The sequence below is a fragment of the Serinus canaria genome, chromosome Z (assembly GCF_022539315.1).
Source record: "Serinus canaria isolate serCan28SL12 chromosome Z, serCan2020, whole genome shotgun sequence".
Classification (NCBI taxonomy): Eukaryota; Metazoa; Chordata; class Aves; order Passeriformes; family Fringillidae; genus Serinus; species Serinus canaria.
Genome location: NC_066343.1, coordinates 18,758,957 through 18,831,045, shown reverse-complemented (window position 1 = coordinate 18,831,045; position 72,089 = coordinate 18,758,957). Strand labels below are relative to the sequence as shown.

General features: G+C 41.9%; 1 protein-coding gene and 1 long non-coding RNA gene across 4 annotated transcripts; one reads left to right on the top strand and one right to left on the bottom strand.

Annotated features, from left to right (window-relative positions):
* Positions 1–12,258: 12,258 nt before the first annotated feature.
* LOC103821449 (3'-5' RNA helicase YTHDC2-like) lies at positions 12,259–42,569 on the bottom strand. Of its 3 annotated transcripts, none has more exons than XM_030236823.2 (30): positions 42,279–42,569; positions 41,940–42,030; positions 39,584–39,780; positions 37,638–37,834; positions 36,825–36,991; positions 33,938–34,040; positions 32,523–32,679; positions 30,930–31,037; positions 29,715–29,863; positions 29,206–29,341; positions 28,702–28,828; positions 28,377–28,442; positions 27,262–27,440; positions 26,991–27,087; positions 26,823–26,910; positions 26,657–26,737; positions 25,653–25,735; positions 24,481–24,586; positions 24,233–24,352; positions 23,608–23,880; positions 23,053–23,179; positions 21,532–21,737; positions 20,910–21,105; positions 19,744–19,853; positions 18,170–18,459; positions 17,581–17,755; positions 16,508–16,711; positions 14,446–14,628; positions 13,161–13,264; positions 12,259–13,021 (listed from the first exon to the last, which is right to left on the bottom strand). In XM_030236823.2, the coding sequence occupies exons 1-29, from the start codon at positions 42,457–42,459 to the stop codon at positions 13,202–13,204; spliced, it is 4,260 nt and encodes a 1,419-aa protein (XP_030092683.2). In that variant the 5' UTR covers positions 42,460–42,569; the 3' UTR covers positions 12,259–13,021; positions 13,161–13,201. The 3 variants fall into 3 exon arrangements, with proteins under 3 accessions (XP_030092683.2, XP_030092685.2, XP_050842648.1); XM_030236825.2 differs by having other exon boundaries at positions 13,172–13,264; XM_050986691.1 differs by lacking the exons at positions 12,259–13,021; positions 13,161–13,264; positions 14,446–14,628; positions 17,581–17,755 and having other exon boundaries at positions 16,519–16,711.
* Positions 42,570–42,571: 2 nt separating this feature from the next.
* LOC108962975 (uncharacterized) lies at positions 42,572–43,884 on the top strand. Its single transcript, XR_003945800.2, has 2 exons — positions 42,572–42,743; positions 43,428–43,884. It is a non-coding gene; the product is annotated as an uncharacterized LOC108962975 (long non-coding RNA).
* Positions 43,885–72,089: the final 28,205 nt, after the last annotated feature.

The following is a 72,089-nucleotide window of genomic DNA, read 5'->3' as shown; positions in this document are numbered from 1 at the left end:
CCCCATCACTGCTCTGATTCCATGGGGAGAATTTTGGGGGAATTTTTTTAGCTGAAAATAGCTACACCTACAAGTACATCATGCAGCAAAATGAAAATCAATGGGCACAGGGTTTCCCAGGCAACCTCTTATCAATTGTCTGTTTCTTGGTGATACTGTTCACTGCAATATAAAACCTTGAACAGTTTCATCTGCCGCAGACTGAAAGAAGGGGGTGGCAGAAGGAATCACCCAAATGAGAGGCTCATGAATAAATTAGTACTTATAAGATTATTTTGATTCCTCTGAATAATTTCCAAGCTATCTGAGTGCAGAGACTGTTTGTCAAACAACGCATTAATATATTAAGAGAAATTATTATCCTAAACACTACAGTATTTTCAGTCTCTTACAGAAAATATATCTTGTATTTTAAAAAATATTTCCTGGCACCCCTGTGAAATATTTCTGGCTTCTTTCATAATTCAGATCTGTCACTCACATTTATTATGACTTGCACCTCCTGGGGTTTCACAAGAAGAAATGCCAATCATGCTGCAGACATACATAAATAATCACTCTGTTGGAGTCAGCCTCAAAGAGCCAGGCATCAGGAAAAGCAATCTGATGTCCTGACAGTCTCTCCTCACCATGTCAGTTGCCTTGTTTATAAATTCTCCTCAAGGTGGGGAGCAGAGAGTGGCTGGGGGCTGTGCTCCCACCTTGCAAATTTGCCTGGTGATATCACAAAGGGCTTGAAGTCCCAGTGAAGCTGAAAGCTCATGAAAGGGTATGTTTTGGGTAGGTACTTAAGTGATACAAAGGTACCCACCTCCACTGAGAAAATTTAAAAGTCTCCAATTACGAAGCACAAAAGCTTTTCAGGTTACAAGAATGCCTGTAGCCATAAGCCTACCATTCTCACTGACAAACACCTTGCATAAAAATTCTCTTGCAGTTCCTGCAGCAGCCAGATTTTCACCTTATTTTTCTCTCCAGCACACTTCTCTGTCCTGGCTTTTGCCTTCTCCTGCCCTTTTTTGTCTATCTGCTTTCGTGAAAAACTGACATTTGGGTCAGTCCTGCCAAGGTGGATAAAGAGTATGAGCCAGTATGTGCTGGCAACTTGTGGAGTCCCTAAGAAATCACAAACGTTTTTCAGGAGCCACTTTTCAACTCCCATCCTGCTGCACTAATTGTAGTTCCACAAGTACACCAACAAGGCAAACTCTGCTGTCTTTTTGTCTTTTCATGTTCCCTTGAGAAGATGGTGAAACTGTGACCCATATCTTGGTGCGTACACACAGAGGGAAACAAATCCTTAATTTTCTTTTATTTTCTCCTCATATAGCAAAACCACTAAAGCCTGTTGCGGGCACACAGCTTTGTGGATTCCTCCCACATGCAATTTAGATTTGAGATATGGGGAAACACTCAGCTGGGAACCTTCAGATCACTAATAGTTATCAAGGAAGTAAGGGAAGAAATTTATTCCAATAAAATGAGAAGGTCAAAAGATGACACCATACTTTGAATACTAAACAGACTAACATCGCCTGGATATGTTCAATCACTTCCATATTTTTACTGCAGCTTGATTCCAAATTTTGCTTTTAAATCATAAGGTTAAAGCATTGGACACAAAGGAAATGTGACCCAGCTTTGTTACAGCAGTAACCAGTAAACAGCAAGTGAAGCAGAACACGCACCACTGATAGCTAACCTCTCATTGAGATGGAGTTTTTGAGACTCCCAAAGTAAAACTCAGTAACAATTACTAAATATTACAAAAGGAGGGTGATTTTATTTGATGCCCATACCAAACAGTAGGACACAATTTACTGCAATTGTTTATTTTGTTGGCTATATGTTTTGAAAATGAATTTAAGTAGAAGACAAAAAAAATCTGCTAGTCTCGTCTACAAGGGTCAAGAGGGAGAGATTAAAAAATACTACTGCTTGAACATCGCTAATTCATAAAAATTGTTCTGGATTATTTAATTGACTTTGCAAGACAGTAAAGTAATCCAGATTCTGATCAATTACCTTTGCCACAGCAGCACCTCTATACAAGACAGCATCCTGCAAGAACTGCTTCACTATTGCTTAGTGTGGAACAGACTGCGAGCCTCATGGAGGTAAAGCACTTAGACGGAAAATATAGGGTGTATGGTCAATATGAGTTTGATCACTACAGTATCAGAGGTACCACCTCTAACTGCAAAAGATCACCTCAGAGAAGCAATTCATTATGGGAAGAAGCCTCACTAACATCAATGCCTTGCTAGTGTCAGAAAGCAAAAGCTCTGCATTCAAGGCAGGGCAACAGTGATTTTTCAATTTGATAGTAATATACACAAAATAGTTGAGTGCTTCTCTCTGTTCCAGATCCCCAACAAAACTTATTCTATAGTAAGTAGAGATGTTAGATATTTTAGGGAAAAAACCCTCATTGCTCCAGATTAATTCATATTTTTCTCCACAACACCTGTCATTATGCAGGCAGGACATAGGTCTACTGACCAAAAGCCCTTCCCTGTCACCTGCCTTAACTCTTAGCTACTGGCCAGAGGGTAATACACAGCTTGCACTCAGAGCTAAAGAAATCAAAATTAAAAGTCTTTTTCCTCAATAAAATGAGGGTGAAAAATTGAGATGCACTGTGTGATCTAACCAGTACCACTTTCTCCTTGTTAAATGTTTTATTATCTTATGTTGTGGTTACAGGAGAAACAGTACCAATATGGGTGTACCCAAAGTATGTATTCCACTCCCATATACATAATCGCTGATGAACTTTTAATAGTGAGCCATTTGCAGAAGCTGTCCCATGTACATCCTACATATGAGCTGAGTGTAATGTTTTCTTTGTCTTCCCATGAAGATCCTTAAGGGGATCATCTCAGCCAATGAGCCATGAAGGACTCCCCATAATGTTCTATGACTCATAAGAATACATCATTCCGTCGTGAAAATGCCCACCCTGGGGGAGGTACCAAACATTCCTGCCTGTATATAATCTGTGGCTCAGGACACCACCACCACCACTGGACATCTGGAGGTGAACCAGACTTTCCACAGGACTAGATCTTTTTAAAAGACTGCAATCATGTCTGAACAGCACTGCAACCACTGCTTCACTGAACTGAGACCACCACCCTGATTAACAGGGGCCAGGTTGTATCCTGTAATTTTAGGCCAGTTTTCTGTATTCATTGCATTTATTGCAACCTTTCTATTAAATTTTAGTTTTGACATTAAGTCCCTTGCAAGGTATTTGTGTGGGGTTAACTTCTCCTGCTGGCTTACCTTCAAGCCAGCACAGTTTATTAAAAATAATACCTAAAAAACACTATCTCATTACAGCTGAGTGACCTTAACTCTTCTCCTTGTATTTTTGCTGTATGTCCAGATGGCCATTATCCTTAAAACTCCTCCATTAATTACCTTTATTAGCTGTGCAAAACATAGTAGACCACAGTTAGTTTTTGAAGTGCAGAACTCTTTACCTTTTTATCACCAGTTCCAGGTTCCGAAGTATCAAAGGACAGAGGTACCACTACTTGATCACAATCACACAAGGAGGCATGAAATTAAGAGGTGTATCCATCCTGAACCCAAAGAGAGTGCCCCTCTCAAATGCAAAATCTGGTCACTGCAAACTGTAGTACCAGGTTTCTCTTCCCAGTCAGCAAAGAGTCTGTGCTACCGTCTCATTGCATTTGTGGGTTTTGACAAGTTAAAGGACTTGATGCTGCTTTCACTCTCCTGCTGCAGCCAGAGAGCTCTGCTGTGGGCATGGGTCTGCCTTATGCAACCAGGCATTCCAGAATGTCCCTGCACACACAGGCTCCCCACAAGGGCTTTGTTGGGTTTGGGACTGGCATTACCGGAATTACCTGCATTAACTGCACAGACATCTCTAGGGGCCTTCATGAATGGAAATCTTCTAAACTAGAAAAACTAAGTAAAATAACTGTATGCTAATTCTACTACTTACCCAGCAGGAGAAAAAACACTTTATGACTGATTTTTGGCAGTAATTTTACCCAGTACTGCCTGAAAATACTGAAGCAAAAGCAGTTACCTGTGCACAACTCTGGCATTAGAGTGCTGTTGATGGCTGTTTCCAGTTCCAGAAGTAACTGAATGCCCAAAACCTCCTTTCACTCAAAAGTAGGATCAGTTAAATGTTGAAAGAATGGATGCCATTCTGAAGTCATCACCAACAGAGTTAACAGGCTTCAGCATTTTATTACTTTGCAGTACAACCCAAAGAATATTGCTGTTACTGAGATCTATCATGATTGTCTACAAGAAAAGCCCAGCCATTTTACTGAGAGTACAAGCAGGAGCCTCAAAGCTTAAATTGTGGCTTTTTTCCTAATGTTCACAATAAAAGAAGAACTGTGGAATTAATAATAAAATAATAAAATATAATTAAATATATTAAAATCTGTCTTTCTCTCAGGGGCAAACAAAATTAGCCTGAAAGACTACCATGATTACAGATGATGTGCATTTTTTCCAGATGCGGAGTTTGCAAAGTTCCTAAGCAGCAGCATTAAAAATCTATAAAACTCAAATCTTATTACAGAATTGAGACTTTTATAGAGGAATCAAAGTTTTCAAATATAAATATGAGTCCTGTTTTCTCAACCAAATCCTAATATTTAATATGGAAAACATATCTGAATACTTATTTTTTTTTAAATATAACAGATTTTCCTTATGAATGAGGACATCTCAAAGGTTATTGGCTTTTCAAAGGACTAAATGCCAGGAGCTGTGGATTGAATAATGTTTGGTTGCAAGAGGAATGCGCTAGAATGTGCTGCTTCACTTTCTTATTAAATATTTCTGGTTAAATGAAAAATGTTCTGGATAACCACAGACTCTTGCTAAATGATCCTCTCAGCAGCAATGCTAAGGACTCATCCTCTGGACCTGATTAACCCAGGTAAGCTGATGGACAAGCTTCCCCCTATCCTGTTGGATACAACTTTGTACTTGACTCTAAAATAAGACCATGAAATTCAAAATATGTGTAGTAAACAGAAGCATCTTTATAATAGTCCCTTAATTTAATTGCACAGCATACTGTTTGTTGTCCAGCAGTTTCTTAATATTTCAATATTGTAGAGTTGGGATGGTTTTGCCTCTCTAACTGCACTTGTGTCTTCAAGATATGATCAGTAATAGAACCTTGGTATTTTAGGCCCCAGGAAGATTTTCCTTTTGTAGCATGATTAGACATGGCATAAAACAGACAAAAGCTTTCAGATGGGGCAATAAGAGCTGCAGAACTTCTTACAGGGTTTCTGCTGTGAAAAATGGTTTCTGCATGTTTTCTGTGTGAAAAAAGCAAGCTACCATGCTGTAGTTTGATTTTTGCCTAAAAGCCACCTCCATTTCAGAGGGTTTCATCCATATCTACAGCAATGCTGGAATAGTCACGACATTTCAAAGGGATGAATATAGAACTTATTAATCAGATGAAAATTTGAAGTCACTGATGTCTCTCTCATTTTTTGTGTGTAGCCAGTAAGTAAGCAAGAAGCTTCTCTAAAAGGCTTGGACTACAGCAGACAAGTTAATGAATCCCCACAGGACATATAGAGCTTACAGAGCAGGACTGCTTATGCTGACACAGCTTGTTACTACTGCCTCAAATGAAATAAACTGTATTGACTTGTTTGTGAGAATGAGTTGCATTTGCACCAGACATTTACTCTGCTGGTATAAAAATGCCCATAATTTCATTTTTTACCCCACAAACTCAGAGATATCACTAGACTGGGAAGAGCTTTTCACACCTACCTGTCCCAATGCCTTTCCTTTTCCCTCCTCTGTTGGAGAGGTCATTTCATAATTGACTGTGTTGTTTATGAGGCTGGTGGGTAGCCATAAGTTCCTTGAGCATTTGCTTTTCACTGCCCCTAAAAATGCTTAGGGGAAGAGGCAAGGGAGGAAAATTAAATTCTTATTTTTATTTAATCAGACCTCAGAAACTAGCTTTGGAATGCCATTTGTAGGAATAGGATCTGGGTGGAAAATTTTGGTTTACCACTTCCCACATGCACAATTCTCAAAGACACGTAGTAACCCCTAAAACAGGTTGCTGTGGACTAAGGAGACTAAAGTCCAAGTCTTTCCCCTTGTGCCTATCTAGTCCAAAATACTGTGCTCATAGATTAAAATTCTTGATAACCCAAAAGAGCAAGGATGACTATATCCAGAAGATTCTTAAATTATTTCATAGCTTCCAGTGTGTTTCTGCTCCTTCTTAATCTATATTAAGGAGATTGCAAAGACAAGTAACTTTGCAGAAGTAGGAACGGTAGTCACACTAAAGAAAGTATTTGTATTTGCTGGAAAAGGAGAGTCATGCAACAGAGGGGCACATATCAAAGGCAGACATGACTGAATTCACTTATTTTAGCATACAGGTGCTCTGTATTCTTGCAAGTTTCATAACATAAGCTGCAAGCAGCAACTGCCAGGGAGAAAAGAACTAAATGTGCCCTTTCTGCTTCTTTTTAATACAGAAGTAAAGACCAAGACTTCTGTTATATATTGGAAAGGCAAATCCTACCCATCTACCCAAAATTTTAGGAGATAACAAGAAATTGGGTATTTGGGAAAAAATCAAAGCGGTTTTAACATCTGTTTCAAAATTATGAAAAGATGATTCTTCTGAAAGTTCAAGTACCCTTTATACTACTGCCTGTGACATAAGCAACAATTATCCTGTTATTTAAAGGAGGACCATCCTGATTTTAAGGAACACTTTTGTACCTCCTTATAGATTAGGAAAACATGAAACAAAGGAAATACATTTATGAAAGCAGAAATGTCTTATAACTACATGTCAATCTCAGCACCTTATTTAATCCCTTCCATATCAACTCCAGGCATATTTTAAAACTTTAGGTTTGAAAATGCAGTATCAGGTGCCACCACCCTTCCCAAGATCTTTACAGAAGTAGTGTCAACTGCCTGGTGAAGGAAGATGAAATTATTCATATACAAAGCTGTTACTCAAGATCCATAACAAATAATTCATAAATTTGAAATAAATCAACCAGAACAGAGGATTTTTTTCCCCCCTGAACTTAAAAATTTTGCAAAACTGTAAAGAAAAAACTACAATAACTAAATAATTGTAATCTCCACATTCACTGGCCTTTTTCATACTTTATTCCTGAATCTGTAGCTCCCACAATTTAAGTTTTTCTTTGGCAGAATATCACCACCTAGTGATCATGTGTGCTTACAGGAGCTTCCAGAAAGCTGATGAAAACCCAAAAACCGAAGACTCATGGGAAGAGAAAAAGAAAATTTAAATTAAGAAAAATCCTTTTTTTAATTTAAGTTGGAAACAGTTCCTAAGGAAGATTAAATAGGACACTCTAAAGTAATGTAAGAAGATTTTTAGAGACTGATTAATTGAATAATAATTAAGTAACAATATTATTTGGGTAAGAAAATGTATCCTTTTAGGTGATACTATCTCAGATCAATTTATTTCATTAATATTAGAAAAAATTAGAATTCAATTTACATGTAAAATACTGAGAAAGAGGAAATTCAGACTTTTTAGGAAAACCCTCCCAGTAATGAGAGCTATTAATTGGAAATAGCATCTTGAGTATATTTTATATCCTAAAACAAGGCTAGTACACATCATAGAATTAAACTCCATATTTACCAGCATCTCATATAGTCCAACTGATAAATTTCTTTGGAATGTTTTTTGGTTCTGACATACCTAAGAATCAAGATGGAGGTCTTATTTGTAGATAAGCCTCTCCCAAGCAAATCACTTAGTATTGCGATCATTATTAAAGTGCTTCTTTCTGTGAGACCAGACCACCACTCCAGTTACACTCCGTTCACATCTGGAGTAATTTTCAAGGGCGGAAATACAAAATAAAGACTTACTCAGTATATATTTTCTAAATATTAAAAAAAAAAAAAAAAAAAAAAAAGGAAACATACCAGATTTTTGAAGATGTGTTCAGAGACTTGTAAAATTACATGTCATTGCTATGTTGAGCTAAATGTAAGTAAAGGATACCACACTTTTAAAAGCAAGAAACATTGAACTGTTCCCTAGAAAGTTTCTCAAAAGTGGGCATACCTGGAGTTTCATCCTGTACAAGCAATGAACACAGCTAAATCTAACACAGAGGAGCCACACAAATCTATGCAAAAAGCAAGTATTTCAGACAGTGAAACTACATTGCAGTCATTTTAACCAGGGAAGAATCACCTCAACAAAATGGTCTCTTTTCAGGAAGTTCACATCACAATATTCATAAATGCTTTGCCTCTTTAAATGCTTGCTAAAGCTTATTCTCCCAAGTTCTTCTGCTTAGAAGTGCACTGGAAGGATCATATTTATACCTTTCCTGCCAATACAGTTCAATTCCAGGCTCCATTCTGGAGTTTTGCCAGTTATATTTATTATGGCTGTAAGTGGGAATCTCAAGCAAGAGCTGTAGCAAAGGGAAGATTACAGTCCTGTAATTACCTGTCCTAAGCAGGAGGTGACAAAGAACTGTCCAAAAGAAAAGGCAAGCCACCCCAAGCCCAGGCACAAAGGGACAGAGGCCAAAGCTTCACTACTCCTGCATAAGAGGGGCTCACCCCTTCTGAGGCACAGGCCTTTGGCAAGGTGACAGGGCAGGGCTGCCAGAGGGAAGCCCACGGCCTCAGACGGGCTCAGGCTGTTCTCTGCCAGTGTCCTTCCCACTCCAGGTGGGCACTCCAGGCTCTGAGTGCCGCTGTGCCTGCGTGGGGGGAGCCCTGAGCATTAGTGCCCCACTGCCAGCACCAGGTCAGGCTCCAGAGATGCTGGCTGGCCCTGAGCCTGCTCAGCATCCCACAGGAGCAACACAGGGGGAGAATGCCAGAAGAGAAGAGGCCAGCATGCGTATTTCAAACACTGATAGCTGCAATGTTGTGGAGTCAGCCAAGGACTCCTGGTAAAAACATGCAAGAGCTGTTAGAGGAACCCAGCACTGTTGTTAATAACCGCACATGAGAAAGAACAAGTTGTGACTGAAGAAGGGGCCATGCAGAGATAGGACACCACTTCTCCGGGACAAACATCCTTGTTCTAGGGCCTGGAGGTAAACACAATACAGTACAGCAAAAGGGTAAGAATGAAGCCAAGAAGTGAGCATAGGCTGTAGAACAGAGTCAAGACCATGCAAGAACCATGACAAAGCCTCTGACCCATTCCCAGAAAGGTCTGAAAAAATGGGCTGCGCATGACAATTAATTGGCATACAAGGCAAGAAACCTGGCTTCTGAGCAGGGAAACCCACCCATTGAAAGGAAGCCCCTAAGTCCTGGGCAGGGCTTACAGGACCATGGACCTCTTTTATCATCTGCATCAATGATGGAACCAGGAATGACATCCCATCATCTGGATTGATGGTGGAACTAGGACTGCTGGTCTCTTATTCTCTCCCTTTTTCTTCCTGTCTCCCCCTCCCTCTTTTAATCCACCTCTCCTTTTCTTCCTTCTCTTTCATCATACCCTTTTCTTCCAAACCCTCTGCCATGTGTAAAAAGGTTAGGCTAGGACTAACAAAGCAATTCCCATGCCAAGTGAGTAATTTAGAACCAGGACTAGTGGTCTCTCATGCACTTTTTTTTTCTTTCTCTTTTCCTCCCTCTGTTTAATTCATGTTTTCTTCTCTGCTTTCGCTTTCACCCCTGCCCTTTCTCCCAAACCCTCTGCCTTGTGTATATAGCGTAGGGCATGGACTAATACAGTAATTTCCATGCCAAGTGTGTAAGTTACTAATAAAACTTGATGAGGTTTTGCAGATCCTGTCACTTTTGCTGTTCCTTTTGATCACAAGCATTTACGAGTATTGGATGCTTCCTTCCCCATAAGGGGGGATTCACAAGGGGGTGGTTTCACCATGAACACACTAATATAAGTTTTGTCTTAACAAGTTTTCTTCCTCCCATTTCTGGGAATCTCTCGGACCAGTCCTGCAGGAGAGGACCACAGAGATGCCAATGGAGGAGAACACAATCCCCAACTGTTGGGGCAACTGCAGTGATCGGGGCACAGCCACAAGCTCTTAGGTCTTGGGGGCTGCACTGCACTGCACCTCATCCCATGACACAGACACAGTGCACAGGAGCTGTGTTCCTGTACGAGTCTCCCGTGTGGTCCCCACTGGGATCCAGAGGCCCGGCCAGCAGTCTGCCACCACACAGGACTAGGCACAGAGCATGCCTGTGGAAGCTCCCCTGGGCAAGCAGCACCCAGAAATGCCTTTGCCCAACATGGAGAACATCAGGAGGACACCTCTGCCAATCCCTGAGAAGAATGAGAAGGGTCTGAGTGTCACCTCCCAGACAGAGCCTTCTTACATGCTGAAGACCAGCAGCCAGGTAGGCCATTGTACATCCCAGGAGACCTACATCAAATACTGGAGCTGTATCACAGAAAACATCCCTCAGAGGAAACTGCCAGGATCTAATTATTTGGACTACCTCCCAGATATTACTCCCCAGTTGGATCTGGCACCCTTTTCTACACCTGATGCAATCCTGAGAACCTTTAGCAGGTATTTTCTAAGCTTTCACCACAACTCTCTAAGAAGGTCTGCTTGTTTTGCCTAACACAGTAGGACACTTCATTTAGGCACTGGATCACCACCAAATGGTAGACAGCTGATTTTTTCCTTTATTTAAGACCTCCAGAAGCAATGTATCGGCCAGATTCACCACTTCTGTATTTGATACTAATTACCTGTAATCCAGCCAAAGAAAGAACCTAAGCCCAGCTGCAGCAGGATTGACAGACTACAAGCAAGTAAAGGAAAGACAGAGACACCTATTTTAATGAACGCAACAAGCAGGAACCATTGCGTAACTCAGCCTCTCTCCAGCTTGGATCTGGATCTTAGCTCCATGCTGTATTTATCCTCCCTTGAAATTAAAGCAAGGAGGTCCTTATGATCTTCCAAATCCAGAGATACTATTTTGTCTTTACTCAGCACCTTCTCTCCAGCAGCAGATGTGAACCAAACCCAAACTTTAATGGTCCCCTTAAACAGTAAATAGATACATCCCAGTTGCCACACAGGCCACTGGGAATGCTCCAAGAGACTGCAGAACAACAGCAGAGCAACTTCAGACAAGATCAATACAAAAGCTTTTATCTACAGTTTCATTACAGAGTTTTTCATACAGGTTATTTGACCGCATGAAGACAAATAAAAGAAAAACAGCTGAAGGATAGAGAAAGGCACAAAGTCTACAAAACCCAGTTTATGCTGAATACCTTGTTCAGTAGGAACACTATGAAGCTGAAAATTTTAGTACAGATCTTCTCCCTCCCTTCCATCAGTTTCAGATATAGGGGAAAAAAAAACATTCCAGCTTCTACTCTTACAAAGAAGTAAGTTTACCTCTTATGGCCCTTTTAATCACGATTTCTCCAAATGCAATGTTAATGAACAGCAATGACCACTTTGATCATGTGGAGAGAAAAGGTAGCAAAGAGGACATGACAAGCATGTCCTAGGCCTGTTTATGAAATTATTCCATCTTGACTGGCAGAGAGAAGAAGCAACATGCCAAAAATCTGACTGTTTCCTAAGAGCAGGGTTCCTGTAGGTTATCTTTACTATTTTTATATAAATTAAATAGTGCTGAACAAGTAAAAAATGTCACCCAAGGAAAAACAAAGAGAGAGAGAGATTTTAAAGAACACTACTTGGTGCAAATAAGTCTTCAGTTCTGGATTCAAGATGAAAACATATTTTTTAGATATATATATATATAAAATGTTTGTTTGTTTTTTAATGCCTAAAGATCCCTTTTCTTCTAAATCTTTGGATACCTTTTTCATCTCCTTCTCTTTTACAGCCATTCATATCCTTGGCAGCTTTTTTACTGACTGTATCAGGTCCTGCATTAGCCTGTTTCAGGTCTAACTTAAGTTTCTTATGATGCTGTGCCAGAGTTAATGAGTACCTGGGATAGTTTGAACTATGAGACCATCCTAAAAGGACATAAGAAACTAAGTAGAAGCTCAGAAGCAGAAAAAGCTTTTGGTTTAACCCAAGAATGAGCAACACTGCTGACAGTGAGCAGACTGAATTTGCAACAGCCTTACATTACAGTATGTTAATAACTAAGGAAAAGCCCAATAAACCAAAACAACAATAGTACAGAAGAAAGAAATGAACCTGAAACATGAGGTATAGAAAGAAAAATTGAAGACTACATTGAAAAATGAAGCAAATTGTACTGGTAATTATTTTTTATTTTTTATAAAAGAAATAGAAATCTTATAACAATGCTCAAGTTAATGAACTATTAGAATACCATTTGGCCACAGGCCTCTAAAAGACTGTTTCAGCTTGTCAAAGTGTATTTTTACAGGCAAAAAAATTGAAACTGGAAATACCACTGGATCAATCCACATTCAAAAAAGTCTTGTACTTCTTTCCCTTTTGCATTTAAACTAGAATTCAAAAACTAGCATTCTCCAGTTGTCTAGCTGTTTGTAATTGACTATATCCTTCTCTCTTGTACTGTGCATACAGAAGTTCACCAACATATCTGGAAACATCTATTCTCAATTTATTTATTTTAATCAAACTGCAAGAATGATTATTAACATTAAACTGGTTTCTTTCATACATTTACTGGATTGACAATGCTTTAAATGTAAACTGTATGCTGTGCTATTTTAAACCCATATTGATGCACTGCTTTAAACTTAAGTTTTGAACTTTACCACACTTTCAAGTATCTGCACACTACTGTAGAAAAAAATAATTCAGTCAAAAAAAGACTGGTGGATAACCTTATTGAAATTTTTTACAACAAGGAAACACTGAAACAAACGTAATTCCCTCTTTTTTTTCCACTGCTAGCTAAGAGCTAGCATGACTAAGAGTTTCAGGAGTTCGTTTGTTGTGCCACCTTCCTCCTTATCTTGGTATTGTAGGCATGCTGCTGGTTCTAGTGGTTAGAGCTGATGTTTCAACAATGCCAGCTAGAAAAAATCAAAAGGAAGAAAACATTTAGTTCTCTCTTCCACAAGCTATAAATGACAGTACTGTAATGATATAGTGTATGTTGGTACCTTCTCCTCTATTATAAAACCAGAACGCAATACATGAAATAATAACTACCTCCTCCTCACCATCTGACATGCTTAATCAGTTGAGTTTTTTCATTCCAAAGGAATATGGTCCCAAAGCTGCAGCAACTGCTCTCCAACTTGTGGTTCCAGCTCCTAGAAGGGATCAGGAAATTAGAAAAGTTATTAGCATTGCTGCCATTGTGCATGTAAAAACTATTACAAAATCCTTAGAAAAGGCTGCTGATGGTCTTTCCGAAAAAATTGTTACTTTTGCTATTGTGACTTATATTAGAACTATCCCTACAACAAGGGGTCAACAGGAGATTAGAAACTTTCATAAGCAATCCTCACCTACCAGTTGTTTGGGGTTTTTTGTTTCAGGCAAAATGTCAGTCTCAAAAAACAATTCATAATGAAGATACCATCACTAGAACAGATGCACCACACAATTTGTGCCTTCCACAGGTTGCTTCCTTATTAACTCAAGATCATTATTCTCCACATCTTTTAGATTTAATTCCATTAAATGCAGTGGAGAATGTGGAAAGGCAGGTCAGAGATAATGCAGTAGCTTTTGGTGGAATCACAGGAATTAATATAAATCACTTAGTTTTTATATTGTTCAGATTCTTTAGGTATTAAGAGTCATTTAAAGGAGAAGCACTGTCAACTTCAACATGTGCTACGTTCCTTTCCTTGTTCATATAGTATGCTCCTTTCCTTATTCTTTCAACTGAAGAAGTTTTGGGGAAGCAGTGAGAAGACAATACAAAAAGTTTAGCTCCAGAATCTTGTATCAAGGAGATGTTTTGGGAGGGGACTGAGGAGAATGCAAAAACTGCCACAGAGAGTACTTGTGCAAACTCTTTTCTGGCTTTTTGTAGTTGCATTTAGCTTTAATAAATTGGAGAACAGTACTAAGCTTTATTCTGTATCAAATACCAAGATTCTCTTGAGGCTTTAAGGAGAACACAGACCCCTAATCATGAACAGTTATTTGGGTATGACAGACTATTTTATCCTGGGGAACACATCTCAATCAAACAGGAAACAAACCTCCAGAAATTAAAAGAAAACCACCACCAACACCTCATTTATTTTGGAAAAATCCAGCTTTAAATATTTTTTTAAACAACATTAACAAGAAACTGGTTTGATTTTAACAAATTCACTACCTCAACAGTAACTCTGCATTAGCAGATGCTACAATGCGCACCAAGGAACTGGGATTCAGATTAATACACACATGAGCATAGCTGAGTTCAGGGCTGAACAAGCTAATGAAGAAAACACAGTTCCACCAAGTAAAGAAGACTTTAGAAGAGAGTAACTACCTGGCCATCTCTGCTTATTTGTACTTTCCTATTGTCATTCCAAGGGTTGAGCAAATGATGTGCAAACCGAAAAGGAATGCTTTCTTTTCGGATCCACTCCACCTTAAATACACCTCCAAATCCAGTAGATCCCCAGTACTGACTTTTCTCGCGTCCTATTGATGAACACATTCTAGCAAAACCCTGGAAGAAAAATTTAAATATGAAAGAACAGACATAATGAGAGCATATCTATTTATGCTGGAATTGAATAAATGACTGGACTTCATATGAAACTTTCAAATTAGTTTCAATGATTGATTCAAACACTCACACACATGAAGCTAGATCTTCTAAAGTGTTTATACCTAGAAAGTCATTTGTTTTTTCCACTTCAAATATACCTTCTAGAATTTGACCATAAAGGATGTCTTTCAATTCATCTCTCACAATCACCATTCAAGGAGCTTTTTAAAGCTTTGTAACAGAGACTGAAAAGCTGTTGCAAAAAGTGCAAGGTATCAAGATGAATGTTTTATCCCCATTAGCTACTCCTTGGTACTTGTAAAAAATTCTTTCAAACATCCCTTCCTTCTATCCTTCCTTCCTTCCTTCCATCCTTCTTTCCCTTATTCCCTCTTTGTTAACAAATTTTCATATACAATTAAAAATGTGGAGCTGTTCTCCAAAGAAATACGTTAAAACTGCTTAAAGTTCCTTTTTCAATGAAGCTGAAAGAAATTCCAACAAGACAAGTATTCAGGAATGAAATGAAAGAAACCACAAATCCAAGACTGCATTTAACTTGCTTAAGGATACCCTTTAAACACACACACCAAACAAACAAAAAATAAACCCAGGCCACACATAATTATCAACTGTTCAGGCAAATTTACTCCAGTTATGACTTAGGAGTCCAAGAGATGCAGTGCACTGCCTAAAGTTACCAGCACACACTGCTGCTGTAAGTCATGCAGTCCTAGGCAGCTCAAGCCTTAAATTAAAATCAATGAAAATTAATAAAAGGAACAGAAAAAAAATATAGGTGGAAAGTAGAGACACCTGAGGCAAGAAGGTATTATTAGAATGTTAATTCCACATTTCCATGAAGATCCAAGATCCTTCCATGTCAAAACTGGAAGGGAAAACCAAAATAATCCACCTACATCCTGACTTCAGTGTGTCCTCCCCTCCCAGCTTTCTGGTCTAAGAGTACCAATACAACAGCCCATTTTCAGATTCAACTGGCATGCAGAAAATTACTTTCCAATATGGCATTTGCATTTGCCAAATCACTGTACACATAAGTACATTTCACCACAATCCTTCAGTAGTATCATCAAGATCTCTATGTTTGGACTGGTTCATTAAATTTTTAAGTTTAGCAGACTTCTATTAATAGTTTATAATATATAAAGAGGTAAATTGAACTTTCTTTACTTGGAACAATTGAGTTTAGTAGGCTCCACAATACAGTTAACCTGCAACTTTGCACTAGCAGGTCAAATCTTTACCTTTAAACTTGCCACAAATTTGTCAGCAAATCGTTGACAAATACCTCACTAAATGTGAACTCAAGACAGCTCTGGAAGAAACATGGCCATGACTTTCCAGCTTCCTAACTTTGAGAAACTACAGTTCCAGCAGAACAGTTTTTATAAAAACTTGCATTAAAGACGTTTGAGTTTCCTGGCTTTAGAAAGCTGTGACTTGATTGTATCTTCTTGTTCACTTACATTTATTTTGGCATGCAGCAGCAATGCCCTGCTATGTATGGATTTCTTTGTTTGTTCCACTACTGCTGTTTTAAAGCATTTATGTAGGATAGAAAAATCATCCTGATTCATTATGTTTGGAGGCAACTTAGTTTTATCCTTTGAGGGAAAAACTGAGTTCATTAATAGAAGCTATATTGGAGAAGAATGAAGTACTCTCTCTCAGCAGCCACAAACACTGGCACAGTACTCTACTTATTAGAAAGTGAGAAGTCATAAGCAAAGACATCCATACTGTACACAGCCATTTGCTGCACTCTCCTAAACCTTTAACCACCACCAACAGCTGGTATCAGCTAAGGACTCACCTGGAAATGTCCAGACCCTTGAACAGAAAATACTAAGTAAACCATGCTGCTTCCCCAAAAGGCTCCATTCAGTTTTCGTTCATTACTTGGTGTAGTGGACCATATACCCTTCTGCTGAGAAATCTCAATGTTCTGCGAGTTGCTACTTTTCATTATGAAGTACCGAACTGGTAAATTTTGTCTTGGTGAAGGCGATTTGGAAGCCTGAAAGAATTATATTGAATTATTAAATACAATAAAATAAATCAAGCTTTAGCTCTGAAGTTCTACACATATGAAAACAGACCCTTCAAGGAGTTTATCCTCTCCTCTCCAAGGTTATACAAGAAATATACTATCTATAAGCTGTTCCTATCAGAATTAACTTGAAAGTATATTTACATCTATTTTACTTTTTCAAGTATTTTTCAAAATTATAATTCATTCATGAGGGGCAGAAAACAATTATGGTAGAACAGGCCTACAGAACCTAGTGATTAATTTCAATTTTTTGAAGTCTGAGACAACTTCAGGTGACACAAAATTAATCACTCTACACTGTAGCCTGCAGCACACTCGCATTTCCATTTTCACAAAACAAATGTTCTCCCTGTAATACTGGCTGAATTTTAAAAATAGAGGATGATTTATGAAAATAACCTCACTAAAAATGCATGCTTTCATAAATAATCATCAAAAAAATGCCAAGCAGTCATAACAGTGCAGATAACACAAAACTTAAAGAGAATCAGTATCAATGTATACTGTAACAGAAACAGAGGAAGACAGAATCCACAGAGTAGCAAGGTTCAAAAAAAACCAAACAAAAAACCTCAAAATTGGATTTTTTTTCTACTTTGAATAGCTTTACTTCAGAAGTCTGCAAAGAATAACATTTTTACTGTATTAAACTAATATAACAAGGATATTTATTCTTGATTTTTGATTCCAAAAGAAATATTATGTGGTTGTTAACAATGAAAATCTAAGTTAGGTTTTAATTTATCAATACAATACCTGATAGTTGCAGAAAGATATCAGCAAGAGATTCTATTAATTTTGGAGAGCAGGGTAATATGTTTATGAGACTGTACCTTTGCAGACATTGAAGATGGACTAGCACAGGGGCTAGGGAATCTACTGCTATCTGCAGACTTCACTGATGATCGATCTGACCTGTCATCTGTACTGTGTTTGGAGTGGAAAATATTTTTTTGCTTGCACTTCTTTGGCTGATGAAGTATAGGACGTGTAGACCTCATCATAACTCTAAAAAGTAAAGGCAGATACACAAAAGACTGAGTTTTGCAAGAGGTAACAGAACAATTTATTTATGTGTATCAGCCTACTGGATGACCATATATATTACAGTCATTCCAAAACATACTAAACATTAAATAAAAAAGGATGCATTCATTCTGAGTGTTATGATTAAACCTCTTCTGCTACTTCCCAAGGAGCACAACTCATGGACACTATTTCTGACTGCTCTCCCAAACAGACAGCATATATATTAAATAGTTCTCAATGAAATCACAACTACAACACAGCACAAGACAGTATCAAAGCTTTCAGCTGTATTTGTTTTGTTTCTTTCTTCTTAATACTAGCAGAAATTCAAGTGATGCTTTTACAGATAAATAAATTAAAAGATACAGTTTCTGGAAGATCTCAACATCTTACTTTTCAGCATTAGAGGAGTCAGAGAATTCAGTTTCTGCTGTACTTCTCCTGGTGTTAGTTGACCTCCATGTAGATGGTACAAGACGATCTTCAGAAGCCATGGGTCTTGGTCTCTGACCAATTCCAGAAGGCTGCTGCAAACCTGCAGACTGTTCTTCAGCAGTTAAAACAGCTACAACTGCTCTTACAGTTGCTTCATCAACTTGAGACCACGGTTTAGCAGGAGCTCGCATGCGACGCAGAAATAAGCTATGCCACTTCTGTCTGAGTTGCAACAGCAAACCAGCAGCCTGTAATGAATTTCAGTTCTGTCAAAGACTAATATAAAAGATATCAGTTTGGCAAAGGGTATCCTATGTCTCTATCAGGCAGCAGGTGGCATTCCGGCAAACTGAAAGGCAAGACTAAGGTCTCAGGGAGGGGAAGAAAACCTCACATTTAAATTATGCTGTTATCTTTTCCTTCCTCAGGTCCAAGATAATTTCTAAACCATTTCACGCTGCACTGCACAAAACTTGAAATTCTATTGTAAACACACAGGATTTTTCACTTTAAAAATTTATCTTTTCTTTAAAAGAAGTCTTTTCATGTCTAATGCCCTTCCTGCCAGTTCAGTTAGTATTTATGAGCTCTTTAGACATACTTGGATGGAAAAGACCTCTGGTTACTCTGCCTTCTAACACAATCAGAGCTTCACAATAACCAGAAGACTTGTATCTTCAAAGGCTGGGGCTCTTTTCTTCTTTTTATAAAATCTGACAGCAATTTTCTTTCAGCAGTTCCAGTTTCAGGTGCTCCATTTTAGTCAAGCAACTTTAGTCACACGCTCAGAAAAGGAAATACACAATATGCTATTTTTACTGTTCTGTCAACTCTTGCTAAAATTCTGTCAACCCAGTTCAAGCTAAGGTCTTGTGTGCTGGGAGAACCACACAGGCAATACAGGTGACCACTGTCACAGCAGAAGGGCCATTATGCAGCCACTACTCCTACAGCTTGCTGCTCCCTGCAACCATTTTCTTTTGTCTGGCAGTTTCTTTAGAATCTCCTAACTAATGGAGAAATGGATCAAACTGCCAAGGTGGAAATCATAAAACATCAGCTTACCCAAAGCAAATTCAACAGCAGCTGGCTGCTGAGGTCTTCCTGCTTCCCAGTCTGATATGTGGGACAGCTGCACCATGACAGAGGAAGAAGGATGAACACTTGCAGTTGGCTAGGTAACTAATTCTTTTTTCCTTTTTGCTCACAGGTGCAAGATATAAGAGTTATGGGTTGTTACAATCCATAGGAAGCCCTACAACTTGGATGCTGAATATGTGAATTCACACAAATGACTAGCCTGGGAAAATGAAGATTGAATTTCTGTTTTGTGTGTTTTTCATATTTCTTACTGAACTAATGAAATAAAAGTTCACTCATTTAGTATGTTTTCCTTTAAATTTTAGAGACTTGAAGGGATCACAAGAGCCAGCAAATTTTTGGTTATCCAACTTTTTTAAGAATCTTTCCAGGATGGTATGGCATAAATATTCTTCTACACAAAACAAGCATGGAAGTGACAGATTACGTACTTCAGAGTCCAGTTTGAGGTGGAGCCATTCATCTAGCTTTAGTAGTGATACATTAGAAGTTGTTCTGTCCTCCGTCTCACTGTCACTGCTGTCACTGGATACCTTGTCTCCTGAGTTAAGTAAAAAAGGTGCATTAACATTCCTGTATTATTTACATTTACACACAAAAACTTGAACATTATTATATTACCAGCAATAAGCTAATTTTCCTACTAAATTTTCACTTATACGTAAACACACTTTTTCATTTCTGTGTTTACACCTCAGGGAAGGTTTTTGCTTCAGTGAGGAGAGCAGGTTCCCAGACCTCTTAAGGGCCCTACTGCATAAACACCTATACTGATATGATATGACTCCTTCATGAACCTTCATCAATAATAAGCCATTATCAAACTTTGCCTGAAGTTGTAAAACCACACATTGCTCTAGGCTTTGTATCTTAGTATAACAACTAAGAAAAAAATTATAAATGCACATGGCTATTTAGCGATCCTTTTTCAAATGCAATTCAATCAGCATTATTTTAAGGGTAACAGTTTCAGAGTAGTCAGGAAAGTCAGCTCGGACTCTTACTTCAAACTAGTATTTCTAAGAACTGACAACAGATAAGATTATTTTTGCTTCTATTCTTACAGCATGCCAATTAAATATGAAAAAAGGAAATTTTAATAAATTCTCTACTACTACCTAATTATATGGCTAATTGACATTAAAAATTTTCAGTAGAAATAATCTTTAAAATGCATATGTCAACTGAAAGCAACATGATTATTTGCCACGTTAACTGTAACTATATTATTCAGCTTGAATCATCTGGTTCAAAGTACCAAATAAACTAGGCTGTAGAAAAAATAAACATACTACACTTCTCAGCATAAGTACTGTCTTTAAACATTTTGGTTGCATTTTTTATTTTTTTGAAAACTATACTGTAATTTCGGAGACTCCAGAACGGTAAACATCATGAACTTACAAGGATTCACAAAACTCAAGACATTTGTTACACAGCCTATAAATTATTCCTGAACAGCAGCAGGAACTATATATAGCTCTGCATTTCAAGAATTAACCAAATTATGTAGAAAACAGACCTGAAAAATGAGTTTTCCAAATCACGTACTAATATAATACCAATGCAAACATTCCAAATCCACACTCCGGTATACCTTGACAGGATGAAGATGCCTGTAAAGCATTACTTGGTAACCTAGCTGGTCCACAGAAGAGAGCCACAGTGACGGGTGTTACAACAGAACAGCACCTGATGTTTGCTATCCTGTGAGCTCTTGTCATTTCATCATATATCAGCCAGTCTGTAGGGAGTGCCTGAACAGCTGCAGTTTGGCCATTAACTGGGGGAATCTGTGCAGGAGCAAATAAGACTAGGTTATTTCATTGCCTATGTGTCATTAAAATAAATTTTAAACTTAGTTCTTACTTTATGTATCTAGAAATAAATGCATAAATATTTACATACACAAGAATAAGAAAAGCACAAGTATATTCAACCAGACTTAAAAGTTATCCTATCACCTTGAAGGAAAACTTTTGCTTTAAAATAGGGTCTAAAGAAACATCAGTTTCAGAGTAGAACTTTTTCCTCATAACAATGAACAGAGATTGTTACCTCATCCAAATACTTCTACAACTAGTTTTTTCTTTTTACTATTTTGTATTATTTCCACTTCGCAGGACTAACTGAAATACTGGAAAAATACACCAACTCCAATTTTTCATTCTACCACCTGCCAGAAAAAATATTTTCTTTGAAGTTTGAAGTGTCTTTACCTTTTTATACTGAGGTTGACTAAGAACAGAGGTTGGATGCAATCGCACTTTCTTCTCCTTTGATGCAGTTAAAACCAGGCTCTCTCGATCTACGTGCACAAGATTGGGATACATCCCAGCCACTAAGGCAGCTTTAACTACAGCCCAGTTTTCAGAGTTAGCATTAACATCTCTAATATCAGCTCCTCCTCTGGCTCTAACAAAACCTGAAGAAAAAAGGAGGTCAAAACTGTGTTATATTTGCTTGTATTTAAGATCTACTTTTTTGCTTCTCAAAAGGAATTTGAAAAAAAAAAGTGAAATAAACTACAAATTAGTTGCCTTTTTCACACCTGCCAACATTAACAGCACCAAAAAGAAACCCTTACACTGAAATTCTTCCTGGTAAGAGGTTTCATACTAATGTAGAATAAAACTGCTTTTTACAGTACTTCTTAACAGAATATTAGAAATTGTGTAGTTTAATTGCAACCTGCTTACAACTTAGCATGCTCAAAACCCAGAGTAGGTGAACTTTAAATATAGAGCAAGTGAACTGTTTGTTAGCATAAACTGTTGTCTTGTTCACAGGGGTCCCAGGATGAGGGAAGAGACAAGAAAGTTGACTCCATGTTTCAGAAGGCTTGATTTATTATTATATGATAGATAATATATTAAAACTATACTAAAAGAATAGAGGAAAGGATTTCACTACCATGCTAAGCTAAGAATAGTAAAAGGAATGAAAAAAACAAAGTCTTGTCTCAGACCCAGACCGGCCGGACAGGTGATCTGTGATTGGCTCTTAATTGGAAACAGCCTGATGAGGCCAATCACAGACCTCCCCTGTTGCATTCCACAGCAGGAGATAAGAATTTTTACAGTTTGTTCCTGAGGCCTCTCAGTTTCTCAGGAGGGGAGAAATCCTAAGGAAAGGATTTTTCATAAAACGTGTCGGTGACAATAAACAGCTAAGCAGGGGAAGTAAAAGATATCTTTGGATAAAGGATAAGACCTTGGAAGGGCCCCAAGGCTGGCTCAAGCAGGTGATGGGCTGCCCACACTGAGTTAGTGGAAGACACCACACCATAAACTGCCATTGGATCAAGAGAAGCATGCAAGGAACAAGCAGGGCACATGAAGATCAGGCACACTGACAGTAAGGGATAAAGGGATTGGCATTATGCCGGACACTCTCCAGGGACATCCAGCTTGAGGTGAAATTAACTCACTCTGCCTCAGAACCTAGGGTCTCAACTCGTTTTAACAAGTGCCTCAAGAAAATGTTTACTAGAATAAAAACCCAAGGAAACGCGTGTCACACTGCAAGACAGCAGGATGTTGAACAATCAGGGTGCTTTCAGTCATGTCAGCTGATCCCCAGCCACATTTTCTCACCGTAGCATCTCCCCCATGCCCAGCAAGAATATGTACTGGTACTTTTCAACTTAGGAAGGAAAATGACAAGTGAACACTGTTTTCCTTACAATTTGTATACACTTAACTCTAAAATTATGTTAGAACTTTTTCTAACCTATTTACCTGAGGCTCTAAGCTGGCCAAGCAACTGTGTTCTCATTCCTACGATGATTTGCATTGTGGCTTGAGAAAGGAAGTTCTTTTCACAGAAGGCTCTCTCCCAGCCATCACTGCGTGCCTTCTGCCATGCCTGTAAAGAATAATTTTTTAACATTTGCCTACTAATTTAAATATCTAAAATTCAAAAATGCAGAGTTCTAAAAGCTACGGTTATGTCAATAAAATTAACCAAGGTAAATGTATCAAACCTGATTTATTTAACTACTAGATTTTTTTTCCATTCCCTAACCAAAACATGATAATTCAGTTATTTTAAGTTCATTATGTTATTATAGGGATCACTATGTCAAGGTCGCTATTTTAGGTTACCCATGTTCCAGGATGTAAAGTGGCATCTTGCTGGAACTTACAGAATTTACCCAGGTTTGAAAAGGTCAGACAAAATGTGCCCCTCAGAAATCTGTGAGTCCAGTATACAGGAAGGCCATAGTTGTAAGTCCAACTTGGTTGGTAGGTTATTTACTCTGATGTGTGAACAGTCCTCGTTGCGAAAGGTACCTGAAAAGCCCTGAGAAGCACCATGTGGTCGCTGAAGGTTCCCGCAGTAAAACACTTCCTGCACAGCATGGCTGCCTGCTTTTGAGAGGCCAGTGTGGGCAGCACAAAAGGGTCTCGGTAGGCAAGAGAACAGGCAATGGTCAGAACAGGATCCAGGCACTTCAAGACAACGGCGCACAACAACATTTTACCGAGGTGTGGCTCCACTGGCAACTCCGTGAGATGATAACCAAGTTCAGTGAGATCTTCCCAAGGGTCCATGGCATCTATACTCTGAAAAAAGAAAAAAAGTGGAGATGTAGGGAAAAGGGGAAGAAGGGGTAAGGGGGCAAAAATATTTACAATGAAAGCAGAAAGGACACAAATACTGGACATCACCTGGATTTGCTTTCAAACACTAAAGAAGCAAGTCTAACTAGTTTCAGTTCAAGATTTTACAGTAGTACCTTCCCTTAACATGGAAAAATATATACACAAACACACAAAATGAAAACCAACAAAAATTCAAAGCATCATTAAGTAAGTGAACAAGACTTTCAGTACAGTTACAAGTCAGTAAGATATATTACCACACCACAAATACTAATTAAACACAACTCCCATCTAAATGTATTCCTCCGCTGACCTTGAGCATTTGCAGAGCATTTTTCACAATTAAAGCTGGTGGAGGATCAGGAGCTTTCATAAGAAAGTCAACAACTGGACAATTAATTGGAGCCAGAAGTTTTGTGTGTAAACAAAGCTCCTGCAAATTAAAAAGAAGAAAAATACTATTAAGGTCAGGGAAAGAGAAAATACTTACCTTTTTGGAGTAATTAGTATGGTCTGGTGATAAAACATTTTTTAGAAGTTGTTATCTCTAAGTGAACACACCTGAAGTGGCACTCTTAGAAGTTCTGGAGTCTGAAATTCCAACATATTCTCAAATCGGAGCCTACTGAAGAGACGAAAACAGACTCCAGGCTGACAGCGCCCAGCCCTGTAAAATAAAATGTGGGAAGCTGTGAAAATTAGTTTCTTTTTTACAAAAACCCAACCAAACAAAAAAGAACCCTCACAAGCTTAGAATGCAAATGCAGAAGAAGGTTTAAGCAAACAGTAATTTTGTTGTTAAGAGGAAGTCCCTCATATGAATTAAAAGAGTTTTCCAGTACATTAACTATTTTTGACAGTATGGAAATTTATATAATTTTAAGAAAATACTTTCAACAGTTATTATAATTTTAACCCTACACTGAAAAATCTGGACATAAAAGAAATAAGACCTATCTAAAGAAAGTGATGTAATTTTTTTGCTAACTTGGCATCAATCCAAATCTCAGCCAACATGTGCCATAGGGAACCTAAGCTGCAAACTTTGTTTCTTCCTCTTCAAATTCCCCAGTCAGAAGTCTAGATGAAAATGGTAAAATAAAGACCCTAAAACATATGAATGAAGGAACGGAGACAGCAAATGCTCACAATTCATGCTCAAAAACCTGGAGGATAATGACAGTATTTTATCTCCAAAGAGGCATTTGTTGCCATCTACCCACATAACTTCTCAGCCCTCACTCACTGCGCTGGGAAGAGTATGATCCTGAGCATCTTGATGAATATGCAAAGTCATGAATACTTTGGAGACAGTCAATAAGGAATCACTGCTCAGTGTCACTTCTAAAGAAGGGATGGCAGGATATCAATTAAAATCTAGCAGTAGGCAGCCCTTTGCCCACAGACAAGTTACTGTGGCTGCTGGTGCTACATGGCAGAAAGAGGAATAAAGTTCACAGGGGAACAACAACCTACACCTAATGTAAGTTCTGGGACATTCTTGAATGCCACTTTTCTGGGAAAAGTGGCATTCAAGAATGGGAAATCAGTCCAAGAAAATACATGCTGACTCTTAATTTACTGCAGAGAAGAATTATTTGCCACTGTTCAACATGACACTGGACTAGCCTAGAAATATTACCCAGTGCGGCTGCTATAGGTTTGCACTTCACTCTTAATATATGGGATGGTGGATATCTGCCAAATAAAAAACAGTATGAAGCATTTATTACCTGCCTTTTCTCTGGATAGCACTGGCTTTTGAGATCCACACCATCTTCAGCATTGTAACACAACTCAGTGCATCAAAAGACTTCTATAAAAGCATAGCAAGGAACATAAAACCATGATTAACCACGATACATGAAATAAAAAGTTATTAATAAGCTTTTAATAGAAGTTCTTTAAAAACAGAAAAATAATTTGAACAAACACCAGCAGCTTCTGGCACAAAGGTATGCTCTCCTTTGAGTACCTCCTTTCAACTGAATTTATAGTACAAGTTTTGCATTATCTTTAGTTTCCAAAATTGAAGTTCTCTTCCTAGTCTCAGTAAGTAATTTTGAGCCAATAAAAGATACAGACTGTATTTTGAATAACCACAAATCAGGAAAAAAACATGTTGTTGTATTGATTTAAGTCTTCTTTTTTGTCTCACTTGGAAATCACATCCTTACTCTCTTACATTTGATGCAAAGTTCGAGAAAAACTGTATTACCATAGGAACTTTAGAAATTTGGCATGTATCTCCCCTATGAAATGCAACTTCATTTTCAAAGACATAGGTCTTAAAACTACCTCACCATACTATCTCTCCTCTCCTTCACACATAATTTGGGAATGGGCATTCAACACATCATAAGCAATACTTAAAAACTTAATGGCTTTGATTTGGACTTGATGCAATAGTAGGACAAAGGGAACTCCCAGTGCTCTCTTAAGTCTCAGGAAGATGGTGGTCTAAACAGACGGACTTGTTCTAAAACAACTAACAGAAATTGTAAATTTAAAAAAAAAAATACATTAGCATATCAATCTAAAACGGTTTTTACAAGATTTATTAACAGCAAATTATTTACAGTATTTGTCATAAAACACATGTCAAAACTTCTGTGATCTTTGTTACTTGTCATGCACTAGCTGTCAGCCTACTATAAGAAAAACAGTACTCTAAATAATTTACAATAGAATAACAGTAGGAAATTTACTTGTCACAGAAAGTTTTAACCAATCATACCTCTTTCACCTTGCCTGAGTCAATAACAAATACAACATCATTGACTGTTATGCTGGTTTCTGCTATATTTGTAGAAAGAATCTGCAAATAAAACAACCAAAACTATAGTTAAAAGCAAAGACAAAAGACATTAATACAATATCTGACTAAGTCCTCTAACACTTACTATTTTACGCACACCAGGAGGTGAACTTTTAAGCACTTTCTTCTGATCCAAAGTCTGCATATTTGAATGAAGCATGAAAACCTGATATCTAACGCAAGACAAAGAGCACATATAAGTATTTTTAAAAGACACAATGAAAACCTCAACCATAGGAACCAGAGGCTTTACCTGTGCACATTGTCAGCAAATCTCTTGTCATCAAAAAGAATACGGTCCCTCAGGCTAACTATCTCATCATATCCAGGAAGAAATATTAAAATAGCTCCTGAAAAATTAGGGGGTTGACAGAGTTAAGTAGCAAATTCACTTAAAACACACATCAGTACTGGGCAGAGTAGCATTTGGGAGGTTTTACTTATTTAGTGTTTCCAAAAGAAGGGCAGGATTCATCAAAGGCTTAAAGTACAGTAATTTAATGGGAGTGTGTGTTTATACTTACCGGTCTCAGTACTATGACAGATGTTATAAAGTAAGTGCATAATGAGGTCAAGATCCACTTTTTCATCATCAAAACTGTGATGATAAGCTGTCAACAGTTCTCTGTCCTCTGCACTAAGGTCACTACCACTTGTTCGGACCAGGGAACTTTCATCCAGATTTCCAAATCCTGCTGAAGCACTAAAATAGAAAAATGCACAGACCAGAGTCAAGGCTGTTTCAGGTTTGCATTCAGCCACCAGCTAAACTTAGATCAACACCAACAAGACTACTCCTTTCAAATTTAATTTTTAAGAGTAGCAGAACAGCATCTCCAGAATACTATTACTGTTCACTGATTCAAGTGTAATCCAAAAAAGCATGAAACTTCAATTTTAAGCATAACTTTAATTTTCTTACTCTTTATTAAAACACAGCCATAAGCAAAGTGTCAGAATTCAAAGTATAAAGACACTACTTGTTTACCTGTTAAATAAGAAGTATTTAGAAGAAATGTTTGCCCAAATGTTCTCCTCACGTGAACAGGAACGACACTAAAAAGTGTTCTAAAAATACTGGTCTCTACCAAATGATAACTGAACTATAACTGTAAGGTAATCAGAAACCAATTATTGAATGACCTAGCGTAAATGTTACTTCTATCAAATTTCTTTAACATGGCTGCTATGTATAGGCAACTATATGATGTCTATACATAGTATATGTATAAACAACAATGTATAGATAAAAACACAACAGGTTTGTTTCCTAAATAAGCATCTGAAATTAAAATGGTACATGGTAGAATCATTATCTCTATTTATCTAAGTCAGTATATTCATGATAGCAATGCCCACATCAAAATGATAAAATATAACAATATGAAAGAAGTCTACACCGCTCTAACTATACTTATCCTAGTATTTTCACAAACAAAATCAATGAAATACAGTGAATACAAACACTTTTTTTTTTAAAGAGCATCTTTTTGAAACATTCCTGGCCTCAAATAAATCCTGCTATTTAGGTCAGATTTAAAGGCATAAAAAGCTAAAAACTGTTCTGTTTACAAGACAAAATGCAAATTTCCCTTCAACATTTCCCTTCAACTGTTTCTGCAAAGTAGTCATAGCTTACCTGTAGGATTCCAACAGGTCAACAACCTCTGTCTGTCCAAAGTGCTTAGCCCAGTCCACAGCCATCCTGAAAGAATACACAACATCTTTTTTAAACTTTTCACTTCAAAAGACATACAGCCTAAAACTCTGAATTAAGAATTCAATTTATAATTTCCAGAATAAAATGTGATAAACAGAATTTAGAAAATGCTCCGAATGTCAAAATTTACAATTGCTTACAGTAGTCTATTAAGTTAGCAATTAGTTTAAATGTTAAAGAAATTTCTTTCTCATTTGTATATTGACAAATGAATCTGTGTTTTGGTTTCTCTCTTTGTTTTTACCAGCCATTAGATGATCTGCAGTGGATATTTGCTCCCATACTGATCAGCTGCTCTACTTGACTCAAAAAGCCTCTCCCTGATGCAATCATTAGTGCAGTCGCACTGGTTTCACTGTGCCTATAATCAACTGAGAATTACAAATAAATAAATAAACCAGCAAACCAAATAAAAATATTCTTACTTTTCCCCCCTAAAAGGGTATGAATGTAGTTTACATGATGTTTAAAATCTAGGCCAGAGATAATTTGTTTTCTGACTTCATCCCACCACTCAGTTCATATGAATTTAACACTACTTTAGACACTTTAACATCTGTTAATACTTCAAAACAAGTACAAACAAAAAATAACTGAACAATTCATTAATTCTGCTAATTCTATTCCCTTTTCCAATAGGCATCAGAATTCAAACCTAACAACATTTGAAACTGAAGATAAAGCAGCCACAGAAATTCAAGTAATTTTGTTATTGTTTTTTCCTTATGTTATAAGATGACAGACTTACCACTGACATCTTCATTTAAAATGAGATGGAACACCTGAGCAAAGGCATCAATATCTTTATGCAACCAAATGTCAGAAAGACAAGAATCCATTTCTTTTATTAACCATGGTTCAAGGCAATTAGCATCTTTTTCAATCTGAAGAGGAAAAACAGTATTAAAAGATAGATGTCTTCCAAGATTTATCTTTATTCTCAGATATTACATATGAAAAAATTCAAGAGTTGCTTTTTCAAGCAGCAATCAGAAATCCAGCATTTAGGTACCAGTTAAGCATTTACTGTGTCATGCAAGTACTTTAAGCTATGGCAGTTCAGCTATTTAAGCTGAGGTTGGGCACAAACCATTGTAAGTGAAAAGCACGCTTTGGCTAGAGTAGTTCTTGATAATTTAAAAAAAAAATCTATAAAACATGTTAATACCCTAAAAGAAATTCTACAGGATTAATATCTTTGGAAAACAGTTTTTAAAGCAGATTTAAATGCATCTTCCAACCAAAGGAAAAACTTACCAGTTGACTAAATACTGCGTCACCATCATCACCCGAAAGACTACACTCTTTAGCTGCCCTTGGGACAAATCTTGGTCTCTCAGATTCCAGCTTACTATTATTTTCTTGAGCAGAACACCACTCAGTAAGAGTGCTTTGCTGTTTTTCTTCTGCAATGCATAAAGGATTTCCATGAAAAGTTTTACAGCCACCCTAATTATCCATTAATTTCAGTTTTTAAAAAAATTGCAATATCTAATTACAAAGTTTAAACTGTTTGATCTCTTATTAAATATAGAACATTGTTACCAGTCCAATATAAATTCCATAATAAGGGCACCCAAAGTGCACCAAAGCAAAAATCTGCTATAAGAACAAGGTAAGAAATACCACTTGGTTGCTTAAACCATTAAGCCTGCAACTTGCTGTATTCAAATGAGATTCCTAAGTAACTTCTACACAATTCTCAATCCAAATGTTTCTCCAGAAGCGAAATGCCAAAGAGCAGTGATATAACTCTTGTATGTAACAACTAATTTTTGTGTACCAGCAACAGAAACAGTAGTAGCCATCAGTGCCCCAGCTGAGCTTTTCTACCCACAGTGATCAGAGCTGAGCACCATGATAAATGTGTAATAAGGACTGTATGTTACAGATTTGGGGTTGGCCTTTTCAAAAATTTTTTTAATACTCATGAAGATAATTACATTTGGCAGTCAGGAAAACTTCTCAAATATTGTGATTAATATACCCAAATACTCCAGTTGAAGTGTGTTACTGCTCCTTGACCTAAATATGATAAATGCATCCATGTCAGAAGAGTGCACATAAAAATGTTAATGGTAGAAACCACTTCTGTGCAAGATATACAAAATCCTGCCTTCTCTAATGGCCACACTTAAATTTGCACCTAAATGTCAGCATATTGTATCTTACGTTTCTATACTGTTCATGTGGGCAAAGCCCACACATGCATGTAATTCTACTTCACAATAATTAGGAAAAATACAACATTTATCAACTAAAAGAAGTAAGAAAATAACCACTGAAAGTAAAAAAATATTTCAATCACAATGTACATCAACAATGTAAACATAGTTTTAAAGATACGTGCCATCATCTAATCATGTCTCATTTAACAATCTGACTTAAGAATTTAAACAGAGAATCATTTTACTTGTTCAACCAATCAATTAGACTCATTGTCAAGACACAGCAATTAACAAGTCCACCAACCTTGCTGCTTCTCTTTTTTGTACTTTACCATCTCTTTGTTTGTATACCCAGTACTTCGTAAAATGTCCTCCAAAAACATCTCTTTAACTTCAAAAGGTCTTCCTTGGACTAAAAGCAGAAATAATTCAAGAAAGATTAGATCTTCCCAAGCTTTGCTTTAAGAACATTAGTTCTTGAAAACATTTTTTATAGACAGGAAAGTGAATTAAACATAATTAGTGCCAGAATTAATGAATTCTTATATTCACTGGAAGGCCTTGTAAAAGTATCTTCACTGGAGATTATCTTCTTTAAGTGACTGGGACGTAAGAAAAAATTCAAAAAGGAAATACCAGGTGCACACCATGTTTTTCATTAACCTCTTCAATTCTATTAAGTGTTGATAGCAGGAGAGGTAAGATTGACAGTTATTTACTACAATTTTATTCAAATGAGAAGAAAATAGTCACTTTTGTTTAGGCATACAAAGAAGAATTCACTGTGTCAGCCACCTAAATTACTCAAGATAAGAGCAGTTAAGACAGTTTTAGTGTAAGATCCCACGAGCAGACTGCCATGTCTGCATTCAACTACCACCTTCCATGAGAAGTATATGAGGAGATGAACTTCTCTCAAGGTCTTCAATTCCTGCAGCCAATTTTGGCTTTCCTTGCTGACTACTTCCCATGGTCTTTCTCTCCTAAGAACTTACTCTAATTTCTCTTTTAACATCACTGTTTTCTAGACCTTCAAAATTGGAAGAAGCATCTTTTCAATTGTGATTATCCTGTGAAATCCAGTATGAGATAACAGTAAAACCACTGCAGTAAACTGAAAAAAGAGACAGTAGCCAGAATTTCCAAAATAAATATATTAATCTAAAAGGATAAAAAGGTGAGAAAAAAGTAAACTGGAAAGCCATACAAAAATTACAATGAGGTTTTTCTCCTCCAAAAAAAATTGCCAAATATTAAAATCAAGTGTAACTTCCAGATTCATGCCTTCAACAAGCTGCAAACCTTATTTTCCTAGGCAATAATTTAAACCTGAAAACCAGAAATGAACACTTTTATGTGTAAATAAGAAAGAATAATGCTTTCTCATTAACATTCCATAAAATTAACCAATGACTTGTGTAGAAAATTCTAAACAAAGCAAAGAATCGTATGATTAAAATATACATCCCAATTTGCCTAGGACTGCATTTCTGAAATGAATAGTTTCTGAATTTTATCCTCTAACTAGTAGCAATCTCTGAAGCCAGAATTACGATCTACTGGACTATACTAAAGGATATCACACTCTTGTAAATCCTAGGATTTGTAACACTATGCAGACCAGCATTTTAAGAACATTATCCTCATTGAATTGAACACAGAGGAGACCAGGACATCCCTGCATTTATAATATATCCATTGATAAAAACACTTCCCTCTGAGGTAGATGCAAATAGTTAAGAAATAACAAACATAAGTAAACAAGGAACAACCACTGCTGGTAACTGTAGTGTATTTATCACCAGCCTTGACTCAGAATGGTTTGGTACAGTTCAGTTGAGACCTAGGAGTCTCAGGACAGGTATACTGAGATTTAAGAGTTTACTTAAGTACTTACTGTGTATTACTGGGCAACATCCAAAATACCTAATAAAGAGGTCTGCATCTAGAGCAGCACTAGAAATAATTAGTTTTAAATTGGCTTGGCTTTGCAACACATCTCTTAGTTTTATTAGTAAGAAGTCACTGAACCTATCCCTCTCATGTACTTCATCCTGTATGAAAGAAAAACAAACAAACAAAAAAAAGTAAACATCACAGATCCAAGATCATAATTTTTCACAAATATGATTTTTTTAAACTAAAACATGTAATTTGGTGGTGCATTGCAGAGGTATAAAATGCTTAAGTTTAACTTACGAAAGATTTTTTTTAAATCTATCCAAAAGTAAAAAAATACTTCAAAAGGTTTTATAATGGTATCAGAGTAGACTGCACTGTAATTCACAACCCATCACAGACCTTCATTTCAGATATCAAAAAGAGCATCTGAAACTTCTCTAATTCTCGCACTTGAATCTCATTTTCACGATAAAACCACAAACTGCAAATCCTAAATCTTATTTCACTAAAATTATCCTTCACAACTGATAAGAATTAAAAAAACCCTGTATGATACCACATAATGATAAAAAAGATAGATTTCTTGGATCCAGTAAATCACAAAGCTTATCATTAAGGCACACATCCGACTAATCACCTTTGCCTATCTTTTGTTTAGTTTTATATTCTGAATGTACGAATCAAGAACAAGATTTGCAGACTAAAGTCAAGAATGCACAAACCATTCTTGTGCTTTTTTCCTCCTCAGTAAACAGCCAGCCACCTAAACTTACCATGGTTTTTTATTTTTCAGCAGTGGAGAACTTGCAGTAAACATTCTGGTTCCACTGACTTATCAAACTCCAAGATAGGAAGTTCACATAATCATACATCAACACAAATAACTTACTAGAAATTAGACTACATTTTATATTGAAAACATTAGGCAAACAAAGGGACTGCAAACTTGGTACAGCAAAATCAAGTACACGATAACAGAAATTCTGAGACACTTGTATTGAACCTTCCTAAGGCTTTTCTGCTGACAGAGGAAATTCAGAAAAATTATGACCTCTACCCAATAACAGAAATTCTGAGACACTTGTATTGAACCTTCCTAAGGCTTTTCTGCTGACAGAGGAAATTCAGAAAAATTATGACCTCTACCCTCCACAATCACATCACAATTCAAAAATTAACTGTTGACAAAAACCTAATATGTTTTTTTTAAGAAAAAAAATAAAACAATAAGCCCCAGAAAAATATGCATATTACAATAAAAAATCAGTAACTCTTTAAAGTTAATTCAGATTCTAACTTAACAAAAACACCTTAAATGTCCATCAAATTAATACAGAAAACTAGGGGCTCATCTTCCAATTAAGGAACAATACATACTGCTCCATCTCACATGAAATACAAGATCCTTACCACAATAACATGTGTCACGGTTGATAGGGTGCTGTCTCCTGACATCAACGTGCGAAGCAGTATGCCATTAGTGCAAAAGGTTACCAGTGTCTTTGGAGAAACCCTAGTGAACAGTGAACAAAGATGCTGCTGCTTTTTTCACCATTTAAATGCTGCTAGCTTTCTACTATTTACTGAAAATCAAAGACTGAAGGGCTCCTCACCAGAAGTGGAATCACAGTTCTGTCACCAAGGAGTTCACGCATACTATTTGTTTATAAATTATGCCTGATCCCTAAGAGTTCCTAAGGATTCTTAGTGCTAATGCTCAAAAACTTCTGACAAGTGATTAATAAACAAGGAGAGATTCATTTTTTTCTAAATTCATAAGCAAGTGAAACAGAATCTAGAGAACCTTGTCATGTTGTATTAATTTACTGGAAAATTCAGTCTGGACTGCCTTGAAAAAACAGGTTACAATTCTTCCAAATACCCTCAGATATAGTAGTTGTCTACATGTGGTAGGTTGACCTTGGCTGAATACCAGGCACCTACTCAGGCTGCTCTATCCCTCTCCTACTCAGCTGGAAAGGGGAGAAGGAATTCAACAAGAGGTCCAAGGGTCAAAGTCAGGACAGGGAGAGACCACTCACCAGTTACCATCATGGGCAAAACATACTTGACTCACACAACTTGGTTTAGTGTATTACCAATTAAATCCAAGTAGGATAATGAGAAATAGAATCAAATGCTACAAAACCTCCCCCCACCCCACCCTTCTTCCCAGGTTTAACTTCCATTTTTTTTAATTCCTACCCCTCAGTGCACAGGGGGACATGGAATGGAGGCTGTGGTCACTTCACATCTTGTCTCTGCTGCTCCTTCCTCCTCATGGGGGGGGAGATTTCTCACACTCCTCACAAATTGCTCCAGTGTGGGTCCCTCCCATGTGGTGCAGTCCTTCAGGAACAGACTGCTCCAGCATGGGATCCCCTTGGGATCACAAGTACCACCAGCAAAATTGCTCCAGTGAAAACTCCCCTTTCTGTGGGGCCACATGTCCTGTCAGGAGCCTGCTCCAGCACAGGGTCACAACCTCATTTGGGCAGCCACCTGCTCTAGTATTAGGGTCCTCCCCAGGGTGCAGGTGGACTGCTCCACTGTGTATTTCCATGGGCTGCAGGGGAACATCCTCCCACACAATAATCTTCACCATAGGCTGCAGGGGAATCTCTGCTTTGGCACCTGGAGCACCTCATGCCACTCCTCGGGCACTGACCTAGCTGTCTGCAGAACTATTGCTCTAACATTTGCAATCCTCTCTTTGTACTGCTGGGCAGATTTTCTTCTCAAATACGTTGCTCCAGAGTCATGCCCACTGTTGCTGATGGGCTCAGCCTTGGCTAGAGGGAGGTCTCTCTTACAGCCAACTGCCAGAGGCTTCATCAGACACATGGGAAGCTTCTTCTCACAAAAAAACACCGCCCTCACTACCAAAACTTTGCAATACACTATACTTGACTGAATCTCAAAGAAATAAGCTGAATCTTTCCAAATGCTTTGATTTTTCAAGAATATAAAATTGTTTAGAAGTACTTACTACCCATGGCAGTGCTAGCTGTGCAAGTAAAAACAGCAATTACTTCCTCCAACACTGACACTTTAAGTACTGAAAACTTCCACAAAAAACTGTAGAGTACTAAACAAAGGAACACACATACATATGTCTTTATTTCAAGTATGGGATTCTTTTTCCACTTCAAAAATACTCTTACATGTTGAATTTAGGGAACACATACCAGATGGAAGTGCTTTACTTTTTTGATCTCTTCTCTCTTTTTCATCAGCCTCCTAGAAATCACCCCTACTGTCTAACAGACACTAAACTATAAAAAACCAGATTTCTGTGTTACTGCAAATACCTCCATCCAACACTTTCTGCCAAGACGGAAACAGTGCCATCTCTCCCTTTTGCTCTTTCTCAAGAGAACTCATTGGTTGTTCTGCACTGCTTCCAGTAATTCTTCCATCTGACCTATACTCCGTTTTTCTTCATTCAGCATAATTCTTCCATACAATAATCATCCACCTTACTTGCAATTCATCTTTACTCACTCTTCTGATGCTCTTCTTCTAGCCTTGTGAGCGACCTTCAGTATGCATAACAAAATTCAACTTGGCTTTGCTGTTCAAGTGCATTCACTTTCATTAGAAATGTATTATCTTCATCCATATAAGCAACATAACCAGCCATACCTTTTGCCATCTTCCCCTCACTTGTATCCCAGCTGCTGCCCATTCCTGAAAAGCCCATCATTTACACAACTCAAAGATTTTAGAAACCACACACAATCCTCAGACTTTCATCCATCCCTGCTATAGTTTAGGAGCAAATTCCTCAGGTTATCTAGAATTTCTGCTTTTACTTTAAACATAAAAGATGAAACAGAATAAATTTAACCCAAAGTAGATTGTTAAAGCTCAACATCACTGTTCACTTTCCAGTTTTGTTGTTTTCCCTCTTCTGTGCCCTATAAACTCTCCCCACATAGCTTTTGTCAGAGCATGCTGGTCTTCCTAGCTATTTTCAAATCTTGCAGAACTTTTGGATCTACCAATGTTAAAAGTAGAGAGGACAAAGATATCCACACAGATACTCCCTAGAAGAAATCAAGAGAAAGCACTTGCAGTTCAGTTCTATAGAACAACTCACTGCACGAAACTGCATAATACAGGAGAAAAAACACCCTTTTCAACTCTTAAACATTCATTATCCAAAATAACACATCCTACTTATCCTACACTGTGGTATTTTACTTGGCTGCAACCCAAATACACTGTAGTTTAAATAACCAAGACACAAAACACCAATACCAGACCAACTGGCATTAAAAAATGTCATAAGTACCTGCTTTCTAATCGGATCTGATAACCAACTGTCTGGCCAATCTTTTCTCTTCTTTCTGCTGCCACTCTTTCAGCCACAGCAACTGCTGCCAAGCGTCTTGGCTGAGTGCAAAACATACGGCAGGGAGTTCCATTTTTGTGACAGTCATCAAGAATAAACTGGGGGATCTGTAAAGAAGTGGTTTAAATGTGCTTTTCAGTTTGATAGACTCATAACTTTTTTATCACAATGAAACAATTTAACTATACCTCAGTATAACACACTGTGCAAAATTATTCACAATAGGATTATCATTGCAAATGTACCTGAAGTGGCAAAAAGGCTACAAAAATCAATTTTGTCTATTAAGTTTCATCTCTTTCAAACACAACACAACAACACCAAATACAAAAAAATCCAACCAACCAACCAAAAGTTGAAGCTTCTCTCCCCCACTCCGGGGATATCTGTGTAAAAAACCCGGTAGACAATCTTTCATTGTAACACAGTAATACTCCAGATACTAGGAACTAGCTTTAGAAGGAAAAGGGTATACAAAACTGTAGCTACTTTCCCTTCAATATTCTATGGTTATTTCAAAGAATAACTGATATCCATCAGATAATTGTGCAGAATAACTTATGCTTTAAATATGTATCAGCTGGCTTAGTATTGCAAGACCAAAAAAGTTAACTGGAACACTAGACCTTGAACCATATGGGAAAACAAAAGCCTTAAAATTAGAATAAAAAAATTCCTTATTACAGAAATAGTACAGATTTTTCATCAGTTTGGTATCAACACTGTTATGTTTTCTATTTCACTAAAACGTACTTGAGTAGTTTTTCCTGATCCAGTCTCTCCTACAATCAAAACAACTTTATGGTCCTTTATTATTTTAACAATTTCCTCCTGTTTTTCAAAAACTGGCAGTGATTGCCTGCAGGAATCAAACTCTGATTCCCCTCTTTTCACAGGAACCTGGGGGATACCATCACTAAGTCGTCCACTTGTCTTCACTTCTTTGTTTTCTGTGAAAGAAATCAATGAATTATAAAGGAAGGTCATTAAAACACTAGTTAAAATTGTACTTAAAAATGAACACTTCTGATTTTATTAGCATCCCTGTTGTTAAAGTGAGAAACCCATGACATATGTAAAAGTGATTTTCATGATAACGCATCCTGTTATGGTGCTTGAAATAAATACAGTTTAAAGATTTTTTTTTACTTTCATGGAAATTTTAAACTGAATTATCACAGTATTAAACTGAATTTTCAAAGTACATTGCGGAAGTTAAAAAAAGGCATGAAAAGCTTAAAGAGAAATAGAAACTAAATCAGAGAAAGAAAGCCTTGGCCTTCATATCTGTTTACACATTCCCATCTCAGGAGTTTGCCTACAAAAATCCACCAGACAGTTAAACATTAAAATTATTCCAAACTGACAAGTGTGTTTTCCAACAAAAAGACAACTTTACTGTGATTCACATGCCTTCTTTCACATCCTTACTTGTCTTTTAAAACCTCCTTTCAGTCAGTCTTACATAACCTAATAGCGAGTCCACAGGATTTGTCTTAACAGGTACTAATTGAAACACGATGTATTGAGAGCCCCGGAGCCACAGAGAAAAGTGATGTATCAGAAAGCAATGCATAAGTAGCTAAAAAACTTGCAGTCTTCTGAGGAGGCTACTTCAACATCAGTATGTTAAATGCTACTCTATAATTCCTTAATAATTATTTTTCAGAAGAATGAGAAGCTCACTGTGAATGCAATTTTAATGCAATTATATAGGCATAATGCAATTATTTAATGCAATTAACAGATTCACATATTAAATTCCAAACACTGTTTTACCAAGACAGACACCGACTAACAGATTAAAAGAGCCAAAGACCACTCTGGAGATGTAAAGAAAGATAAAATTTAAATTATTCATTAAATTATACCCTACTTCCCTAAGAAATTGCTTTTTGGTACCTTTATCATAGTTTCCCTCTGTTAACTAAACAATTCTATTAAACAAATGAAAGAACTGAGAAAGAACACTAGCAAAGGAAGCACTTAAAAGAACGAACACAATGAATCAGAAATATCCATTTAAACAAGGCATACTGCTATGTTCTCTGTTCACTACACCCAGCTTTGTACACAGAAACAACTTTTACAAACATAACTTTAAGGCAACAACCATGCCAAAAGCATTATTTAAAAAAAAAACATATCAGAAGTTTGTCTTCCAGAGGACTTTATGTATTCTAGAAATCAAGAAGTTACATAATAGCCGAAGTTTACTTTATAGCTCTTACAGACTGAATCTATTTTAGATGACAAAACAAAATACAAATTCCTTGTTTTATCAAGGATATGAATTCCTACAGGCACAACAGACAGTCTCATTTTCTCTTAAGGGTATTCTTACACAGAGTGATGGTAACACCTCTCTCTTTATTCTTACCCCATGGAACTTGCAGGAATCCACATTTTCCAACTGTATTTAAAAAAAAAAAATCTGGTTGAAATTGTCTCAAAGAATGAAAATTAACTTGGTACAGGGGAGACATTGCAATGTGGGTGACACGACTGCCTGGGCATCTTATGACATGGGTTTTAAAAGAACCTATATTAACAATCACTAGACAAGAAAATTATTAGGTTTGTTTAGTAAGAAGACTGTCAGTTAGGAGAGAAGAAGAGACAGAAAATAGAGAGGTTTGTGAGTTGTTTTTTCAACTTGTGGATTGACAAGTCCATATCACAAGACACATGGAACATACCAGATTCAACAGCGCATACATTTCCTTGTTCTGTCTTTGGCAGCAGTTCTGTTCGTTCTTTATTTGTGACTGGAAAATTTCGAATTAAAGTGCAAATAGCGTGTTTTGTACCAGGAGTTAAGGCACAAGTCATTACTGCTCGTTTCAGTCCCGATCCACTCTTTTTTCTTACAGTTAGGTATCGATTTGCTCCTTTTCTGGGAGAAAAGAAAAAAGGCATTTCAGGAATAAGTAAACTAGTTACCCCCATGTAATGATCTTTGACAATAATTCAAGGTGACTTTCAGCTTATTTTCAAATATAATGTCGTAACAAGAATCCTCCAAATAATGTCCTAAGTAGCATAATGCAACATTCACAATAATCATCATCAAAAGCAGCTTCTATTCATGTGAGGTAGTGCAAAACAGACGCTGCAGACATCGGATGACTATGCCTCAATTATCACTGCATCTGTCTCCCAAAATACAGCCAGCTCTACCAATCATTTTATCAATCAATACTGAGAGTTATGATATCAAATTGAATTTATGACTAACTTGAAGATTTAGAAGTTAAAAATCAACAAATAAGAAAAATAGACAAAAAAACTCCCTGCTAGTGGCATTCCAAGCCTTAACAAAATCCAGAAAAACTTATCAGATCTCAGGATGTTGATTATCAAAGATTTACTATGTAGAAATGGAGCCAAAACACTTAACCGTAACATTGAACTACTTCTCAGTGTGAACTCTTGACACCAAAACGCAAAGAATTGTCATAAATGTATTTGAAACTGAACTAATTTGTGCCTGGGCTACAACTGACACATCAACACTTTCAAAACAACTTCTCAGGACAAGAACAGAAGGTCACACTAAGAGCCCAGTGACTTGTCCCTGGCGAGGGTGGAAGACTGGTGTAGGTATCCAGGTGCCGGCAAGGGCAGCCTCTGTGAGGAAAGGCACAACCACCTTCAGCAGCCCCTGGTAAAAACGACTCTGTCCTCTTTACATCCTCATTTAAAGTACTTACATACACTGCTGAGACCCCCCCTGAGCCTTGTCTTCTGCAGGCTGAAAAGTCCTAGCACTCTGGCCCTTTCTGAATAGAGGAGATGCTCCATCCCCTTCACCAGGTTGTTGGTCCTTCACTGAACTTTCACCAGTCTAGGTCTCTGTCCTCCTGCTGATCCCAGCCCTGGACAGACACAACACTCTTGGTGTAGTCTCACCAGTGCTGAGTAGAGGCGAACTATGACCTCCCTCTGCCTGCTAGCAACACTTGAACCCTCTCCTATGCTTCCCAACAGAAACACTCTTTTGAACATGCTATTCTAAATTCCACCTGTCAACGCAGGAGATTCCATGCAAAACCTTTGAAAACACATTAGTGCAGGGGGAAAAAAAAACCAGGAAGGATCTTTATGAGAAGTCTTTCTTATGCACATGAAGCCCTCAAAACTGCATTACAAACTAGTAGGTCATGTGTTGTTTTACTCAGACATCAAGCAAAGCACAGAAACAATTATTTTTATATTTACTTTTTAAAGTTTCTTCTCTAGTACTATTTCTCATGACTGTTATGAACAAAAAAAAAGGTTACTCATTTTTTTGTAAAGGTTGTGGAATTACAGGTTTAACCAGTTCTGGCAGAGGAGTGCTTTTGTTGGCTGCATGTTGTAATCACCTGTTTAAGTATCGGGTCGTTAGTCATCTACGGTTAAGAATTCACTCTATTGTATCAGCATCACCCTGCTTGTGGCCAGGTGTGAGGATGGCATCCTCCCCCCCAGACGGAGGAGGGAAGGGGACCAGGAGTTAGTATGCATAATAAGTTTAGAGCCAAGATGGAATGGGGGCTTGCCCAAACGCAATTAATAAACCCCTAAACCGGCAAGCCAATATGGAATTTAGGGATCAAAATAGTGTCTGGACATTAGGGGCGAAGTCCAGAGCCAGCAGACTCTGAAAACCTTAATGGCCCCTCACCACAAGTTAAGAAGATGTTGATTGGAGCCAGGACCCAAGAATGCAAACTCAAAAGTCGGGATCCAGGAGTGTAAACCCCAACCTGCTCTCGTGAGGACGAACCCCACCCCCATCTATGCACCCTGGGGGACAAGCTGCATTTGCCTCCTCCTCTGAGTCACTCCAGGGAGCTGCGACGGCGAAACGGCGGGTGTATCGGGCCTCCCAACCTTGAGCTGATTACTTTTAATAAAGGCATGAAAAAGGAGAAAGATATCCTGCCCTGTTAATTTCAATTTCACCGCAGGACAAGTTAAAAACACAGATCTTTTTACCACTGATAACGAAATCCCATAAATTTGCACCAGAAAGAGAAAATAATACATAAAAATAAGAGTCAAACTTACCCTTTACTCTTCGATATCAATCCAAGAGAATGACAGAGCCGGTGAACAAAAGCTCTTTCGGTTCTAGTGAAAGAAGACGGAAACTCCATTTCTGAAAAGAGAATTAAAAAAATAAAAACCCGAGCACAAAACTCAGCAGGCAGTATCCCGGACGTCAGACCTCGGCGCCGCGAGTTTATCAGTCCCCAAACCCACCAGGCTGCCCGCGCACAGCGGAACTGGTGGCAGCGCTGTCCCCGGGCACCCGTGCGGGACTCGGCCGTTAGAGATGCTCCTGCCCGGGAGAGCCCGCGGGCCCGGCTGCCCGCCCGCCCCGCTCCGCGCGGCTCCCCCACGCACCCGTGTCCTCGCCATAGCGGAAACGCTCCAGAGCGAGGTTCACCGCGATCTCCACCTCCTCGTCGACACGGATATCCCTCAGACCTTTGCCGCCTCGGCCGCGGCCCGGCGCGGCGGGAGCGCCCGAGCGCGCTGTGCCCGCGCCGTGCTGCCGCGGCGGGACGTTCCTGGGCCGCGACATGGCTCCGGCACAGAGCGGGGGCTCCGCCACACGCGAGGACCACAGGCGCTGCCCCCGACGCAGCAGCGGGGCCGGGCGGGCGCGGCGCCGTGACGTCTGCCCGGCGCCGGGCGGAGATCGCACCGGCGCGGTGGCTGCGGGAGGCGGAGCCGCCCTGCACCCGGAAGGAAGCGCCTGGGATGGCTTTGTGCCCGGCAGAGCCTTGCAGAGTGTGTCGTGGAATCCGTGTTGAGTAATAGTGCCACAGTCGGCCGTGACTGAGGAAGCAGCGCGATACCTGTCAGGTATCATGCGATTTCAATGAATGACGTTCAGTGTAGGTGGTAATATCGGAATCCTGTCAGCCTTGTTTGTTTTGAATGTTTTACGGAGTCGTCAAGATTTTCCTTCTCTTTTCCTCTTTTCCGTCTTTATTTCTCTCCTTTCTTGTTATGTCTTGGCAAAGTACGGCTAACATATTCTACCTCTTGCTCTGTACCAAAGTCTGTGGTGAGGACTGGCAGGTTGTTAGTTGTAGAAGTTGAGAGCTTGTTAGCTAACACTTCTGCACTTATATAGAAGTACTCGAAGGGCTGGTTGCTGGATTTTAGGTGACTGTATAGTAAAACGATAAAAGTCCCTGACTTGTGGACTGCCGTCTTGGCTCAAGGGAATGTGAAATACAAAGCTGTGTTTCGTGTCAGGTACATACAGGCAACGTGTGTATTTGTGATTGTAATATGTGTGGAAATTGACCATGGGACAGTTACAAATCCTAAAAATAACTGAGAAAAGTAAAGCATGGAAGAAGGCCTTTGAACCTATCCTTTGTTTGCAATTAACCTTTGTAAGTCTGAAGTTGATTTAGGAGCATTTAAATTAAAGCTTTAAGGTTGTTTCTTTGACAGGAACTTTCTGCTTGTAGTTAAGCCTTAAAGAGTTTTGCAATAATAACCTTTTGAAGTATAATTTTAGAATATTTCTTGTAGTAAGGATCTTCGAAACTAGAGCTTTAGAATATATAAAAAGGAAACATGCAGCTTGAGAAAGGAAGATGAAGATCAACTCAAGGATTAATAGTTTCAACCAAGGGAAGCTGGACATCACTGTTATGAGATTTATAGCCCTTGCAGTCAAAAGGTGGACCCACATCTGGAGACTGGACCTCACCACCTGGGAGACTTCTTCCTTCTTTCGGAAACTGAACCACCACCACCACCTGCTTTTCTGGGATACATCCTGAGAAAAACTAAATCACAATAGTGTATAAAATTGTGACATAAAAATTGGGAATAGAAACTGCTGAGAAAAGTTATGAGTACCCCTGTAAATACCTGTAAGCCCCAACTATCTTTGTGCAGTTAGAGGGAAAACTTCCCCCACTGTACCCAGCGCTCTATTGCTTATACTTTACCATATTAATTAATAAAGTGATTGCTGCTTGAATATTGGCCTGGTCAATCTTCTCATGTACAACAGGAGCAAAGAATTTACAGCGAACATCACGTCCCCAACCAAATGGGTTGTGATATGGTCAGATAGGGAAGTTTTCTCAACAGTTTGACAATCCAAATGGAACCTTAGGCCACCACCTTCACAGCCTCCCTTATTCAAACATCCAACTGCTGTGGAGTTCATGGGGAACTGCCTGACTTCACCTGAGAGCTTTGAAGCAGGGAGGATACAAAAGATAAATGCTAAAATTCCCCAAGTATATTCAATGTAAACTACAAGGCTTTCAAATTATTTTTAATAAATTTCTCTAATTATTTCAGACTTTTCCTTTCTGCAGCATTATGTACATAGTTGGTGAATTTAGGTTAGTGCGTAGAGTATGGGTGCACAGCCTGATCAGCAGAAGGCGCACTTAAGGGTTTTTAGGGTCTCTCCCAAGTTGCACAGGGGACTGAGGTCACCTGAAAGGTGTGTAGGAGAGATTGAGGTCTCTCCTAAGGTACATGGGAGCTGCGGTCCCCTGTAAATCATGCAGGGGGTTTGGAGTCCCTAGTAAAGCATGCAGGGGCTGGGGTCCCTCACAAGGCCTGCAGAGGGGGTTGAGGTTTAGGATCAGCTGTTGAACTGGGGTCAGTCAGTCCTAAACAACAGGCAAAAGCTGTTCAGAACAGGTTTGTGATCTCTGCTGTTCTTCACCAACTGGAATGGGGAGGTGAACTCAGATGCCCAAATCCAGAGTGGCACACATGGGTGTCGCAAGGCACCCAGTATGCTGATGTAACCCATCCCAGAGAAGCCATCAGGAGCTCCAGGGAAAGTTCTGACAGTGCCCAGTGAGTTCTCAACAGCCTATGGCCATCCAGGGGAAGGGAAAGTCCATGTCACACTGTACCCATATCCACAGCAGGTCTCCAAGGTGAACTGCCCATATCCCAGCATTGCTCTGTGAACATGGATGGATGATTTGAGAGATTAACTAAACTTGGTATAGCATGAAAAGATAGGTAGGAGAGTTGTTTAAGCATTTTAAAAGATTAAGCAGGAAACTATTTAAAAACCTGTGCTATATCATGTGAAAGCAGCAGTGCTTTAGTGTGGGTGATTCCTTGAACACATTTCAAGAGTTTATTTTGCAACTAACAAATAGGCAGTTGGTGCACAGATGGAACACATCTCTGGAAAGCACACACACTGAAGGAGTTGTTCACTCTAGATTGCTATGTGCACAGAGTCTCTTCAAATAGGGGGACCCACAAAGATCTGATGTAGAGGTACGCTCATCTTCAAAGCATGTTTGTGACTATTTGATTGTTGGGGTGTAAATTTGAAATACCATGCCAAAAGGAGGTTCTTCAGAAGTTATGCTGAAGTGCTGCTTTATTTTTTATATGTGCACAGCTAGTAATTGTAATAATGATGATAATTCTGTGTATATGTCAAATAAATAGTTATAAACCCACATTTTTCTACATGTACATTTATTTTAAGTGTGAGGATGGTAAACATGCAAATAATATTTGGAGACTTCCTCCAGAATATGGAGAACTGTTGCAGTTGTCTGGTAAGATTTGCTATTCATAAACAAAGGGCATTCTCAGTGGCCTAGTTTGCCGGTGTGGTTACAGGAGCAGGAAATCTTTTTAGTATTCAAAATAATGTTGTATCTATTAACTTGGGAAATTCTATTTCATTTTCTTACAGGAGGATAATATGCAAAGAGTACTGCCTGAGCATGAAACTATCTCTGTTGCCTAGTGTTTTGAATTGCTCCTTTGATGAAAAAACAGAAGGAAAAGCTGATGTTGAAAAGGTGAATGAGAAAGTTTTTTTACCTTTAGGAGGTATTTTACGCCCCTTGAATCTGCAGACTTCAGCACTTACTGCACTGCAATTAAGATACAAAATTACTGGAATCAGCTCTTGTACAGTTCATGAAGATAACTTTTCATAAGAAAATTGTGATGAGAAAGAATGGTTGTAATGACAGATTGTGTTGCCCTAGCAGAAGGAACAGAGTGCATCTCCGTCCATGTTTCAGCTGTTTCAAAAGGAAATTTAGGTATTTGGGGAAGGGGCAGTAAATTATAACAAAGAGAGACCATAATTAAGCTGCCACGTCTGATCACAAAAAGTAGGCTTGAGGTTTTCTCAGAGCTGTGGCATCTGACATGCACAGATTCCTAGGTTAGGTGAATTGACTAAGTCTTTGACTGAGACAACTGAGAACTTTGAGAACAGCTAGTGGAGAGGTAATGCAGAAATTAGGACCTCACGAGAGATTGATTGCAACTACATACAGTTGCAGCAGGAGCACCAGCCTCTATTAACTTAGTGGCAGCAGCAGGAGGAACCCAAAGTTCTAATGCCACAACAGACACATAGATAACACATCTTAACACCTTTAATCCAAAAATCTAATAGCAGTGTCTAATGATGGAGAAAAACGTCACCAGTGTGAGCAAGTGATACACATTTCAAGTAAAGCAGAATATCAGTTATGACAAAGAATATTTAGTCACTCTGACCAGATGGTTTCATGATAAATCCTGTAGAGGGACACAGGCAATATTTATCCAAGTACAAAAAATATGTCCAGCAATAGCCACCACAGGAATTCAGCTCCAGGAATTTATGCCACCACAAAAGACAATCACAAATGGTTGCCCGACTTGACATGCGTTTTGAGGTAGCAGACTGAGCTCACAGTTAGGAGGGTGACCATGGACTGATTTCCATTCTCAGGGAATGCAAAGAGACCCTGCAGACATGCCACTTGTGGCTGGGTGGTAGTAGACCAGCTGTCAGGCTGTGCAGAAGCCTTTTTTTCAAACAAAAAAGACTTATTCAGGAGGGATAATAGAAGCCTTCTTAAAGAAATCAGTGCTCATCTTATAGCAAATATGATACAAAAATTTTCCAGATAGAAACTTTCTACAAGAGTTTTGAGTATTAGAAAGCAAGCATTCTTTATTGAAGCATAGTGGTCACTTGGAGGACCCTTCCTCTAATTAATTGCCCTGAGTGTTGTGTAAACAGAAGTTTTATCATACACACTGATTTACATAATCAGCTATCCCCACTTACTTGATGTGTATGTTTTACTTTCACTGTCACACCTCTTATCAGAAGTTCTTATATGTTTCTTTGGGGGTCTTCTTCTGTGGTCTTCAACATCTGGTGTCCTTTTTAGGCTGCTGCTCCTCAACCCCCACTTTTGAGTAAGTGCAATATTATTTATAACTCCTGCTTTGTCAGTCTTGCAGAGCTTAGCTGGCATCCTGCTTGTCTTGGAGGACTTCTTTTGATTAAGTTACATCCTATTTTTTATTTCTGCAAGGCTATACTGTTCTGTTCTACTGTCCTAATCAAATACAATCAATCAGCTTGCTAACAACACCAAGGTCACATACACATTCGTGTATTCACACACAGTCCCCATATGAATCATTTATTTAAAAAGTCAGCCTCAATGATCATTGTACGTCACTTCCAATTCAGAATATTCTCTGTGAGCTTAGATCCCAGTTCTGGCCTGCTAGATGGTGATGAATGCTTGACGTAGTATGTTAACAAGTAGAGAAGGATCAGTCTCTTGATCAATAGCTGACTTTTGAGGATCCTTTGTGGTTTCATATCAATAAATATATTGGTCCTATGACATTCTTGTTAGCCTTCATACTGTTAAGTTTGTTACTTGTTATAATGCTGTATATAAGAGCAGTGGTAAAATGTATTGAAATGGTTCTGTTTCCCTCATAGTATATTAGCAAGTATGCTCAGTGAAAATATGTGTGTTAAGAGAAGTGTTAAGATATCTAGTCAATGCAGACAGCTCAGTGTGCAGCTGCAGTGCCAACTGCAGACTGGGCTCTGACTGGCAGGAAGCCAAGGAAAGAGATTGTGAACTAGTGCCTTTTTATTTTGCATTTTAATAGTTTCCTTAAAAGGGGTAAAGAAAAGTGAAACTAAAAATTTCCTTAAGAGGAAAGCTGTCCTGTGTGCTGGGAGAGGCCAGAAGCCACAGAATATTTCTATTCAGATGGCCCTGAGAGTTCTTGGGATCAGTAGTGCGGGGACCTCCAGCTTTGTGACCCAACATTGTACCTGCGAGTAGACCAGCTATTTTCCAAGACAGAGGCTCGCCTCTTCCATGCCTCTTGGAGCTGGTTTTGCAGCAGCCTGAATCTGGAGTGAAGATTTCTCTCTCCGGTTCTTAGAAAGTGCCGGATTTGAGTTACAAGGTTACACATAGAGGGGCTAAAGTTACTTGTCGTGCCTTGACGGGCTGGAACAGAGAGCAACAGAGACAATTCACAGAATGACTAGGTTGGAAGAGACCTTCAAGATCATCAAGTCCAACCCATGCCCTAACACCTCAACTAAACCATGGCATTGAGTGCCACATCCAATCTTTTCTTAAACACATCCAGGGATGGTGACTCCACCACCTCCCCAGGCAGGCCATTCCAGTACTTTATCACTCTTTATGTGAAAACCTTTTTCCTAATATCCTACCTGTATTTCCCACAGCTTGAGACTGTGTCCTCTGGTTCTGTCAGTTGCTGCCTGGTGAAAGAGACCAACCCCCCGCCTGACTACAGCCACCTTTCAGAAGTTGTAGAGACTGATAAGGTCACTCCTGAGTCTCCTTTTCTCCAGGCTAAACCACCCCAGCTCCCTCAGTCGTTTCCCACAGGGCTTGTGTTCCAAGACCCTCACCAGCCTCATTGCCTCGTCTGGATGCGCTCAAGCATCTCGACATCCTTCCCAAACTGAGGGGCCAGAACTGGACACAGCACTCAAGGTGCAGCCTCAGCAGGGCTGATTGTAGAGGAAGGATGACCTCCCTGCTCCTGCTGGCCACACTATTCCTGACACAGGCCAGGATGCTCTTGGCCTTCTTGGCCACCAGGGCTCACTGCTGGCTCCTGTTCAGCCGGCTGTCGACCAGTGCTCCAAGGTCCCTTTCTGCCTGGGCACTCTCCAGTCACACCATCCCCAGCCCGTAGTGCTGCAGGGGGTTATTGTGACCAAAATGCAGGACTCTGCACTTGGATTTATTAAACTTCATCCTATTGGACTTTGCCCATCCATTCAACCATTCCAGGTCTCTCTGCAGAGTCTTCCTACCTTCCAACAGATTGTCACACGATTCTAGCTTAGTGTCATCCACAAATTTACTCAATACCATCATCCATGTCATTGATAAAGATATTGAACAGAACTGGCCCCAGCACAGACCCGTGGGGGACATCACTGGTGACTGGCCGCCAGCTGGATGTAGCACCATTCACCAACATCACAAGGTCAGAGCCCAGACCTTTGGGGATTCCAGCAATTTTTCTAGTCGTGGCAGCCCCACTCTGTCTCACCTCACCCAATCCCAGATCTTCTCATGGACAGAAGGCAACTGGAAGTAAGGTGCTTGCCATGAATACCTCATGCATCCGTTAAATCTCTGTCTGCTCTGCCCACACCACCCCCTTGCAGACAGAGCAGAGCCCTACCCAGGATCTTTCATGCATTCGCACCTGTCCCTTCTGACATCCCACTGTCCCCATTGATCCTCACAAGTGACCTGGAGCAACTCTTGTTGCCTGATCAAGTGGCAGCTGCTGAGCACTGGGGACACCAAGCTTGTCATCACCCTAGTGGCACAGCTCCCCAGCACCAGTGCTGTTAGCCTGGCCACATACCCTCCTCCCCTTGGCAAGGCTGAGTCATGTATAAATGACAAGGGCAAGGGTGGCAGAGGGTGGCAGGGAGTCCTAAGGCATAATCACAGTACCACAGCCACTGGGCTCGGTCCTGCTGGGGCTGGCGCCAGGCTACAGTAGGGCAGCAAGAGACCCTGAGGGTTTTGGCTCACCAGTGAGCCTGACAGCTGCCTCTCGCATGGACTTCTGTGGGCTCTGCAGGTACGTCACGGACTGGCGCAGGTACCCATCTGCTCTGTCTCTGTCCTCTTCCAGCTGAAGAGAGCACAAGGGGACAGAGGGAAGGATTGGCATTTTCTCTTTCCCTGCATCCCTGAACTGGCATCCCTGCATGCACACTCCTGATGGCCAGCCAACAGTTGGGTTGGAGAGAGCATAGCATTGGTTACTCCACAGGGACCCTCAGTGCTGTCCTGATGCCAAACCACAGCTGGGCTTGGGCTCTCTTGGCCGCCTGGCTCAGGGAAGCACAGGAGCCTGGAGAAGAGCCTGCTGGGCGATATGCCAGAAGGGAGTCGTGTGTAGGGAGCAGGCTGTTGGTGATGAGTGCAGCAGCAGGCAGGGGCCACAGCTGCCTGTGGTTATTGAGGGCAGAGGGCTTGTTCAGGCCTCCCTTACCAAGTACTCGCCAAACCTCCACAGCTCTTCTGTCTCCAGAAGCTGCACAAGATTCCACTTCTTCAGGAATATCGTTGCTTGAATCAGGGCTTCCCAGGAGGCCTGCAGAGCAGCAGAGACTGGGAGATGGCAGAGCATCCCAGGGCATAGACCCAGCCAAAGGCCAGAAGGAGGCGGAGTGCTGCAGTCTGAGGCACTACAACAGAAGGCAGCTGAGCCTGCTCACAGGAGATACTAGTAGCTCAGTGTCCTCACCTCTGCCACAAACTGGTTCTCATCATACATGTGGAAGAAGAGCGGAATCAGGCTCTGGCGCACACAGTCCTGCAGGGCCCATTCTCCTTCTTCCCCCACCAACTCCATCACTGCTTGAAAGAGGTGAATGGAGAGCAGCTGCACATGGCTGTCATCCTAGTGAAGAGAGCAAGAATCTCAGAACTGACTGCTCCAGGCCTACCTGGGCATGGAACTGAAAATCCCCCAGGAACAGTTTCCTGTCAGCATATCGGGGGGAAGTGTTGGGGGGGGGGATGGTGGGGGTTGAGGGGGCAGAGGAAAAGAGGTGGGCACAGACCTTTACATTGTCAAAGTGTGGCCGGAGTGCCTCAGCCAGCTGCAGAGTGAGGGAACTGGCAATTGGCACCTCTCTGTTCAGCAGCATCTCACTTAGCACAGAGAGGCTCATCCACACCACTTCCCTGTCTTCATCTTTCAGCCCCTCTGTGAGGCTTTCAGTCAGGTTTTGCATGCTCTGGGCCTGTGAGGAACACAATGCAATGTTGTGAAGCCATGAAAGGCTGCATTGCCAAAACCACTCCAGCAGTTTAATTCCATACTAATGCCTCAGAGCCCAACAGCCAAACTCTTTGGTCAGGCAAATAGGGAGTCAGGAGAGCTGAAAGAAGTTTCCCATCTTCTGAAGTCCATCCAAGTGCAAGCTACTGTGTTACTCAGCCCCACGCTGCCTGCACAACTTCAGCTGTGCAGCCTGCCTCTCACCATAGATGGTCTCTTGCAGAGTAATATCAGGCATCTGAGCACTAGGAGACGCATCGCTCTGCTCTCATTGAATAGGTAGATCTGGACAAGTTGTAGGATGCGTCCGTCCCAGTTATCTAAGTTAAGGAAAGGCAGGACCTGAAACACACACAGCAGTGAGAGTGTTGTGTCACCCCAGAAGCAAGGGACAAAAGGCACAAAGCAGAGCCCACCTTTGTCCCTCCTTCACTGACTGGATTCCCCTGCAGACGCGTCTCTAAGAAGGCAGAGTGGTGGGACACAGCCTGGCGAGGCAGGGCTCACCATCAGGCTCACCTCAACAAGGAAGGCCATGGCAGCCACCTCCCAGCGTGCCTCCTCTCTGCGAAGCAGCCTGAACATGTAGCGTGCAATTCGGTAACACAAAGACTGTGAGATCCTGAGCATTGCTCTGGCAGGAGAAAAAAGACATTGTGGACACTGAGCAGGGCAGGAAAGCCTCTCCTGGGACTGACTCATAGAGGCCTCTTCTTTTACCACTACTTCTTGCACAGAGGAGGGTAGAGCCGAACACCAGCAGGCTCATTTCAGGAATGAAGAGGCTGAAAAACCACCCTTTCTGCCCACAGGGCAGCCCTGTCCCCCAAGCTGTCAGTGGCCCTCAATGCAACCTCCCTGTTCCCAGCAGGCTGTCCTCAGTGAGGCTGCCTGCTGACAGAGCTCCTGCTCTGTGCCATCAGCACAGAGACACTGGCATTCCTGACGGAAAGAGATGCTGGCACTTTGGGTTGTGGCTTCTCCAGTGCATCCAGCCCTTCAAGAACTGTCCCTCTGCTGCACCATCTCTCAGTGACAAGTCCCTCTCACCCATGATCACAGGGATTATGTAGACACTGTGGAGAAATAGCAGTCTCCACAGTGCAGTCGGATAGCGAAGAATAGCAGTCAGAGTGCGAAGAATGAGGCTCTCACCTGGCCAGAAGACCCACTGTATGGTGGTGGGTGTCTGTGTTGAGGAGCGTGTCCCAGCCACACTCACGTTCAACTTCAGACACTATATTCTCATACTGAAGCTCACAGAGCAATGCCTTCATGGTCATCAATGCAAATCTGTGTGCAGAGCAAAGCCCAGGTCATGCCAGGAGTTCTGGCTCCAAGGGAAGCTCCAAGGGCACCATGGAGATCGGATGACCACAGTGGAGCACCTGTTGGGGTTCTTGGGCAGGCAGTGCTTCTGCTGGCATCGCTTCCAGAAGGCATTGACTTCCACTGGCATGTGCTCTGTGCTGGAGAAAACTTGGAAGAGCAGGGCCACAAAGATGTGGGGGAAATACAGAATCAACATTTCTGGGCACTCGGGAAGGTGAATGATCTCCCACAGTGCTCTGGTTGCCTGCAAAAACCAAAACAATCACAGACCACACTCAGCACCGAGTCATCTCTGTGGCAGGGTCCAGCCATGGGAGGATGAAGCTCAGGCACTGATGTGTGCCAGGGCAGACGCAGGGGGAGCAGCATCTGCCCTGGCTGCCTCTGCACCTGCCACAATCCAGTTTTTTAGAACACCATGTGAGGCACAGGATACAGTGATGGACAGGGGACAAAGGATTGAGAGAGATGCCAGAGAGGCAGCATCCTCAAGGAGGATGTGCTTGGGTCTAGCCTAGAAACTCACAGCCAGAGGAAAGACATCTGAGTTGTCCTTATCAGAGGTGGATGTGCTGTGCAGCGGCCAGTCCTCCAGCACACAGAGGAGCTCTGGCAGCACCTTCTCCACAGTTCTACGTGAGGAGACAATTGCCCTCCACATGGTCACAGCAACTCTGCAGGCCCAGAACTCTGTGTCAGTGGGGTTTTGGCCACAACACCGTGGCCTGGCCAGCTGCAGGGTCTCCAGCTGGTCTGCAGCTCTGCCTCTGCCCTCTACCCCTCTTCAGCAGCACCAAGCCACACTGCTGCTGTGAGCAGCAGCCAGCCAAGTGATGGTGCCTTGAAGGACAGGGAAGGAGAACAGCAGCAGTGTCTTGGGCCAACATGCCATGATTGGGAAACAATGGCATCAGAGGGGCCTGAAAATCTTCCTCTTTCTGCTACCACGTGGGGCGGTGTCTACACACTGGTGATCTCTCAAGCTAATGAATCTGGATCCCTCTCTATGCCAGCATCTTTATACCTATCACAGGATGGGGCACATCGCAGGAGGGTCACCACCACATCAAGTGGCTGTGCAATGGTCATCTCCTGCAGGGTCTTGTCTAATCTATGCTCAGCAGACACATCCGTGATGAATGCAAGCCATTGGTAAATGTCCCTCACAATGGTCGGCACCTGTAGGAGACATGGCAGAGAATTCAAGTGCCACTAGAGAGAGCCATTTCCCCAGCTTTCCCCAGGAAGTGTTTTCCTTTGTAATGCACCATGCTGGCCTAAAAAGCATTGACAAGGCTGTCTGGGACTTTGAGTCCATTCTTACCAGGCACTTTTCACCCCTCCATTTCATTTCCAATAGATCCTCAAACTTCCTTTCTTGCAGGAATGTGTTAACTTGAAGCAGAGTTTCCCAGGAGGCCTACAGAACAGTAGATACCAGGAGATTTAACCACTGCTGAGACTACCGAACCTCTATCCCTGCACATGGGCAAGGCTCAGGGCCTTTCCTGGCCCTTAGTGGGAGGATGAAGCAGCTGGGAAACCAACTTCATGAGCCTGGGAAGAGTGAAGAGTCAGCCCGCACCCCAGCCACCTAGTACTGCCAGGACAGGAGAAAAGAAGTATCCCAGAACTGCTGCTCTGTAGCTAAGAGGAGGAGGATGCAGTGGCCATTGGCTCCACCAGGCAACAGCACAAGAGGCAGCGAGGTCACATCCAAATTGGACACCAGCATTTAAGAAGTTCTAACCTCTGCCACAAAGTGGTTCTTGTCATGCAAGTGGCAGAACAGTGGGAACAGGCTCTGGCGTACAATCCTCTCTAGGGGCTTTTTTCCCTCTTCCTCTACCAACTTCATCACTGCTTGAAAGAGGCGAATGGAGAGCAACTGCACACGGCTCATATCCTAGTGAAAAGGAAGACAGCAAGAACCTCAGAACTGACTGCTCCAGGCCCACCTGCACATGGAACTGAAAATCCACAAGAGAACAGTTTCTTGGCTGCACCCAGCACCTATGGTGGTGGGCACAGAGCCTTACATTGTCAACGAGTGGCCGGAGTGCCTCAGCCAGCTGCAGAGCGAGGGAACTGGCAATTGGCTCCTCTCTGTTCAGGAGCATCTCACTTAGCACAGAGAGGGTCATCCCCCTCACCTCCCTGTCTTCATCCTTCAGCACCTCTGTGAGGCTTTCAGTCAGGGCCCACATTGTGTTGGCCTGTGTGGAACACAATGCAATGTTATGAAGCTGGGAAAGTCTGCATTGCCAAAACCACTCCATCAGTTCAATCCCATGCTGCTGCCCTAGAGCCCAGAAGCCAAAGGCCTGTTCTGATGGAGTCTCGTAGATGAATGGAAAGTCAGGAGAGCTGGAAGAAGCCTCTCATCTTCTGAAGCACATCCAAGTGCAAGCTACTGTGTTACTCAGTTAGGGGGAGGGTCTGGGAGTAGTTCAGTTTAAAATGCCAGCTTTGGGAGTTGGAGATGAAGGTTTGAGTCCTTTCTTCCTGAAATAGTGGGCTGAACAGTAGGGTAACTCTAAGAAGGGGTTTAGTCTTCAATCTTTGGCTTACAAGACCAATGTTTTTACAAACTGTTAGAGTTAATTAGAGTTTTAATAGTTTGTATTCTACAGCAGCCACGAGGGGGAATAGAACTAGAATGATTGTGAAGTAAGTGAACGAGGCTAGTTGGCCAATGATGATGAATGGGTGTTCTATTGGTTGGCTCCCCACTCAGGTCAGGATGAGGACACTGGCAACTACGGTTCAGAATAAGATTTATGATAGAGGGTGCAGCTGGCTGGCTGGCTGCTTCTTACCATAGAGGGTCTCTTGCAGAGTACCATGAGGCATCTGAGCACCAGGAGACGCATCACTCTGCACTCCCTCCATAGGTAAATTGGGAAAAGTTGTAGGATGCGTTCACCCCATTGCTTTATGTTAAGGCAAGGCAGGATCTGAAACACAAATCAGTGACTGGGATGCACAGCTAATACAATGTGATCACTGCACAAGGCTAGGTATGGACAGCGGTAAGGGAATATGGAAGATCAAAGGCAGCCAAAGGTAGTAGAGGCTGCAGACCACCCCTGCACTTCCACTGCCCTGCACAGGTGGGTCACTTGCTCCACTCTGTCCATCAGCTCTTGGCAGCCTCCAATATCTTGGCCTTGAGTGGGCATGATGGAAGAGGAGGAGCTGTCACTAGAACAGCGCAAACCATAGGTGTCACCCCAGAAGCAAGGGACAAATGGGCACAAAGCAGAGCCCACTTCTGCCTCTCCTTCACTGACTGGATTCCCTTGCAGCCGCATCACCAAGAGGGCAGAGTGGTGGGACACAACCTGGCGAGGCAGGGCTCACCATCAGGCTCACCTCAACAAGGAAGGCCATGGCAGCCACCTCCCAGCGTGCCTCCTCTCTGCGAAGCAGCCTGAACAGGTAGCGTGCAATTCGGTAACACAAAGACTCTGAGATCCTGAGCATTGCTCTGGCAGGGGAAAAAAGACATTGTGGACACTGAGCAGGGCAGGAAAGCCTCTCCTGGGACTGACTCATAGAGTCCTCTTCTTTTACCACTACTTCTTGCACAGAGGAGGGTAGAGCTGAACACCAGCAGGCTCATTTCAGGAATGAAGAGGCTGAAAAACCACCCTTTCTGCCCACAGGGCAGCCCTGTCCCCCAAGCTGTCAGTGGCCCTCAATGCAACCTCCCTGTTCCCAGCAGGCTGTCCTCAGTGAGGCTGCCTGCTGACAGAGCTCCTGCTCTGTGCCATCAGCACAGAGACACTGGCATTCCTGACGGAAAGAGATGCTGGCACTTTGGGTTGTGGCTTCTCCAGTGCATCCAGCCCTTCAAGAACTGTCCCTCTGCTGCACCATCTCTCAGTGACAAGTCCCTCTCACCCATGATCACAGGGATTATGTAGACACTGTGGAGAAATAACAGTCGGAGTGGGAAGAATGAGGCTCTCACCTGGCCAGAAGACCCACTGTATGGTGGTGGGTGTCAGTGTTGAGGAGCGTGTCCCAGCCACACTCACGTTCAACTTCAGACACTATATTCTCATACTGAAGCTCACAGAGCAATGCCTTCATGGTCATCAATGCAAATCTGTGTGCAGAGCAAAGCCCAGGTCATGCCAGGAGTTCTGGCTCCAAGGGAAGCTCCAAGGGCACCATGGAGATCGGATGACCACAGATGAGCACCTGTTGGGGTTCTTGGGCAGGAAGTGCTTGTGCTGGCATTGCCTCCAGAAGGCATTGACTTCCACTGGCATGTGCTCTGTGCTGGAGAAAACTTGGAAGAGCAGGGCCACAAAGATGTGGGGGAAATACAGAATCAACATTTCTGGGCACTCGGGAAGGTGAATGATCTCCCACAGTGCTCTGGTTGCCTGCAAAAACCAAAACAATCACAGACCACACTCAGCACCGAGTCATCTCTGTGGCAGGGTCCAGCCATGGGAGGATGAAGCTCAGGCACTGATGTGTGCCAGGGCAGACGCAGGGGGAGCAGCATCTGCCCTGGCTGCCTCTGCACCTGCCACAATCCAGTTTTTTAGAACACCATGTGAGGCACGGGATACAGTGATGGACAGGGGACAAAGGATGGAGAGAGGCAGCATCCTCAAGGAGGATGTGCTTGGGTCTAGCCCAGAAACTCACAGCCAGAGGAAAGACATCTGAGTTGTCCTTATCAGAGGTGGATGTGCTGTGCAGCGGCCAGTCCTCCAGCACACAGAGGAGCTCTGGCAGCACCTTCTCCACAGTTCTACGTGAGGAGACAATTGCCCTCCACATGGTCACAGCAACTCTGCAGGCCCAGAACTCTGTGTCAGTGGGGTTTTGGCCACAACACCGTGGCCTGGCCAGCTGCAGGGTCTCCAGCTGGTCTGCAGCTCTGCCTCTGCCCTCTGCCCCTCTTCAGCAGCACCAAGCCACACTGCTGCTGTGAGCAGCAGCCAGCCAAGTGATGGTGCCTTGAAGGACAGGGAAGGAGAATAGCAGCAGTGTCTTGGGCCAACATGCCATGATTGGGAAACAATGGCATCAGAGGGGCCTGAAAATCTTCCTCTTTACGCCACCACATGTGGGGCAATGTCTACATGTTGGTAGGCTCTCAAGCTGATGAATCTTGGTCCCTCTATGCCTGTGGACCTCATACCTGTCACAGGATGGGGCACAGCGCAGGATGGTCACCACCACATCATGTGGCTGTGCAAGGGTCATCTCCTCCAGGGTATCATCCAGACTGCAGTCAATAGTTACATCCGTGAATAATGAGAGCCTCTGGTAAATGTCCTTCACAATGGCTGGCACCTGGAGGAAACATGGCAGGGAATTGGAATGCCACTACAGAGAGCCATTTTCCTAGTTTTCCCCAAGTAGTGCTTTTTTTTTCTAGCACACGGTGATGGCCTAAAAGTCTGTTGGATGCCCAGCAGACCCAGCTTGAGAATGTAGGCATTTGCTCCTTGGCCAAGTCCTTGCCATAGACAACTTACTTTCTTTTGGAGAAGAAGTCTGGATGTGCCACTTTCCATGGTCACATCCAGCATGGCAGAGTCCTCTTTTTTATAGGAGTCATCATTTGGTATGTCCTCAGAGGCCATGCTGGTATTGTCTTCAGGATCAGTAAGCTTATGGAAATTCAAAAATATCTTAGCGTGGGAAAAAAGGGGATGTCAAATCTCTTGCTCTGCAGCAGTGCTTGGCTGAGCTGTAACAGCAGGTCTAGCCCAGGCAGAAAAGTCTGTAAGTACCTGTGCATTTCTGTGGAAGTGGCGATGGGTGTGATTCTTCTTTTCTGACAGTTTCTCAACTGGATTTGGCAAAAAGAAAGCACAGTCAGAGCTGAGGGACTGCAGGAGAGGCTGGAGAACATAGCTGAGCCCTGCACTCCCCAGCAAGGGCCAGCTTTTAGACAAGAGCTTGTGGGGACAACAATCCCTGTCCCTGGCTGCAGTCTAGGGCTGAGGGTGCCCACTGGATGGAGCAGGGCTACTGGGCGAATCAGCTCCATTCCCATTTCCCCTTCTTCCCTGGGGATGTCCACAGTGCATGGAAAGGCCCAGCTCAGCCACTTACCTGCCTGCAGCAGCTGGACTCCCTCCACTTTTTCAGGCTGCTGTGCTGGAACAGCCCCAGGACTTTTATCATCATCCTCGTCCTCCTCCCCCTCTTCCCCTTTCCTCCCATTCACTGAGGTCAATCTGAGCATGCTTGGGGGTCTCTCCAATCGGGGGGTCTGTGCGTTTGATCCTGCTGGAGCTTGGACTTCGAGGTCTTCAGCCACAGGGATGGGAGATGTCCTGGAGAAGAAGACAGAGGTCAGCAATACATGGCCTCCTTGCAGCCCTACTTGTTCCTTCCTGTCCTCTTGTGTCCTCTGGGTTTATGTAGGTGGATGCTTTGATGCCAGAGATGGGTCACAAAGTGCCCATATGGTGGTAGGTCACAAAGGGGCCCATGACACCCACTTGGCAGTGGCTACGTCACAGTGGGTCACACAGGGGTCCATGGCATGTGCCATCCAATTGTCAGTGCCACCAACCATCAGGCAGATTCCAGTCCCCCAAAAAAGGCCCACACAATCATCAAGCGCTCTCCATCTTCTTAGAAGGATGAGAACAGCAGCTCCTCAGATCCTGAGTCTGAGCATCACTGGGCCCAGACACAGAGGGAAGCCACTCAGGAGGGCAACTCAGAGCTGGTCAAAAAGATCCTGGCCTTCCCCGTAATTTGCAAACACAGTAGGAGGGTGACTGCAATCAATACCTGGGAGCCAGTCCCCTACAGGGAGTTAAAGGAACTTTGTAAGGTGGCAAAAGAGCATGGTCGAGGATCCCACTTTTTCAAAAACCTACTAGAGGCTACCTTCTCTATGCATGTTCTAGGTCCACATGGCATAAAAAATACTATGAACTGCCTTCTCTACCCTGCCAAATACATGTTATGGAAGAGACACTGGAAAAAACATCTAAAATCATTATCTGACAAATATGCCAAAGATGCCAACAAGCAAAATTTATCAGTGCTGCTAGAGAAGGTGACTTCCAAAAACCCTTAGACCAAGCAAAGTGCCTTCCTGAAGATGCTCTAGCTGACATAGCTACCGCAGCCAAGACCTCTCTGTTCTTCACGCCTGACAATGCTGCTCCCACCCAAAGTTTTGCCAGAATGAAACAAGAGGAAATAGAAACCTTTGTAAAGTTTATTGACTGATTGAAGACCATACTTGAAAAACAGATTGAGAGCCTGGAGGCTCAGAAAAAAATTTTAGCCAGAAACACAAACCATGAGTTTGCAGGTCAATTTTGAGAGCTCTCCCCCTGGAGACAGAACCAATCATTGACTTGATGGTTGAGGCATGCACCGGAAAACACGGTTGCCCAAGCAGCAGCAAAAGGAATGGCAGAGGGAGTCTCTGGAGCTTTCACCATCATATCATCCAGGAAAAACTCCATATGTTTCAGTTGTGGGGAGCTTGGACACATTTTTATACATGGCCCTGAAAAGCCCTCTCTCCAGGATCGTCAACCAGACCATTGTTGACCCCAGAGACAGCCTAGGTTCCAGCCACATTCGGGAAACTCCCAGCAAGAGTGCAGGACAGCCCCACAGTCTGACACCAAATCAAATGCTGTACCACTCTGTCCCGCCTGCGAGGTCCACTGCCACCCATCAGAAGCAGGGAAAGGGACCACAAGTGACACCATCATCATGGAGCAGCCCCACACACATTGCCAAGATCCAACACAGGGACTGATATAACCTCCCTATCAATCAACTTCACTGATGAATACATAGACCGCATTCCTGCTGGGAAGTCTGGGCCATCCAATGGTCATTCCAGCATTTTAATTATCTAAGACACTATCATGGGCTTGAACAAATTTACGTTATTCCTGAAGGCAAGACTGTGTGCCCAGGAAAGGAGATTTTTGTACAGATTTGGTGTATTGACCCTCCTTTTTATCTCTCAAAAGAGACGCCTATTGCGCAGGCTTTCCTCCTGCCAAAAGACAACCCAGAGCGAGTTCCCCTCAACCTGACCATCATGTGGATGCAGATTGTGGGCACTAGCAAACCCATTGAGTGTGGGCTGTTTTGTAAGGGAGAGAAGGTCCACCTCCCAGGGATGCTGGACACCAGAGCAGATGTCACCATCATCACTCACTCCCAGTGGCCAGCAAACTGGGAATTACAACCAGTGGCAGGGATGATCTCAGGGATAGGATGCATGGCTGTGTCAATGTGAAGCAAGAGAAACATCATAGTTGAAGGTCCCAATGGCAAAATTGCCACCATCCGCCCATTTGTGGTGAGGGCGCCTACAACACCCTCACCCTCACAACAGGGCAGGGACCTATTGTCCCAATGGGGAGCCTCTATCTGTCTCACCCGGGAATTTTTAACTGGGGCCACTGTACAGTGCACATCCATTGTCAGAGAAGGGAGACGTGGACACCAGGTGGTCAGTCAGCGTGACTCGTTTATTCAGCCATACAGTTCTGATTAAATACACTCTATAATAGCCTCATACATATTGCAAAAGCCAAGCTCATTATTGGTTAGCTGCTAAAGGTCAACCCCTCCCTAGTTGACGTTCCTGTGGTTAGTCTTGCTTATCTTTGCAGTTAGCTAGCTATGTGAACATTCTTCTTCTCAAGGATGCCCTGCCCTTGAGCCGGCCTTTGTCTTACATACCGTTCATCTTTAATAAATCCATCTGGCTGTGCCCTCTCTCTAACAGCCAGGTCTGAACTACACTCTCCACAATCCATGATCCCTCAACTCGTGGAAACAACACCATCCTGTGTAGGTTGACCAGTGGCCCCTTTCCACACAAAACTGTGCACACTAGAGGCCCTCATGAAGGAGCAGCTCAGCAAGGGCTATATCACAGAGACCACCAGCCCTTGGAACTCCCCCATGTTTGTCCTTAACAAACCAGGCAAGGACAGGTAGAAGCTTCTCCATGACCTTCGCAAAACGAACAAAGTCATTGAGGACAAGGGTTCCTTGCAACCTGGCCTGCCCTCATCACTGATCTCATCCCAGGACTGGAAGCTAGCTGTCATCGACATCAAAGACTGCTTCTTCAATATCCTGTTCCATCCTCAAGACACCCCAAGATTTGCCTTCTCTGTGCCCTTCCCTAACAGGCAAGCCCCACTCAAGCAGTACCACTGGCTGGTTTTGCCACAAGAAATTAAGAACTAGCCATCAATCTCCCAGTGGTACATGGCCCACATTCGATCCCCAGTGAGGAACATTTGATCCCTAGTGAGTTCCTTCATTCTGTCGTTCTCCATTACATGGATGATATCCTTATCTGTGCTGAGACAGAGATTTATCTAGATTTGACACTAAGAAAAACCATCCAGACCATCAAAGCAGCAGGCTTTGAAATCCATGAAGACAAGTTGCAGCACACCTGCCCCTGGACCTGCCTGGGACTCTGGATTCATGAGAGGACAGTCATGCCCAAGCAACTGACCATCCAGGATGACCCGAAGACCTTGTGAGATTTACACCAACTCTGCAGGTCCATCAACTGGCTACATCCCCTGCCAGAAGTCCTCGCACCACTCTTCAACCTGCTCCGCAGCAGCAAGGACCTAGATTCACCATGCACACTCACATCAGAGGCCCAGGGATCCACTACAAAGGTTCAAAATGCCTTGTCTTCATAGAAAGCCCATCACTTTGAACCCAGCCTGCCTTTCTAGCTTGCCATCCTAGGCAAGGCACCACGCTAATTTTCCAATGAGAAAAGACCTGAGAGACCCACTCCTCATCAAGTGGATCTTCTCACACAATCAACCTTCCAAGACTACTACAATACTACAGGGACTACTGGCTGAATTAATAAAAAAGGCTAGGGCTCACCTCTGCTGTCTCGCAAAGTGTGAGTTCACATGCATCTACCTTCCACTGAAAACTGGGGATTTGGAGCATTTGCTCCAAACCAACAAGAGCCTCCAGTTCATCCTTGATAGCTATATGGGCAAAATTTCAATTCATTTATCAGGACATAAAATATTTAAATCCAAATTTAATCTGGTCCCCAAATTACTTCAAAGCAGAACACCTCTCAGGGCCCTGACAGTTATTACTGATGGCTGAGGGAAATACCACAAGTCAGTGATGACTTGGAGGGATCCAAGGATGCAGGAATGGGAATCTGTAGCAGACATAAGGGCTGGCTAAAGCCCCATGGAAGACGGAAGCCTTGAGATAAGAAAATGCCAAGTCATAGTAGCTAAGCCAGAAGCCCTCTCTCTGGTCCTCCAAGACCTAAGCTTATCTTTCTGTGACTCCATAGACTACTTTTCCCTAAACCTTACGACTGGACAGTCTCTGATCCCTTCTAACCCTATGTAAGGGGCTACTTTAGCCCATTCTGGCTAGAAGAGCTGTCGCGTAACCCTTCGTGGACCCCTCAATAAACCATCACCGCGGAACCACCGAGGCTGCCTCTTCTCTCTCTCTCATCTGGTTTCTCGAGAAGCCATTGCTAGCCAAAGCACCTTTAGCAAACTAAGAGCTGAAAACCATAAAAGAGCTGAGATCACTTAAGCTTGCTAAGGTTGCTGCGGCTAAAGAGCAGTTTGGGTTTCGGACACCCAGCTTCTGAAAGCTGGGCTACCCGACACAGACCCTGCAGAAACCCAAATATCCGGCTAGAAGTAGCCCCCATGGCTTTTCAGGAATCTGAGTCCAGGTGGTCAAAGGATCACCACAAATTGCAGAATTAGTGGCCATTGTTAGAGCCTTTGAGAAGTTTCAAGAACTTTTCAATCCGGTCACCAATTCAGCATATGTCACTGGTGTAGCTATGAGAGCTGAACATTCTTTTCTAAAAGAGGTCTCCAATGCAAATTTGTATGAATTGCTTCCTAAATAAATATACTTCATTTCCCACAGAAAGTAACCATATAATGTGATGCATGTGAGGTCACACACTGACCTCCCAGGTGCCACTGCAGAAGGTAACAAGAGAACAGACATGTTAGCCATCCCAGCTGGGACCACAAACATCCCCAATATTTTCACACAGAGAAGTTACCACATTCCTTCTTTTATCAGAATGTACCAGCTCTCATGTGGATGTTCAAGTTACCAAAGGATCAAGTTAAAACAATTGTGGGCACCTTCTCCAGTTGCCAATCATATCAAATACCACCAATAGGATCCAGGGTTAATCCCTGGGGGCTAAGAGAATGCCAAATATGGCAGACTCATGTGACACATCTCATCCTTCGGAAGGAAAAAATATGTTTCACATGTCCATAGACACATTTTCAGGAGTGGTGTTTGCATTAGCCCATGTGGGAGAAACTGCCACGAACACCATCTGGCATTTCTCCTTGTGTTTGCTATGCTGGGAGTCCCTGCACTGATAAAAACTAATAATGGACCTGCCTACACCTCCCTCAAGTTAAGAGAGTTCTTTAATCAGTGGGTGGTAAGACACACCACAACTCACTCTTCTACGGGTCAGTCAATTGTTGAAAGGACCCATCAGACTCTTAAGAGAGTCCTTGATCAGCAGCAGGAAGAACAGAGACTATGCCTCCTATTGAGTGGCTCTGTAAGGCTCTGTATGTTATTAATTTCCTAAATTGTTCAGCCTCAGAGCCAAACCCTCCACCACTGCTCATCAAGGACCCAGAAATACAACAAATATCAGGGCCTTTCCCTTTGATTACCTAGGGGAGGGGGTGAGCCTGTTTGTCCACACCATCTGGACCCAAATGGCTCTCAGCAAAAAACATAAAACCATACCTTGGCTTGGCAAGTACTGCTCCTGTAGCAAATAACTCTGAGATCCTTCCAAGACCCTTAGAGACACCTGAGAATCAGAGAACGACTGCCTGGAAACAGAGACAACATCAAACACCCATGCACCAAAGACCAAGCCATCCCATCACCAGGTCACAGACCAGACAAGTCCCTGAACAGCCCCCTTCATTGCTGGTTTAGTCTGAGTTGCACCCTCATACCTAGTTGTCAATGTTACGCTAAGGTTTGCCCCTTGTTGTGGAATGTTCCCTGCCCCTCCTCCTACATAGTTGTCTATCTCACCTTGTACCTGCCCCTGGCTCTGAAAATCCCCTTCGAAATCCCCTCATATTCAAAGCCCTATTGGTTTGTTTAAACTGTTCTCCTTCCCCTGTGTTACCCCACTGGTCTGAGTGTTATAAACCCCACCTCTTGTTGCTGCTCCCCAATCCTTTCCCTAACGGCTGGAAATTTGTACCCTCCCCTGAGACCTCCCTTTATAAGAATCCCTGCACACGTGTGTTTGGTGTCTTTTGTCCCTGGACTCTCCTTAGAATAAACCTCCTTGGAACCTATACAAAAGATCTCTCTCTCATTCTTGCCCCTGCCTTTGATGCTGAACCAACAACGCCGTAGAGCTTAAGCCCTACAGCTGTATCCTAGACTGTGCTGCTTTCTGGGAACAGCCCACTCTTGGTCTGGTGCTGGGAGCTGGCTGAGGAAAATCTGGCACCACATCAACGACTGCTACACAAAGTTCCTTCTCTGACTCCCTTCTCCTCACCTCCCACCACCCCCAGAACCCTCAATATTTACTTACCTTCACACCCTCATTCCTACCCTGAAAACTCTCACTTACCTGTATTCCCTGCTTTGTTTGGGATAATAACAGGATGGTACTGCTGGTTCCTTATCTTTTATTGCAGTATCAGCTTCATTACCTGGTTGAGACAGTGGGAAGATGGCAAAAGCTCACGTACAGTCAGCAGCAGCCAAAGATTTCTTTGTTACAGGACTTTTTAAATACTTTCTATCCCATAGTATATTGCTAAAGCTTCCCAACAGTAGTTCTAGCCAGTTACTAAAAGTACACATACACCCGCTTCACACAATGCTTGCTTGTCTCCTTTCTACACCATCATAAAGCTTAAAACCTTCTACTATCTTGCTAAGCATATTTTCTTATTGCTGTCTTAAGGTCTATCTTAGCCAAGCCTAAATCTCAAGTTAATGTTTATGGCCTTGCTTCCTATACCATTGTACCTTTTTCTACATTAAGACTTTGCAGCTGCAGCTAGTTCTGAGTTTTCTGTTTCTAAGTCCTGCTTTCCCAGCTTTCTAAAAATTTTCTTACCTTTACAATTTCCCATGCCCACAGCTCCTACAGACGTCCCAAACTTCCCATGTTCTGCCTCAATGCTGCTTCTGCCAGTGACCAACAGAGCGTCCCCACTACATAGAATGGTTCTGCTGGCGACATCTACCTTAAAACATGCCCCCAGATCCCTTTCTTTGTCCACTTTTAACAGTTATTAAAAAAAAAAAAAAATAAAGAGGGAGTAGGGAGGAAAAAGGAAAGCTTTAAAAGGGAATGACTTCCCTAAAACTAATAAACTGCCATTTAAAACCCCCAAGAGAAACACCCTTAACATCGCCCCACCACCAAGATGGCTGGCAATATCCATGCCAGCAAGGTTCTTCTGACTGTCCTGGTCCTCTGGATGTCCATGAGAACACACATGGTGGATATGTGGTTAATAGCATAGCCCAAGGAAAACATCTGGGTTACCCTCACCATGACTCTCCGCCAAGACAACATGTGCCTGTCCATGGGCAGTGCAGCAATTTGCTGGCCTCGTGCCTGGCAGGGATTCTTCTAAAGCACAAAGAATATCCCTTCACAGGGAAGCAACTCAACCCAGTAGACATTTGGGACAAGCAGACAAGGATCTTGCCCCATGCAGAGGTTCCCAGAGGAACCCCAGGAACTGGAACTTTTGGGGTTCTCCAAGGCCACTTATTGTGTTAAGTTTTATTACACGCCCTCGAGTAAACCATGGTCTGCATCAAAATATCAAAAATCTATCTGCCTAAAGGATGTCTCACCTACCAACAAAATTTACAATTCAATTAATTGGTGCATTTACATCAGCAATATACTATCTGTGTCCTCTCGCCATCCGAGTTTTTTCCCCGGGGTATGTTCCTGATCTGTAGAGACAGGGTGTGGGCAGCAATCCTCTCTCATCTACAGGGAGGCTCTTGCACCCTTGGCCAGCTTACCGTCCTCACCTCAAACTCAACCAAAATTCACATTCACAGAAGAAAGATTAATTGGCCTGCCAAAAAAGAGAACTTGTACAATTTAATGAATTATAACAGAAGAATTGTTGATTAACATCATACAACAGATAGTGATGTCCCTTTTTCTACCACGGGTTGCCACTGCAAAGGCTCTTGGTGAGCTTTCTCACCTAGAGTGTTAGCTTGGTAAGGAGGCAAACCTAACATCTGTGGTGCTAAATGATCTCCTGTCAGACGAGAGGACCACCAGGTATGCCACCCTTCAAAATCAAGCAGCCATTGATTTTCTGCTGCTGGCCCATGGACATGGCTGCAAGGAGTTCAATGGGCTGTGCTGCTTTAACCTGTCTCCTCACAGCAAAAACATCTATACCTGCATCCAGAAGATCCAGGATCTGCTAAAAAGCCTCAAAGAATAAAAAGACCTGAAATGGTTGGAGGACCTCTTTGGACACTGGGGACTTAAGAGATGGGTTGCCTCCCTTCTGAAAAATATTCTTTGGATCCTTTTGGTTGGTGGGTTGTTTTTGTTGTTTTTTTTTTTTTTTTGTGCATGTTTGGTTGTTTTAGGGTTTTGCTTGTAAAGTCTCTGGGGAAAGCCTACTTGCTAAGTAAAGAAGGGGGAGTTGTGGGGGCAGGACAACCGGCCAGGGAAAGGCCTGCCACGCTCCCCTGGAGAGCCAAACCCTAAGCCACAACCCTTTTGGTTGTCGCGAGTAGAAAGATCACAACAGTATTATGTTAATAACACTGGTATTATGTTAATCCCTTGTACCCCTTTGGCCCATCCAGTTTTCTCTGCCCCTGTGCCCTCTCCCCATTAGTTCCCAAGTTCTGTCCTTCTCCTCGCTTTTCCCTGCCTTCCCAGAGCTCTTGTCCCTGGCCTCGTTCTCAGAGTGCCCTGCCCTTAAAAAAGGTTAGTTCTCTGAGGAACACCATACGAGCTCCTGTTTCTCCTTCCTCCACGTGGCCTGAAGCTAGCCAGAAGACAACCAGAGTCACTGGCAAAGGTGAGGATGTGCCTGTGCCCCCTGGACGTCCTTGTAAGGACACTTCTTTGGGAAGGTTGCAGCACTCCCACCACCACTTATCCACTCCAGCACCCATCCCAGGATAGGGGACAGGGAGATTGGGAATAGGACAGAAACATCCTCTGGAGGTGACTCCTGTAAAGCATGAAGAAAAGGTATTCTCTCAAGGATGATCTAATAGTACACCCAAGCAGGTGGAATGCCATGGACAAAAGGTACCTGGTACCTGAGAGAATTAGCCATGCTGGAGGTAATTTATAAGGATTCAAATAACAAGCAACCCCATCTAGATCCATACGATGTCCACTGTACACAATTGTCGTGGTTTAGGAATGGTACTTCTAAATTCAGTGCTCATACTGAGGCCCCAAACTATATGGCTACTCGCTCCCTTCCTGTCCCCCTTCCCATCCCTTTGTGGGTGGGTGGGGAGAAGAACTGAAGGCACAAAGGATAAAGATCACTTGTTGAGATAAGACAAATTTACTGGAAACAGCAATGAGATGAAGAAACAAATGGTAACAGCAACAACATTAATAACAAAAGTGTATTAAAAAGAGAGTGATTCACAGGCAAAATGTTCATCACAGAGCTGTGGCTACAGCACCCCAACTGCTTTCTCCATCTTGCAACAAGCACCACACATACTTGACTGAAAGGAACCCCTTCTCTTTGGAAAAGACCCCTTTCTCCTATCCCAGGAAAATGATGTGAGGTGGTACAGCATCACAGAGTCTTGGCTGACGAGCTGTTGCCAACACTGCATTGTTGTTGTAGCATCAGTACCTGCTGTTCTTCGACCTTCAGCAGTCTCATAGCAGAAGGGTCTTCTGAGGGGCTAGGCAAGGTAGTGAACTGTCTAAGTTCTTCTGTCTCCATAGTAGCTATCCTAAAAAGCCCAATGATGCCCTTTTGGGTCTTCAAAATACCCACTTCTGAGCTAACCTATGCCAAGAATGCACAGGGCCTCTGGGCCAGTCATAATGGGGTTGTTTTGCTACTCATTCCCAATCAAGATCACTTCAGCTTTCAGTACAGTCAGCTGTTAGGATTCCCCTGTCACTTCCAAATGAGAAAAAGATTCTGCTTCTACTCATCTTGATGGCATCAGGATTACATTGTGTGCTGCTGTCAACTAAAGCATCATATTCTTGTGGTTCTGATGTGCCACACTACCAGATCTACATAGCACAATAAATCTGATCATGCCTTTCCTCCACCTGGCAGGAGCCTGGGCCTCTCTAATTCTGCTCATGGTCATTGCTCATTCCCTGAAAGTATGACATGGGGATCCCTTCAAAAGGATTGGGCACAACATCCATTCTATTCTGCCTTGGGACTTGCCCACAGAAAACAAACAGCACTTATCTTCCAAGAGCTTCCTTCGGTAGGCATTCCCCTTTTCAATTCATGGATGCTTGCTGCTAGGGAAGAGGTGAGTTTCCCATCCCACCTCCTCATGTCTTCTCCATGTTCATGCAGGTAAAACCACAGGTCACCTCATGGAGTGTACCTTTTCTGCCTATCCAGGGGGTGCCTACTTCTAATAGCAGAGACTCTGGTCTATGTTGCTGGTGCAAGGCAAATTTCCTTTTCATCTCCTCTTTACATTTTGGGTGGCCCTCTTTAATTTCCTTTTCTAAATACTGGAAATCCTTGGTCATTCTTTCCATAGATGAAATGTAGGCCCATAAAAGGGTGGGAATGGTTTCTTCCTATGTCCAGAATCTGCCAACCAAAATGTCCATCTTTTCTTTTCCCTCCTTCCATGCCACTACTGAAACCTTCTGGTCATTGACCAACGGTTGACCAGTGGTTTCCCTGAGAATCAGTTCTGGTGACTTTACAGAGAAAGACTGCTTTGATCTGGCTGTCTGGAAATGGAACTGTAATAAAGCAAAAAAACCAAACCAGACAATGTGCACAGTACAGAGAAGGAACTAGGAAAAAGCCTGGGTCAAGGGTTTAGCAGGGATAGTTATACATTTATGTCTGGGAAGGATAAAGGCAGGATCTGAAGGAATGATCAAATGGGAAGGAATGATTAAGAATATTACAGTTTTTGCAGCAAAAAGTAACCAATGCTAACAAGCAGAACTCAGAACCTTCTAGTAACAATCTGCATAACTGAACAATAGGATTATGGGCGGAAGCATTGTCGTCATCGTTGCCCTTCTTCATCTTCTTCTTTTTCTTCACCATCTTTGTTGTCGTCGTCATCTTCTTCTTCTTCATTGTCTTCTTCTTCATCGTCTTCTTTTTTGTCATCTACTTCTTCATCGTCATCTTATTCATCTTTGTCTTCTTTCTCGTCTTCTCCTTCTCCTTCTCCTTCTCCTTCTCCTCCTTCTGCTTCTTCTTCTCCCTTCTGCTTCTTCTTCTTGTTATATGAAAGGATTATCTCCAGCACATCTGATACACTCAGGTACTAGATACCTTGCTCCAATGTGTTTAACTTCTCTTGGTGAACTGCAAGGTCTTCTTACAAAAGTTTCTTTCCCTTAGACTTTAGAAGAGTTACCTCTGGAGGCTCAGGGTTTCTAGTCTTTTCCCAAGCCCTACACTGGATGCAAAGCCCAGCTGGGAAATCAAACCCACTCAAGCTGCTCTCTTTTCCTGACCCCTTCAGATAACACAGGAATCCTAGGAAAGATTGTGATCTGGGATAACACGTTACTGAAAATCACAATAACCACAACTATATTAGTAACAAAGAGAGCACCAGAGAAAGAGGGTGCTTTATCCCAAAAGAGAGCGTTCACCACCAAATCTCCCCCCAGGCAGCACTCAATGTGGTCTCCAGCAAAGGCAATGTATCAAAAAGAGAGCTTTCACCATTTAACATTCCCCCCTCCATAGACTGAAAATAATGGAAAGCCACGATGAGGAATTGTGCTGCTGAAATGCCAACTCTGCGGCACCTGGCAGTGCTCAGTTCCCGCTGGGGCTCTCCGGCCCAGTCCCGACATAATCCCAGTGCAGGGCATCTCTCTCTGATAAGGCAGCAGCAGTGGCAGTGCAGCAGATGGTCCCAGACAGTCTCCTACAGAGCCAGGCAAAACCAGCACACTTCATCCTTTCAGCTTTGGTGTTATCCTCTTCCTGGGACTTAGGTCTTCCTGCTGAAATCATGCCTCCAGTGATGATGTAGATAGTATGGAATTAAACACAGAAATTCCACCCCCATTTTTCTCTGTACCCAGGTCACCTGTGTTCAAAATTGCATGTCTCAGGGGCAGTGTAAAGCAGATAGATTTTATATAAGCCATCCTATCAGTATTCCCATCTTTTTGGTGTCCTTTTGGACTGGAGAAGGAGTTATTTTTTCCCTAAAGTAATGCAAGAAAATAGTCAATGATCTTTGGTTTCCTATCTCTTCTACATTTTTCTTTTATTTAGGGAGGATCTTGTTGTGATCTTTTAATCTTCATGATCTCAGCCTGTGAAGGAATGCCATTTAATAATTCAGATCATAATGCCTATCAGGTTTAAACCCCAAGTAAGGACTGAAGTTTCTTTGTCTGTCTGGAAAAAAAACAAGGCCTGGAGTTCATTTCCTAAGGTGGGAATATCTCTCTGGAGTGACTGAAGTTCTCATGAATGCCAACAGCAGTGCTAGTGCTGTGATTTTATGGGGCCACTTGTTCATTTTCTTGACCTGAAAGATCTGGCCTTATATTGGAAATACCCTCATTTTGCTGTGGATTGAGGTAATTGTCAAGAAAGGAGTCTATTGTTTTTCCTCTGTGTCACACCATGAGTTTTCTGTAGGCTCTTGGCAACAGTTCTGTCAACTTCAAGGTGCTGGGGCCTTCTAGGGACTAAATAAGGGGTATGGCACAAGGAGAACAGGCATTTCTGCAGATCCTGACAGGAGTTCAGAATAATGAGCGTTTGACAGTTGGTTTCCACAGTAGTAGATGCACAGATAAATAAAGATCTTGGAGACCAGGAGCTCTTTGCTTCCATTGGTTTTGTTGTGGTTTTCTCTTTTAAAATTTTGAAACATTAGAAGAATTCCTAGTTTTTAAAGGCCAGGACTCAAATTCTGTGGTTGGAATCTGCTTTTCAGGCCATATTTCATAGTCCTTGATACAAGTACAATTGCTCCGTGTGAAACACACACAAAGACTGACCTTTATCCTGTGTTCCCTTTACTTCTTCAATCTCCATCTGCTGGAAGATGTGCTTTACAAGCAGAGGTGATTGGCTAAGGAAGCAACAAGAGAGAAAACATGAAAATGTGCAGCAGCTGCCATCCGGGGCTCTGTGTATATAGCTATATTTTTATAAAAAAAGTAAAAGCACTTTGTGCTTATGTACTTTTTTGCATATGTATAAAGTTATATATATATACACACATATGTGTTTGTTTTTTTTTTAACATAGTTGTAGGCATATGGCTATTTAGACAGGTATATATATATATTTATAAAGGTACATGCTGCCTTTTTAACTTTTCCCTACTCTGCCACAGTTTCACTTTTCCTCTCTGCTGGGCTGGGCCGAGCCAGTATGTTTCACCCTGGCTCCCAGCTGGCCCCACCCACACAGGAGCAGTGGGAGCTGCCAGTGGCACCGGACTGTAGGGGAAGGTGGAACTGAA

What these genes read in the sequence shown, in the direction of transcription:
- LOC103821449 (XM_030236823.2), bottom strand. Translation starts at nt 42,459, where the DNA reads ATGTCGCGGCCCAGGAACGTCCCGCCGCGGCAGCACGGCGCGGGCACA. An exon ending in CAGATCCGATTAGAAAGCAG is followed by an intron (nt 34,041 to 36,824) that starts GTACTTATGACA and finishes ACTGTTCACTAG; the next exon opens with GGTTTCTCCAAAGACACTGG. An exon ending in TTTAAATGAAGATGTCAGTG is followed by an intron (nt 28,829 to 29,205) that starts GTAAGTCTGTCA and finishes TGTAATTCTCAG; the next exon opens with TTGATTATAGGCACAGTGAA.